This window comes from Nycticebus coucang, chromosome 13 (assembly GCF_027406575.1).
Source record: "Nycticebus coucang isolate mNycCou1 chromosome 13, mNycCou1.pri, whole genome shotgun sequence".
Classification (NCBI taxonomy): Eukaryota; Metazoa; Chordata; class Mammalia; order Primates; family Lorisidae; genus Nycticebus; species Nycticebus coucang.
In genome coordinates this window covers 68,574,517-68,646,605 of record NC_069792.1, presented here as the reverse complement: position 1 = coordinate 68,646,605, position 72,089 = coordinate 68,574,517, and the positions used below count along the sequence as shown (strand labels likewise).

Here is a 72,089-nt window from a genome sequence, read left to right as displayed (position 1 = left end):
TCAATAAATTCTTAATTAGTCACCCAGATAGACAAGCCAATGGAATAGAAACAGCAAAGAGGGACAAATTCTAAAGTTTGCTTCATAATTTATTATATAATACTATTCTTTAATAAATTGACCTTGAAAAATGTTTTGTTGAGCTGAATATTACTTATTTGCTTATTTTATAATGTATTCTCACTTCCTATAAGAATAGGAAGAAAAGATTATAATGTAGAAAACCAATATAGAGGTCATCATTATTGGGTTATTGTTTTCAAAGACAATATTCTTTAAGTTAGAAGTTCAGAAATGTAATGCCTCTACCTATTTGTCACTTTACTTTTCAATAAGTGGTTTTCTTTCATATTGGATGAAGTTTACTTATTTCAACTATTGGCTATTTTCCAGAGCTATGAGAGGGTATGCCTGATGAGCATAAGGATGTGATTTTAGATTTCTTGTTGGGAAACAAAAGGGGGGAGTTAAAATTTAGGTAGAAATTCAAGTCAGTTTTGTTTTTTTCTAAGTAAGTTGGCTGCTTTTTTCTTCTGTTTAGAATGTAAATTATCTCCAGTAACTTCAAAAACAAGTGATTAGTCTGATATTCTTTTCTTGCTGAGTAATAAGAAATACTAAGTTGGTGTGAATTTTCTATAGACTAGTCTGTTTATAAATAAAAGAATAAGAAGAATATTGGGTTGTTTTTAAAAGCAATACTTTCATGTTTTTATAGTATTAGAAAGCATTCAGCCAGACAGTCTTGAAAAATTATGCATTAATCAGATAGCTCTATGATGCTATTTTTTTACCTAGATTGAGTGGCAGACAGTTTTAAAGTTAAACAAAGATTCTTGCCTTGTTGTTGCTAAGAACCATCAAATTATTTCATTATCCACCTCAAAATACTCTAAATATCCTTTCTTCTTTTCTAAAAACTTAATTGAATTTAGTACATAAAGAATTGAATGTCTTCTCTGAAAAATAATACGTTAGATTTTTAAAGTATCCTTTAACAGTTGAAACTGTGATATGTTCATTTGTCTTGACAACCTTAAGAAAAATAAAGTTGAAATGAGGCATCATATAAAAATAAAAATCCCAATTTGGCTTCCTTTTTTTTTTTTAACAACAAAACTTTTTATTTTTATGTGTGTTGAAATATGCCACTTTCAAAATAGTTTCCTAACAGATAATCCCAAAATACATCTCATTCTCACTATTTTTACCACATATAAATAATACTGTTCAAAATGAAGTACTTCATTTTATGAAAATACAATTTGAGTTCCATGAGCTTTTTTTAATGAAACCAAATCTTTATCCATTCTCCCATTTTTTAATTCAGTCTGTCAGCCATTGTGTTTTGATCATTTCACTGATCCATGACATGCATTCATTATGTTTCCAACCTCCACATGCTTGTAGGTGTTGAAGATGTACCACACCATTCTCCTGCAAAGCAGGGTTCGTTGGTGCGCTAGGGATGCCTGAAGAATATCTCACTAGAGTCGTTTCTTCTGAGGGCCCAGCAATGAACTGGAAAGACTGGACAGTATTTCAGCTGAGGATCATTGCTGCAGTTGAGAATGAAGCATGGCCAAGAAAAGAGAAGGGGCAGCTACAGCAAACGAAGAGCCCGCAGCCCCTCCTGTGAGCATATTAGGATGGAGGGCACAGAGGGGAAGCATCCTGACAGTGGCTGCTCCCAGCCAGCCTTTCCTGACCAAAATACATGAATAACAGAAAGAACACAAATGTCAACACCCAGGCTCCAGCCAACTTCTAACAGGAGAATTCAAATGGACACCAGAGAAGTAAGGCAGCTAATCTGTGTCCCTTTTCAGTATTTAGAAACCAAACAAATGATAGATTCATGTAGAAACCATCACATTTAAAAACGAGTGAAGGAAAAATTAGATGGTCTTTCCACAGAAAGCAGGGAGCATAAATGAAAGCACCACTATGTTTTCTTGATAAAAAACTATGTTCAAAGATGATTTTCCCCCACCTTGGATGATAGAAGAAAGATTGGATGGCTTCAGCATTTTGAAGGAAATTAAAGAAAATATTAACTCTATGCAGTAGAAGATAACAAGAGACTGGAACAAAAGAGAAGTTAGCATGAAATAAATTAGGAGGAAAATGCCAGTCATGATCTTAAAAGTGCATTGGAAGCAGGAAAGAGAAATAACAAAGTAAAAGTCTCCGAATGGAGGACAGACTTGAGACTTTGCATTCAAAGAATATTGTGCAATGACTGATAATCAAAATTGTAGAAAATAATAAAACCTATCTTGAAGAGATGAGTTATGGTTGAATATGAAGAAAGGAATACACGTAACAGACCAAAATTCAAAGATAAAATAGAATTCCTCACTTCTAAATTGAATGAGGACCTAAAACTATAGATTAATAAGCTTATCAAATAGAGAAAACTGCTTTAAGAACAATCAACATTCAAAAACATCTTAGTGAATTTATTGGACTCTTAAGAATAAGTAAAGAGTACTTCAAATATCCAGACAGCGAGAAGAGATTACCTATATGGAAAACAATTAGTCTAGCTTTAAATTGTCAACAAAAATAGCTGTCAGATGAAAAGTGGAGCAATTTGTAAAGAATGCGCCTATCACAGAGATCCAAGCAGTGCTGTCATTGCAAAGACAGCACAGAAACTGCCAATTATGTGAACATGCAGGGCTACAGAATCCACTTCTGTTTCCTGATAGATCTATTGGAGTATGGAATTTAGTGAAATGAAAAATAAAATATAAAACTCATGAAAGTTCTGCTCCATATATATATATTTTTTTCCACCCCCCAGTGGTAACATAGGACTTTTATTAGAAGTTAGAAAGGAATACAGAAGAAGTAAAAAGCCCCTTATATATTTAAACACAGAATTATATCTAGGTGGTTATAAGTTATATACGTAATTGTGTGTATTCATGTATGTGTAAATATACACGTATTTATACATAGACATATATCGTACATATTTATATATATAACTTGTTAAGAGCTGCACATGATAACAATATCATGGAGATCAAAATCCTATAATATAGGATAAAAATCTCCCAGGAGGAAAGCAATGACACTGGCAAGGTAAAATATTCTAAAGTACTCACACCTCATTAAGAAGGTGGTGCATGTGTTTCCATTCTTGAGATCCTTTACTAGGAGAAAGTTCTCCAAATTATATGCACCCTCATATTAATCAAAAAGAAAAAAATGAAGATGATGCATTAGATAACTGTTGTGAGATATAAAGCATATCAATTTAAAGTTGTAAGCTTAAAGATGTTAAGGTTATGATTACATACTTTTTAAGCTACAAAGCAGAACACTAACAAAATAAATCCTTTTCAAAAATGGTGAAAAAAAATAATTAAATCATAATACCAAAAAAAAAAAAGTCTTATAATAACTGATCTAGTAAGAAAAAACACTGATCAAATCGATTGGCCGGGGTTCAGGGAGGGGGTGGCTATCAACATGTACCTGACCTGTGATCTACTTTAAAATAAATTAAAAGGGCCAAGTGCAGTGGTTCATGCCTATAATTCCAGCACTCTGGCTGGCTGAGACAGGTGGATTGCCTGAGCTCTGGAATTCAAGACCAGCCTGAGTAAGAGCAAGATCCCATCTCTACTAAAAACAGGAACACTAGCTGGGTATTGTGATAGGGGCCTAGAGTTCCAGCTACTTGGGAAAGGGAAGTAAAAAGATTGCTTGTGTTCAAGAGTTTGGGCTTGCTGCGAGGTATGACACCAGGGAAGTATATCCAGGGTAACAGAGTGAGACTCTGACAAAATAAGTAAATAAAAAATAACCATGAAAGGAAGTTAATTTCTCGACATGCATATGCACACACACACATCAAGTAAATATGAGGAAAAAAAGACTCACAATGTAAACATCAAAAAAAGTTATATATGAGGGGTTAAATTCACAATGGAGACATAGGTGTTCTTGATGCTTCTAAAAATACTGTATAAAATATATAGAGCAAAAATGTTCAGAAATATAAGGAGGAATAAGATACAGTAATGTTAGATTACTTATTTTTAACTTTTTCAATCTTTCACAGATCAAGTGGACAAAATATAAGATATCAAGAATACTTCTTTATATATGTATTATATGTACCATATAGAATGCAATCTTTCCAGTCATCATTTTATGAATTGATGCCTTATATGTCAGTAAGTCTCAATAAATACCCCAAACTAGAAATTATGTAGACCACACACTGTAAATAAAATGCTCTTTGTACAGAAATAAATATGTACAATATTTATTATAAAGTTGATAAACAGAAATCACAAAAAGTGCATTTAAAAAATAATCTATCAGAATTCCACTTCTGGCATACTGCCGTAGGCCATCACAGACCAGTCCTGAAACCAATAACAAATACTATGTAGACTCAGAGAAAAATACCAAAAAATAAACAACAGCAAAACACCATCTACTAATTCTGAAGAGTGACCCAAAGCAGGCAGTTGAGGAGAGGAAGCTGAACTCAAAGAAGCTACAGGTATAGAAGTGATTTTCTCAATTGTCTGCACACTGTGGACCACAGCCTAGGAAGCTAAAACTGCTAAACTCTCTCTGCCATGGTAATGAATGACGGAAGGAAGCCTGTACAGACAAGGCCAACCTCCAGGTTAGCAGGAGGAATCCTGGAGAGGGGAGAGCAAAAGAAAGGTCTTCCCTAATTCTGTGAATAAACACTACTTATCTTAGGGTGACACTCATGTGCGTGAGACAGAGTATGAACTTAAAGTGAGTCTAGACTGCAAGACTGTGCATTTTCTCTGTTAATTGGTTCAGACTCAGAAATGGCGTAGGCAGATAATTGGGCTGCAAGAGATTGCAACTGATATAAGTTAGTAAGAATATGAATGAATATTAGAGGAATATGGAACAGAGTCTACGACGATATCTTGGATTTGCCTTGTGTGATCAAGTGGACAATGGTGTGAACAAGACAAAAAGATTTCTTAGGGGCAAGTGTTATGTTTGAGATGTCTGTGATATAGTCAAAGGAAGATTTCTGCTACCAGTATTTGAAGAAATAGAACATATGTAGCTCCTGAGAAAGATTGCTGGAGGTGTAAATTTGGGAGCCATCAACTATAGTGTACAATTGGAATTATGAGAAAAGAAATTTCTCAGTGAATGTGTCTTATGTTAGTGAGCACCCTTCTTGAGGACCTAACGTGCTGTCAGAGCGTGTGTATTCATGCATTCCTGTAGTCACTTATAACCTCACTCAAGCACGTGTTGCCTGTGCGTTCTCAGCACTGTACTGGGCACTAAATAAACAATGGGAAACTCTAGGCCAAATGTATTTTACTCCCTCTAAATAGGCTTTGGGAACGTTTACTTAACAAATAGGATTGTATGATCAGAATCACTCTGTATTCACATTTTTGTTTATTTTTTTGCTGCACATTAACTATCACCCATTTAGAGTTATAAAGCAATGCTATAACATTTCATCTCACAACTTCTGTGGGTGAAGAATACATACACATCATAGCTGTGTCTTCTACTCAGGCACTCACAAGGCTGTAATGAAGGCGTTAGCAAGACTCCATTCTCATCATGAGGTTTGACTGGGGAAGGATCTGCTTCCAAGCTCACTCAGGGTGTTGGCAGATTTTATTGCCCTACAGTTGTGGGACTAAAGGTCCAGCTTCTTACTAGCTCTCGGTTCAAGGTTGTCCTCAACTTCTAGAGGCTGCTAGCTGTTCCTTCCACTTGGCTTTTCCAACATGGCTGCTTAGTTGGTCAAGTCAGCAGGGAGAGTTCCTAGAGAGTCTGCTAGCAAGGGGGAGTCGTATACAATGTTACACAATCATAGAAGCACCATGCTATTACCTTTCCCATATTTTATTGGTTAGAAGTGAGCCACATGTCCCACCCATACTCATGGAAAGAGACACAAGGCCGTGAATACAGGAGCTCACTTGGGAGACCTTGGAGTCTGACTCTTCAAGTTCCTTTACATAACACTGTATGCATCCTTGAGGAAATGCCTTATGTCCAGATATTTTGGACTGAAAGCACAAGTGTTCAAAAACAAAGCAAAACAAAGCAAAACACCCCTTGTTTCTTGTTTTGAGAAATCCTAGCCCAGGAGAAAGTAAGTCACATGTACATCAAATACATTTGAATTCCTATTCATTTTCATCTGCCTCTCTTTCCCTTCTGCTATTCCTCTCCACACACAGAAATCTTATTAATGTGACTTAATTAAAGGTCATTTTAATCATACTATGTCAATGTCACTATTAAAAAATGTGTTTTTTCAGCTGCTTAGTGCAATCATTGCTTATTAAGCTTACTACAGGTTTTTTGATGTTATTATGATATTAAGTATAAGAACTTTGCTTTCATGGACGTAGGGCCACTTTGTCATATTTTTTTATAAAAACTATTTTGTTGTGAATGGGTGAAGTTTGTATCCTAAGAAGCAAGAAGCTCCATTTTTTTCTTTTCTTCTCTTTTTTTTTTTTTTCCTACTTTTGTGAATTAATTTTTCACCAAAGTTTCATAGAGCAAAGGAGATGTTTGGTCCTGACAGGAGTGTATGATTACATAAGACCATTAAGTAAGATTAACACAGAGTTAAGCAGAGATCAAGTGCTGTCCAAATTTATTATTATTTATAGCCTTTCATTTATAAAAAGTCTAATAAATTCATTACCAAAAAATTTTGACCTCACTTTTTTTTTTTTAATTAAATCATAGCTGTGTACATTAATGTGATCATGGGGCACCATACACTGGTTTTATAGACCATTTGACATATTTTCATCACACTTGTTAACATAGACTTCCTGGCATTTTCTTAGTATTGTGTTAAGACATATATATTCTACATTTAGTAAGTTTCACATGTACTCTTGTAAGATGACCGTAGGTGTAATCCCCCACTTCTTCCACCCATCCTCCCCCCTCCCTTCCCTCATTCTCCCCCTTCCCCATATTCTTAGGTTATAACTGGGTTATAGCTTTCATATGGAAACTATAAATTAGTTTCATAGTAGGGCTGAGTACATTGGTACTTTTTCTGCCATTCTTGAGATACTTTGCTAAGAAGAATATGTTCCAGCTCCATCCATGTAAACATGACAGAGGTAAAGTCTCCATCTTTATTCAAGGCTGCATAATATTCCATGATGTACATATACCACAATTTATTAATCCATTCGTGGATCAATGGGCACTTGGGCTTTTTCTATGACTTAGCAGTTATGAATTGGGCTGCAATAAACATTCTGGTACAAATATCTTTGTTATAATGTGATTTTTGGTCTTCTGGGTATATACCTAGTAGAGAAATTATAGGATTGAATGGCAGGTCTATTTTTAGATCTCTAAGTGTTCTCCAAACATCTTTCCAAAAGGAATGTATTAATTTGCATTCCCACCAGCAGTGTAGAAGTGTTCCCTTTTGTCCACATCCACGCCAACATCTCTGGTCTTGGGATTTTGTGATTTGGGCTAATCTTACTGGAGTTAGATGATATCTCAAAGTAGTTTTGATTTGCATTTTTCTGCTGATTAGGGATGATGAGCATTTTTTCATATGTCTGTAGGCCGTGTGCCTGTCTTCTTCAGAGAAGTTTCTCTTCAAGTCCCTTGCCCAGCCTGTGATGGGATCACTTGTTCTTTTCTTGCTTATATATTTGAGTTCTCTGTGGATTCTGGTTATTAAACCTTTGTCAGAGATATAACCTGCAAATATCTTCTCCCAGTCTGAGGGCTGTCTGCTTGCTTTACTTACTGTGTTCTTGGCTGTGCAGAAGCTTTTTAGTTTGATCAAGTCCCAGTAGTGTATTTTTGAAGCTGCTTCAATTGCCCGGGGGTCCTCCTCATAAAATATTTGCCCAGACTGATTTCCTCAAGAGTTTTCCCTGTACTTTCTTCTAGTATTTTTATAGTTTCATGTCTTCAGTTTAAACCTTTAATCCAGTGAGAGTCTATCTTAGTTAATGGTGAAAGGTGTGGGTCCAGTTTCAGTCTTCTACAGGTCACTAGCCAGTTCACCCAGCACCATTTGTTAAATAGGGAATCTTTTCCCCACTGAATGTTTTTAATTGGCTTGTCAAAGATTAAATAACGGTAAGCAGCTGGGTTCATCTCTTTGTTCTCCATTCTGTTCCAGACATCTACCTCTCTGTTTTTGTGCCAGTACCATGCTGTTTTGATCACTATCGATTTATAGTATAGTCTGAGGTCTGTTAGCATGATTTCTCCTACTTTGTTTTTATTTCTGTGTAATGTCTTGGCTATTCAAGGTTTTTTCTGATTCCATCCAAATGAAGTATTATTTTTTCAAGATCTTTAAAGTATAACAGTGGAGCTTTAATAGGGACTGCATTAAAGTTGTATATTGCTTTGGGTAGTATGGACATATTAACAATGTTGATTCTTCCCAGCCATGAGCATGGTATGTTTTTCCATTTGTTAACATTTTCAGCTATTTCTTTTCTTAGAGTTTCATAGTTCTCCTTATAGAGATCTTTCACCTCCTTTGTTAAAGGATAAACTCCGAAATATTTCATCTTCTTTGGCACTACTGTGAATGGAATAGCGTCCTTAACTGTGTTTTCAGCTTGACTATTGTTGGTATATATAAAGGCTACCGATTTATGAATGTTGATTTTGTAACCTGAGACGCTGCTGTATTCCTTGATCACTTCTAAGAGTTTTTTAGTAGAATCCCTGGTGTTTTCCAGATATACAATCATATCATCTGCAAAGAGTGAAAGTTTGATCTCTTCTGACCCTATATGGATACCCTTAATCACCTTTTTTCCCCTAATTGCGATGGCTAAAACTTCCATTACAATGTTAAAAAGCAGTGGAGACCATGGGCAACCTTGTCTGGTTCTTGATCTGAGTGGAGATTTCAGTTTAACTCCATTCAATACAATATTGGCTGTGTGTTTGCCGTAGATGGCCTCTATCAGTTTATGAAATGTCCCTTCTATACCAATTTTCTTAAGTTTTCTGATCATGAAGGGAAGCTGGATATTATCAAAAGTTTTTTCTGTGTCAATTGAGAGAATCATATGCTCTTTATTTTTTAATTTGTTTATGTGCCGAATTATATTTATAGATTTATGTATATTGAACCAGCCTTGAGATCCTGGGATAAAACTGACTTGGTCATGATGGATAATTTGTTTGATGTGTTGCTGGATTCTGTTTGTTAGGATCTTGTTGAATATTTTTGCATCTATGTTCATTAGTGATATTGGTCTATAATTTTCTTTTCTTGTTGAATCTTTTCCTGGTTTGGGGATCAGGGTGATGTTTGCTTCATAGAATATGTTGGGTAGTATTCCTTCTTTTTCTATACTTTGGAACAGGTTGAGTAATATAGGTACTAGTTCCTCTTTAAAGGTTTGGTAGAATTCTGACGTGAAGCTATCTGGTCCCAGGCTTTTCTTTTTAGGGAGATTTTGTATGGTTGATGCTATTTCAGAACTTGATGTAGACCTGTTCAACATTTCCACTTGATTCTGGCTAAGTCTCGGAACATGACGTGCTTCCAAGTATTGGTCAATTTCCATCAGATTTTCACATTTCTGAGAATAAAGTTTCTTGTAATATTCATTAAGGATTTTTTGAATTTCTGAGGAATCTGTTTTTATTTTGTCTTCATCATTTCTGATTGATGAGATGAGAGAGTTTACTCTTTTTTTTCTGGTTAGGTTAGCCAAAGGTTTATCTATTTTATTGACCTTTTCAAAAAACCAACTTTTGGATTTATCCATCTGTTGTATAATTCTTTTGTTTTCAATTTCATTTAATTCTGCTCTAATTTTGTTTATTTCTTTTCTTCTATTGGGTTTGGGGTTGGAATGTTCTTCCTTTTCCAGTTGCTTGAGCTTCCTCTCTTTCTGTTCTCTTGAGGAAAGCTTGCAGTGCTATAAATTTCCCTCTTAGGACTGCCTTTGCAGTATCTCAGAGGTTCTGATAATTCATGTCTTCATTGTTGTTTTGATCCAAAAATTTGGCAATTTTATTCTTAATCTCATTCTATGACCCAGCTATCATTCAGCATAAGGTTATTTAACTTCCATGTTTTTGTATGGGTATGCAGATTCCTGTTGTTACTGAATTCGACTTTTATTCCTGGTGGTCTGAGAAGATGCAAGGAATAATTTCTATTCCTTTAAATTTACTGAGGTTAGACACGTGACCTAAGATGTGATCGATTTTGGAGTATGTTCTGTGGGCTGATGAGAAGTATATGTATTCAGTTTTGTTGTGATGAAATGTTGTGTAGATGTCTGTTAAATCCAAATGTTCTATGGTTAGGTTTAAATCTAAAATTTCTTTGCTCAGCTTTTTCTGTCCAACACTGCCAAAGGAGTGTTAAAATCTCCGACTATTATGGAGCTGGAGGAAATCAAGTTACTTATGTCTGTTAGAGTGTGACTCCAGAATATCCGGAGGTGAGCCCTATTGTTGCCAAAAATGGCTGCTGCTCTGTGCCTTGGGGCACCGCCACTCCTGTGTGGTTCCCTCTCAGCCGACCATCCTCTCCTACTCCCATGCAGCAGAATCAGCACTGACCAGCAGCAGTTCAGGCCCTGTCCCCACCTCTCGAGAAAATACCCAAGAATCTGGACTCCTTGGGGACAGGCCTCCAGACCTCAGAGTGAGAGTGGAGGGGAGTGCTGGGAGCTCAGAATTGCAGGTAGAGAATATATACAGTTTTATGCCTGGCAGGAGAGTGCCATGGCACCCTAGTAGTGGAAGTAGGTCCAGTTTTTAGAGGGTCTCTCCTGTGGAGTATAATGGGAGGACTTTTGAACTCTGCTTGTTTGTTTATGGGGTACTCTGAGCCATTCTCATGGAGGGGAACTCCCATATTCTTGGTGATGGATTTTGTACCTTTTGTTTGTATCCTTGGGGTCGCAGCTTGCCTCAGCAGGGTTGATGTGCATTCTTCAACCTTCTCTCTTGGCGCAGCTCTAATCTACCAGGTTACTTGCTAAATTTCTGTCCTTTAACTCTCCTTCTGGATGGGAGTCTCTGTGGAAAGCTGGCTTCAGTCAGTCATCTTGTCCCCGCCCTTGACCTCATTTTTCAATGTTATTTAACTTTACTTTCTGCAAATCAGAAAAATACGTTTTTATACTTATTAATAGTTTATATGTCTATATTTTCATTCTGCCTATCATTATTTGGCAATTTTAATTGTATTTTTCTTTGTTAATGAGCTGTCATGACCAGTTACCTAACTATATATAGATATAGCTATATAGAGATACACTATTTTGACTTTTTTTGTGGGGGTGGATAGGACCTTGATGTATCACTTAGGCTAAAGTGCAGTGGTATAATCATAGCTCACTCTAATCTTGAACTCCTAATTCTCAAGTGATCCTCCTACCTCAGTATTCCTCATAGCTAGGACTGCAGGTAAATTCTGCCACTCCTGTCTAATATATAGTTTTGTAGAGACAGGTCTTTTACTCCTGACCTTAAGCAGTCCTCCTGCCTCAGCCTCCTAAAGTACTGTGATTACAGGTATGATCTCCTGTACCCAGGCCCATTTTGATCTTAATTACCTGAATTCAGGTTTAACCCTGATAAACATAATTTTCAATCTTCATTGAAATTTTCACTACTTTTAAGATTTTCTTGGTTAACTAAAAGAAATTCCTTGTTGATAGAATAAAACCAACGTTTTTGGTTCATGTTTCATTCTTTTTATTTCTGTTAACTAGCAATGGCAGATTGAAATTCAAATATATCACTTTGTCTTGATCTATGTAATGTTTGAAAGGCAGACACCTTAGAAAACCTTGAGACAAAGTTGATTTATCTGAATATTAATCAAGGACACAGGTTGGATTACTGGGCTGCTTCCCAGCTTTTTCTGAGTTGTTATTGCCATTTAGCTTCATTACTTATTTAAAGGAATTCTCTAGAATACTAAAAACAACCATCTTTAGTATAAGCACACAGTATCTGAAGCCAGAGGAAAGGTAAAATGTTTCAGTCCTCATTTTATAATAAAGCCCCAGCTTCCTTATTTTTTTCTTCCTAGTGAGGCTTTTTTTTTTTTTGTAGTTTTTGGCCAGGGCTGGGTTTGAACCTGCCACCTCCAGCCTATGGGGCCAGGGCCCTACTCCTTTGAGCCATAGGTGCCACCCTTCCTAGTGAGGTTTTTATTGACCTTTGTGTTTTGTAATAGGTTGTTTCATCCCAATTCTTTAACTCCCTAATGTGAAATTTATTCTGAGCTTTTTTTTCAAAGTTGTTTTATTCTGCAACGCCTTATACCAAACCATAACCAGTGATCTCTTTTAGGTCATTACTAAAAAATAGAAAATAAAACAAGAAAGAGCCCAGGCCAGGTGTAGTGGCTCATGCCTATAATCTGAGCACTCTGGGAGGCCGAGGCAGGTGGCTTGCTTGAACTCAGGCACTGAAGACCAGCTTGAACAAAGCAAGACCCCGTCTCTACTAAAAATAGAAAAATAAGCTGGGTATTGTGATAGCACCTGTAGTCCCAGGTACTCAGGAGGCTGAGGCAGGAGATTGCTTGAACCAAGACCTTGAGGTTGCTGTGAGGTAGGCTGACTCCAGGACATTCTAGCCTGGGCATCAGAGAGAGACAGTGTCCCCAAAAAATCAAAATAAAACAAACAAAAACAAAAACCCAAACACATACACACAAGAATGAGCCCCAAACCAAATACATGACCATCTGAAATCAATCACACCACCATACAAAAAGAGTACTATTCAATATTTGGGGTAGCTACAGTGTGTTTAATCCTTCCTGGAATGATTCTGAAGCCTGGGAGCAGAACTATAGCCCTAATAATAGGAATCCACAACTCTAGCCTTTGACCACAGGTAATTGATTCTGGGATAGATGCCCAGCCCTCCCCGGGCTGATAACACTCCCGCTCTGAAAAACTAGAAACTTAGGGTGAAGAAACTTATATGCTAGAACCATTTCGCATTGACGCATACCAATGCTTAGTGAGAAAGGATGATCTACCAAACCCCTTCTACCCTTGAGTAATATATTATAAGCATTGTGATTATTGTTATCAATTTTCTAACAGTTTCTGATCACCAGTGTGCCGGGGCTATGGTAAGAGATTACTGAGCATTAGGTCACTTAATCCTTCCAACAACTATGAGATATGTGCAGACCTTCTGTATATTCTACATGGGAGGAAACCTGTTTAGTGAGGTTAAATAAATGGCCACATACTACACAGCTAGTAGGTGATGGAAACACTGAGCGAATCTGGAACTATTTTTTATCCATGAATTATATCTTCTCCCTCAGCAAATGTCTGTTAAATGATTATTAACTGGCAGATTTGGGAGAAAACACTGGGCATGCTTGTACATTTGAACACACTTCTGAAACCCTGAATTTTCACCCAAGACATCCAGTATAATCTAAATGGTTATTCTGTAGATATCTAGGAAAAACAGTTTTACTCATCTAAATCATTGATTTCCTTATATTTTTCCTGAAATTTAGGAATTAACAAAAAAGTGAATTTTCTTTAATACACCCTTATTCTGACTCAATGAAAACCATTTTCCAAAATCCTCAACCACAGAGCAGATTACAAAGAAGAGACCAATCTAAGGGTAAAGTTGAGATGCATGGTGGGAAATTAGGCATTGATGTTTATAACAATATCCTTTAGGGACGAAAAAGGCACTTGGAAAATTACATCTCAAGGTGGAAAATAATAAAATGTATTACCTTGTAAGATGTGATAGTCCTATGCTAACTATAATTTGAATAGCTTACATGAGTTATTTGAAAGTACATGCAATTAGCTCCAAAGTTAATGTATCTCTTACGGCTAACAGAAAGCTAAAATTAAAGCTTGAGCAGTTTCCTTATCATCTTGGGATTTAAATGCAAAGAATTAAAGGCACAAAACATGCTTTAGTTTTTGGTCACCAACATTTGGAACAAATGTCAGCTGTTGGAACAAAATTGCTTGTGATGGATGCTAGCAAGATCTCTGGTAACTGGGACAATTTGCCAGCTATTTGTGTTATCATTCCAACTTTAGCAGCAGTTTCTAATACTTGAAACATTTAGATAAGAAAATTATAAGCTTTCCTGAGAAGTATTAGAAACTAATAACAGAAGAAAATTAATGGTCTTTTGAGCATTTGTTCATTTAGCAATAACCAAGTAATTAGAAAGCTGACAAAGCAAGGCATGAGGCAATGGTATGGATTCAACTTAGCTTGTACATAAAATTGTGATTGAAATAGCAAGCATGCACCTAATTAAAAAATCCATAGTGAAAGGATAAATGTAATTCTGATAAACTTATTTTTATAAAAGTAAGCTTACTATATATAAAATTTGTCTATTCAGTGGTCAAGGCACAATACTGGAATCAAGTATCTCTTATTCCAAAGAATAAATCATGGTATAGATATTATCTCAATTTGGTGGGTACAAAATAATATTAATTGCTTATTAATTGAAACAAAATAATGATTACCTCAGGGTTATCAATGTTCTGACTAAGTGTAAAAGGAACCTAAATATTCAATATTTTACATTGATCATTGCTCTTTTCTCAATCTTGTCTATATGTTTGGCACACACATTTTAAAAATGTTTAATGAAAAAATAATTTTTTTGAAACACAGTCTCACTCAGTCACCCTGGGCTGAGTGCTGTGGCGTCATAGCTCACAGAAACCTCCAACTCTTGGGCCCAAATAATTCTCTTGCCTCAGCCTCCCAAGTAGCTGGGACTACAAGTGCTGATAAAACAATTTAAAAAAAGAAGTAGAAATGAAAGAAAAAGTAATGAAAGAGAAAAATTATAGAAGAAATGAAAAGTCAAAGGGTAATGAAGAACATTAGTTAAAGTCCTATGTTGATAAATTTAAAAATAATCTTTGCTTAGAGAACAAGGAAATATCAATAAGTAATAGTATCACCCCATAAGCATTGTTTCATGAAATAAAATGATCTCAAACACCAATCAACATCATCCTTCCATCATACCCTCTATGTATTTTCTATGATATCATATTTGACATTAAATTAATGATTTATGTAAAAATTTAAGCAGAGAAGAATAGATGGAAGATTCTGAATGTGCAAAAAAAAAAAAGTCTTTTGAAAGTCATGGAAATTCAAAACAGTGACAAACAAAACACTTTCTATTAAGTAGCAAATAAATTACCTCATGTGATCCAGCCATATTACCAAATCACCCAGGGGAAAGATACAAAGAAAGTTGACCATTTTCTCTGTACATTCTTGAATTAAGTTACACAGACTATGGATGAATTTCCAGCTTATTAGTTCTCAGCAGGGTGGAATATAGGTGCTTAGGAAAAAATCGTATGATTGCCCTCCCAAATGAAATATCTGGAAAATCATTATGGGTATGCTGGCTGTCTCAATGACTGAAGCTTGCTACCTGAATGTAAGGCCTACAGGCTAGGGATACTATCCATGTGCAGGGGGCATTCCCTCTCACCATAAATTCTATAGAACCCTGTTAAGAGACACTGGAGGTGTAATAGTTATGTTTCACTTTGACATAGTCAATTAGACATCTTCAACCGAAGATGGTAATTTTTTCCCCCTAAAAACCAGTAAGAGCCACAAATTCTTTTCATCATTTGCTACTGATTAGTCTAAGAACATTATGTTTTAATCTTCAGAGCAATCCTATGAAGTACTTGCTACTCTATCTTCATCTATCACTTTATTTTGTTTTTATTTATTTATTTATTTATTTTTTGTAGAGACAGAGTCTTACTTTCTCACCCTCGGTAGAGTGCTGTGGCATCACACCGCTCACAGCAACCTCCAACTCCTGGGCTTAGGCAATTCTCTTGCCTCAGCCTCCTGAGTAGCTGGGACTACAGGTGCCCACCACAACACCTGGCTATTTTTTTGTTGCAGTTTGGCCAGGGCTGGATTTGAACCTGCCACCCTCAGCATATGGGGCCAGCACCCAACCCACTGAGCCACAGGTGCCACCCTCATCTATCACTTTATAGATGAGGCAACAGAGGCACAAAAAGATTAATTGGTAAGTCCACATTATAAGAAGAACTGAGAAAGATACATAAACTCTAATACAGGTAAAGTTCTTAGAGCAGTGCTGGACAAATAGTTAGCTTAAAAAAAAAAAAAGAGGTAATCATGATTGCAAAGAGCTAATCTCAACATTTTATGTTGCCTTAGTATTGATTTCATCTTGAAGTGTGACTTTTTTTAAACCTCAAAGGTGAGTTTATTTTTAAATTAATGGAAAATTCCTTGTTTGGAATTTGTAGCTCTCCATATACTGACAGGAGTAAAACCAGATGAATGATATAAATTAACAGAATACTTGATTTTGTTTGTGCCCCTGGCAAAAAACAGCAAAGAAGAATGGTAAGATTTTAGTTCAAATGACATTTACATGGGCTGGGGAACAAACTCTACTTGTTGAATCATCTTAAATAGGAAATTAATGATACACCCCCTAAAATGGATCTCTTTTGGCTTTTTTTCACACTTAATCTTGATAAGTCTTTAGACTTTTAGGGAGATTTTCATTGAATTGTCTTCTCACATAGTGACTACTGTAAACATCTTGGTTTTTAAGAGAAGGGTAAGAACATTTGGGGAAAAGCAACAAAAATAAGAGTTTTAAGATGAAAAATGACATTTTCAGAAAGAGACATTGAAAATAAACATTTCTCAGAATTAATACATAAAATATATGAATTGGCAAAGAAATTATAAACAGAGTAAAGTATTTTCTAAAAACAATTAATAATCCTTTTTGCTAGAAAAAAAAATAGTTCCATCAAGTAGTAAAAGATAGACTTTAAAATTCATTGGAGTTGTTTGCCTTAGGGAAACTTCTATGTACAAATCAAATTGGATGTCAAGCTGGACTCCTGGGGAAATTCAATTAAAATTATAGGATCAGGAAGCATAATGGAATAAGTAAGGCTTTGGAAGATATTCCTTGGAGAGTGTGATGGGGGTCAACCTTAACTTGGATACAAATTGAAATCATTATGAGGTTTGTTGTCTTTAAAATGAATGTAAAACTGTATCATAAACTCTTAAGTTTGTTGGAATACTAACCAAAGTGTAAAATATATAACTCAACAATCAAATCATAACATTTCATTTGGTACCTACTCTATAGGGAATAGAACACCTTGAAGGAGTTCAAACTGGAGGAAAGAGGTATATGCTCAAAACATGGTTATTTAATTATGTCTTCCTTGCCTCTACTGTTTTGACAAAATATTAGTATCTATCCAAATTAGGCCAAATATATAATATCATTTTTGAACCTAGATTACTGGCTCAAGAGGGAGTTCCTGAACCCAGCTGGCCTCTAGAATCCTTCTGCAGAAGTTAGCATTGTATGATCCAAGATAGTCAAGATAATGCCTCCTAGGAAACTTGTTCTGTGATACATGAAATTCCAAAATAGGAGAGAAAAATGGGTTCAGATAAAACATCTGTCTATTGAGATGAAAAACAGCCCTGATGGTGAGGATTATGTTCATCAAGGTTTCTGAACCTCACGCATGGTAAGGATTCAGACAGCATAACTTTCTAGGTGTGCTTGAGTCTGAGTGAGATCTTCTTACACCACTCTCTTGTTCTTCAATCTCTTATTTCACTCAAGTATAACTGGTTCGCATAATCTCACCTCTAGCCACAGCATCTGAAGGTTACAATTTTCCAAGTACCAACTAAACCTGTACTTGTCCTAGTCCATAGTCAAGTCTACTTTCCTCAAATTTGCAAGGAACGCTGTCCAAGGGAAGCTTATTTTCATAAATCATGTGTATGACAAGCTGTATATCTGGAGGAAGGAAATTAAATTCATACATCAGATAATCAGTAGGATTCACCAAGCAGAATGCATCATAATTTTAATGTGGAAGCTTGTGGGAGACAGGCAACACAAAGCTACACCATCTCTGAAAGCTCTTCTTGCACGTTCAAATTCTTCCTCCAACCTTGAGTAATTTACCAGTGCTATTGCAGTCAACTGGGATTCAAGACCCTGGAGAAGGAAAAAAAAACAAGAATAAAAACAAAAACTATTTACTTCCTAAATAGGCCACAGCCTCCTGAAATATTAGGGGATGGAGGATAGGAAACAGGGGAGAAGAAGATCTTCAGTCTAAATTACACCAAGTACCAGAAGTCCTAGCCAAAGTGATCAGGCAAGAGAAAGGAATAAAAAGCATTCAATTTAAAAAAAGAGCAAACCAAATTGTCCCTTTTTGCAGGCGACATGATTTTATATTTAGAAAACCCAAAAGACCACCAAAATACTTTTAGAACTGATAAACAAATTCAATAAAGTTGAGGATATAAATTAACATATGAAAATTAGTTGCATTTCCATATACCAATAATAAAACAGCAAAGAAAAAAAAAGAAAGAAAATATAAATCAAGAAGGCAATTTCATTTACAATAGCTACAAAGAAATAATAAAATATCTAGGAATAAATTTAAGTAAAGAGATGAAAGAACTCAAGGAAAACTATAAAACATTGATGAAGAGGACATCAAAAAATGGAAAGACAATCCATGCTCAAGGATTAGAAGAATCAATATCATTAAAATGACTATACTGTCCAAAGCAATATTCAGAGTCAATGCAATCCCTATCAAAATACTAATGTGATTTTTTACAGAAATCAAAAAAAGCATTCCTAAAATTCAGACAAAAATCAAAAAAGACCAAGAATAGTCAAGGCAATCCTGAGCACAGAGAACAAATATGGAGGTGTCACCTTCCCATAGAATGGCTGATACTAAAAAAGACAAGAAGTAATGGATCCTGGAGACTAAGTGAAGAAAGAAAGGGAACTCTTACACATGTCAACAGGAATGTAAATTAGTGCAAACAGTACCAAGATGTCTCAGAAAACTAAAAATAGAACTACCCTATGATCCATATTGAGCAATCCTACTACTGAATATCTACCCCAAAGAAAAGAAATCAGTTTATTAAAGGGATACATATTTATCACGGCACTATTCACAATAGCAAAGATATGCCATGACCTTCAGTGTCCATCAACGAATAAATGGGCAAAGAACATGTGATATACATACACAGGAGAATACTATTATCTCATCTTTTGGAACAACATGGATAGAACTTGGGGTCACTGTGTGATTAAGGAGGTTCTACTGTATTTAATTTTTATAAAGATAGATAATAAGAAAAATGAACTTGTTTGAATGAAAACACATTTCATATAGAGCACAGAGAACAAATATGGAGGCTCCACACTATCATAGGCATTTCAAAGGTATTTATGTAAGTTAAATATTTTTACCCATTTTTTCAGAACATAGTTTGAAAATTACAGATCATGGGATGGTGCCTGTGACTCAAGGAGTAGGGTGCCGGCCCCATATACTGGAGGTGGCAGGTTCAAACCCAGCCCTGACCAAAAACTGCAAAAAAAAAAAAAGAAAAGAAACAGAAAATTACAGATCATGTCTGACTCCATTTGGAACTGCATTATACAGAATTAGAACAGATTTCACTCTAGCTAGCTAATGTACTTTGTACATTATATTTGTCTCAAGGGGTATGGTAAAAGTTATTAAGACTTTTTCTATTTACTTAAAATTTTATCAACATTTTATGAAGAAAATGAATGAGTTGATTCTTTAAAATTCTGATCAAAAAAAGCCAATTATTCAGCAGAACCTCCATAAGTTAACCATCCAAGGAATTGTTAACAGATTGGTCAAGCTGCAGAGGTGGTCTACATAACTGGGCCTTACTATATGAGGTACATGTCCAGTGTATGAAAATTAGGTCAACTTAAGGAAGTGGTCAATGTTAGGGATGTGGCCAACTATGGAGGCTCTACTGTATTTAGAAGAACACAAAATTCTTAGTCAATTCAGATACACATTTTACGAAAATGTTCATGAATGTTCTTTAGTTCTGACTGATTAAATGTGATTGAACATTCTAAAATGAAATTATCTGTTTTCATGTGACTGATAACTTAGCTTCACCATGATCAGTGTGAGATCCATTTAAAATTTTGAGTTACCCTAAGAAGTCTCTGAAATATGATTATGATACAACTAGGTCAGGCTCTAAGTGAAGATATTAACTCCTAATTTGAAGTGATTTTCAAGAGCATCAATTAAGGAGCTCCCTCTAAAATATCTCACTCTGATGCCTTCCTTCCTTCCATCCTTCCTCTCTTTCTCTCTCATTCGCTTCTTCACATCTTTCTCTATTTTTCCCTCCCTCCTTTCCATCCTTCCTCTTTTCCTCCCTCCCTTCCCTCCCTCATTTCTTTTTTCCTTCCTTCTTTTCTTTCTTTCTTCCTTCCATCCTCCCTCCCTCTCTCCCTTCCTTCTTTCCTTCCTTCCTTCTTCCTTTTTCTGATAAAAGTTGCTCTCTACACACTGAATGATAAAATTCCAAATGGGGATTAAAAACTCAGTCCATGAAAATGAACGTATTTAGCTTAATTTAAAGCTCTGTGTGTTCACTGGGCAATATTTGTAGAGCACGTGATAGGTTTTCAATTTGAGCTACACGCTCTAGGGCTGTGCTGTCTGCTAACTTAGCTACTAACTACATGGAACTATTTAAATGAAAAAAATTCAAATTCAGTACTCCAGATTCCTTGGCAACATTTCAAGTGCTCAAATAGTCACACGTGGCTAGAGGCTGTAGTATTGGACTGTAGAAGCATAAGACCATTTCCAACATCATAGAAAGCTTTATTGGGCATCACTATTCTGAGGGGTACTATAATATGTTTCAATCTTGGTTCTTGCACTCACAGGCTGCTTTGTTTTATTTGGAGAATAAGTCTCATATGTATACATGAAGCAACAGGTCTACTATGCATATATGTGGACTGACACATGTTAAAGTGTTAAAGTGGAGTTGCTTCTAAGTGCTTTAGGAAATATGTCACGGTTTCATAGTTTATAAAAAAATTAAAGAAAAACACAGAAGGAAAGCAAAGAAAAAACGGAGCAATGATAAATAAAACCAGTCTACTACTCTAAGGTAGGGACAGGAAGGAAGGTGGCCTTGGTTAAGAATTTAGTTAGACGAGCATAAAACTCAATGTTTCAACTAGGTCAATTTCAACTAGGTCAATGTAGAGTTAAGAAAGCAAACATCATAAAGTATATAGCTTAGCATGAGGAAGCTTTTTATGCCTAGCAAACCTTGGATGGCAAAGAATTGTCAAGAATTCTTTGCAATTGCCTAATTGCAAAATATGAGGGAAGAGGGCTGAAATCAGGTTGCTTCATATCTTTTTTTTCCTTTTTTTTTATTGTTAAATCATAGCTGTGTACATCAGTGCAATCGCCTGTACCCATTCTAAGATGCACCATAGATGTGGCCCCACCCATTACCATCCCTCCACCAAAACCTCCCCCCTCCCTTCCCCTTCCTTGACCCTTTCCCCATAGTCTTGTGCTATAGTTGGGTTATAGTCTTCATGTGAAAGCTATAATTTAGCTTCATAGTAGGGCTGAGTACATTGGATACTTTTTCTTCCATTCCTGAGATACTTTGCTAAGAAGAATATGTTCCAGCTCCATCCATGTAAACATGAAAGAGGTAAAGTCTCCATCTTTCTTTAAGGCTGCATAGTATTCCATGGTATACTTGTACCACAATTTGCTAGTCCATTCATGTGTTGATGGGCACTTGGGCTTCTTCCATGACTTAACAATTATGAATTGGGCTGCAATAAACATTCTGGTACAGATGTCTTTGTTATATTGTGACTTTTGGTCTTCTGGGTATAAACCTAGTAAAGGAATTATAGGATCGAATGGCAGGTCTATTTTTAGGTCTCTAAGTGTTCTCCAAACATCCTTCCAGAAGGAACGTATTATCTTTAAGCACAAACTCCACTGTAAAAAATACCACTTTGCAAATGAAGAGACAGCCAAGAAAATTCTCCTCCTCTTTACAGGATTGAATCATGTTTATAAAGTTACTGTCTTTGTGAGTCAACATTTGCCCTTGGGAGATGTGTTTATACATGTGTGTGCTGTGTCTAATTCCACAAGTATCTGTAGAGAAAACAAAGATTGAAGTATTTCTCACTCATGTGGATAGAAAGTCTTGCAAAGGCACTAAATTCGAAGAGTCCACACCTTTGTTGAAATATTCTGCAGGACCTGAAAAGCATAGGCTCCTACCTATGATGATTCCAGGGCATTATTTTAGATGAAATAACTTAGAGATAGGGAAACATATTGTGGACGCAGTGAAGTGGATGAGGAATCAACATACAATAAGCACAATGGGCAGCCATGGTTTGGGATTTGTTTTTTCTTGGTGTTTTGTGACATTAAATAGCCCAAGTGGAGATTATACCATAATCTCCTGGTCTTGTTGGAGCCACTTTACTGAATTAAAAGAAGTCAAACATAATTACAAGCAATTTTACTTATAAATTTAGAAAAAATACACATGAGTGCTTCACATCCTGAAGTTAATTGGACCTAGAGTTATTTCCTGAAACAACCTTAGCACCTGGAGATTCTGATTCTTTGACCTTGGAACAATTTCAGCCTCTAAGTAGCTTGCTGAGTTCTGTTAGAGTGCCAAATTAGGGTTTAGTGGGACCGTTAATTGAGTGTAAAATTCAGTGCATTTTAAAAATAATTACTATTGTCCCAGGGAAATTGTCCCAACATTATACTTGTGTCAACTAATGCATAATAATAGATATATGTTTATAATACAAATAATGTTTTCTGTGTGCTTGTGGGTAGATTTCCCTTTTTGCTTGTCTTCAAAGCAACTTTACTTCTTTACTTTTTCTAGGTTTCTATTTTTTTCAACACCCCATGATATTATATATTGTGAGCTCACAGAGGATGCTCAGTGACTTTATTTTAACCACTCTTCTTTAACTCTTTAGGACTTCCAAGATGTCGTGTAATTTATAATAATAAGATTAAATTAGCCAAGCAACTTAGAAATTGGCTGGTGCTTAGAACTACTTAATAGACAATATCATTATATTTGCTATCATATTTTCACTATGTTTTACAATTTTATAATTACTTGACTTGAATATACTCTGGATTGTCATAGGTTCAAGCTCAGGAGGTACTATATCGGAAAGGAGGGCGGGTTTTGGAATCAGACAGGATTTGTTTTGGAATCTGAACTTTGGATATTGATAGATGTGTTACTTTCCTCAACTTATTTAACCACTCAAACAAAACAAAAAGACAATATTGCTACACAATTTGAAGAGCTGCAAAGAACAAATGAGATAGTGTATATTAAAATACCTGATACACAGTAAGGGCTACCTTTATAGATTCTTCTATCTTAGAGTTGACTCAGGTAATTTAGTTTGTTTGTTGATGTCATACAGTAGGAAATGTCTAATTCAGATGTTTTTTTCTTCTCAATAATTCTTTTAATGTTGACTATAAAATTAACCCCAAGTGTTATTTGTTAAATCACACAGATTGGTAATAAGTTTTGCATTGTATAAAAACAGGCTGAGATCCAAATATGCATTTTCAATTGGCAATAATTATTAAAAGCAAATTGGTACCTCAGCAAATGATCATTCATTTAGCAGACTGTTCATAGAGGGTCTTTGGGGTTGTGAAGTGGCTAGGCCACACTGCTGACCTCCTGCCCTGGCCAGATGTCACAAGACTCTCCTCTGACTTCTTCGGCTACTTGGTCTTACTCAGTTGGTAATCACATGCACTCATAGCAACAGTTGGACAACCAAACTACCTGACATGTACAATAAAATTTGTGCATTAATTTTATGAAAAGATATTAATTCTTCAAATACCATTAAACACAGTAAACTTGATACATCCAAAACTAAATTCATCAAATCCTCCCCCCAATACAGTCTTTCCACTGACTTCCTTGGTTTTAGTGCATATTCAGGGATCATAGCCCCTCATAACCCTGACTAAACCAATCTGGTCCATTTAGGAAAGTCTTCACATTTTAGACATGTTTAAAGCATTAGGAGAGATGTACAAAGTGGTGACTGAGAAAGGGAACCTTGGGTAAGCTGGTCCGATGCATGGAATGAACATGGCTGGTCAGTGCGTGAGGGATGGAAGCTTCTTCTTGCTTCTCATATACTATTTTTTTTCATGAAGAGATATTGTGGTCATCAGAACTTGAAGGCTTGCACAGATCTCCCATTCTTTCCCATCCTCACCACTTAATCCAGGCATTATAATGTCATATGGTTACTACTTCTCCAAAGTCCTCAGCTTTGATCCCGTCCTTTCTATTCCCAGATGCACTGCACTAGTCCAGGCTATCGTTACTGAAATAGCCTCATAGCATCTCTCTATTCTCTCCCTTGAATCTAGCCCCAGTGTTCTATTGCATGGTTTCCAAACAGATCATATCCAGTCATTGCCCTCAGACATGTGTACTGATTCCCCATTGCAGAAGAAATTCAGTAAAATTTCTTCACACATAGGCCCTCCCCATGTTTTCTCAACATTCATGCCCTACTTCCTTTTCTATGGTTTTCTTACTTTATGTCTGGCCAATTCAAGGAGGTTCTCCTCCACAGCATCATTGCCTTGATGTTGTAGGGTACATTCCCTCCTCCAAATTCTCTATGTGGAAATACTACCTGTGTTTCAAGAATATCACCTCTGTTGTACAGCTTCTTGTGATTGCCCAAACTGAATAAGGTCTCTCTCTACATTTGATTCCCAGACCTTCTCTGCTATAGCACTTGTTTTATAGAATTTTTAAGAATCTATATACCTATATAAATTTTATATAATTTGTTATAGTTATTTGTTTTCTTTCTAAACTTCTAACACCTCTCTATTGCTTAAGACTGACAATCATATCTGTATGTCCTGTTGCTACTAATAGGGCCTTATACATAAAAGAAGATCCATAAATATTTGTTGTAGTAGAAATCAGAAATAAACTGCTAGTTTAAAGCAAATACAAACTGAAATTTGTTTCTGATCTGTAAATTCCTGTTGCTTGTATTTTTCTGTTAGCATTGGTGTGCACATCTATAAAGACTTTACTTTGATGTCATTTAGTCACTGTATACCTGTAATCTGTTACACGTAATAGGATGGTTTTGCACAGCTTTATGTTACTTTCTGTTGGCAGCATAAATAGTGCCAAACAAGTGTCATAAATCCAAATAAAATTAGGTTTTCTCACATAGCAAGGTGATGTGATTAATGTACATTTATGGCATGAGACTCACAGTAAACCAAAATATGTCCATTTTGATTAACTTACTGATCATACTTGATTAACTTGCCATTTATCAAATGAGACTAATTTCATTGTTTTTTTTTACAGGTTTTATGTGAAAGTGCTTACAACACTGAAATACAAAGGTAAGGTAACATTACTATTGTTTTTTAGTAAAAGTTAAATAGAATTATAGTCTTTTACAAGTTGAAAAACATGTTTAACTGGCACTGAATTCAGATCATCTCTGCTCCCTGCAAGCCCCCTTCAGTCTGAATAAAAAGGACCTTCCCATGTGCAGCTTCTGACCTTGTGCACCTTACTGTAGGGGGTAGCAGTTATTTCCTAATATTTCATTCTCCTCTAGACCATGAACAACTTGAGGGTAAGAACAATATATCTATGTCTCTCTTATACTAGCCCAGTAGGGGGTATATAACATATGCTCAATGAGTGTGAGTTGAATTGAATAAATTGAATGATACACTTAGTTGGATTTCTTTGCATTATTCTTTGCATTATACTTTGCATTTAATGTAGATATTAATTTAAACAATAAAATAGACAACAAGGTTATATATTCAAACAATATGAATAAAAGTGTGCAATAATGCTGACTGTATGTTAGGTTGTGGCAAGAGGAACTTAAGGTTAAATACAATTGAATTGAATTTGGCTGCTAAATTATATATATGTATATATAAAATCTAGATATATAAATATATGAATAAAAATATAGTATATGTAAATGAATCTAATTAATATATTAGATCTAGTCATACATTTTAATTGGCATATTATATATATGGACTGCTATATTGTACTTATGACTTATGAACAAGGACAGCAGATAAAAACGTTTTTATGTGATCAAGTAAAAATGTTCTATTTGCAAGTTATCAAAAACATTAGCAAGATACATTCTTTTTCCGAGAAGAATTTCTCCAAAATATCTGTTCATTTGGCAATTTCTTTTATGGGCTCAATAAATTTTAAATCACATAGTGTAACAATAAAGTAATGTATATATTAATACAAGTTTATATCTAATCTTATTTTCATACAATTAAGAAAAAGATTTTATCATAACTGAAGCTCGATTAAAAGTTTAGTTTAGTTTTTCAATTCACTTATTTTCAATCTAAGTGGTTTAGAGTCATTTAAAAATATAATGTATACATTGCCATATTAAAAGAGTGAGATCATGGTGATGGGGATATAATTCTATTTTATGGACTATAAGAACAAAAATATTCCCTTACATATAAGCAGACAATTTAATGCACAAAAGAAACTATTGTAGAATAAAAGGATAAATATATTTCTGGGTTGAATTGGCAACAGGAAAAATTTTCAAAAATGTCAGAATTAAAATGTTAAAAATACCAAAAGATTTAGTCTTCATCCATTCTGGGATCTTAATCTACATTTCTCATTTATATTGGTATTTTTGTAATCTCTTTAACCTTGGTCTTATAAAGGCACTCATGAGTTGTGATTCTTGAACTGCAGATTAAAGTTGAATATTTATGAGGTGATAATATCTATGAATTTTATTTCTAACACTAATTAACACTTCACTTTTGCTATATAATATCATCTCACTTGTCCAGCTAGCCGACTTCTACCAAGCACAAGGATGTGAGTATGATTCAAAATAGGGACATTAATATAATAACCTCTAGTTAGCAGGAAATTAGGAAATTAGCTGCTATGAGCACTTTGTTTCATAGGAAAACAGAGCTCAGATCAGATTCCACTGACTCAGATAAGAGATTAGACAACAGTTCGGTGAATTGAATTTTGTGCTCCTCACAAATTTAGCAATTTGTTGCTAAGCTAGAAACAAAGTCAACCATAGAGTTAAGTTCTTGCATATTTGTGTGCACATAATATATAACCAATATACATAATGTTTAAAGAATATGTATCATAAACTTCTGAATCTAGAGTTAGAATGCATTAATATGCAACATTATGAATATACATAAACTCTACAGCATCTAGAAAGCAAATTTACTCCTTTTTTATCTTATCCATATCTCATTTTCATTTAATATTTCTAAATAAGTCCCAAAAATCCTCTGACATTTTCTCTGAGAAGTCTAACCCAACTGTTTCCTCTTTAGCCCTAAGATTTTATTATTTATACACATTAAAATGTTTTCACAAGACAACTTCTTCCTGAAGATCATTAATATTTATTTTTGTACATAAGGCTAAATCACTAATTATTTTACTTATGTATTTTTATTTCTATTATTACATAGAAATAGATATTTTTATATAGAAATAATATTTTGATAACCCTATCATAAGTTTTGGCACTCTATAATGATTTTTGTGATTAAGTTGGCACTAGAATAGTTACTTGACAAAAGAGAAATCTCAGTCTTGATAATGTAGTTTAAATTCCAGTAGAAAATCTAATACCACATACAGACATGATGCAGTTTGCCCAGCTATATTATGTCTAGGTGAATGATATGTCTTTTGAAGTCCTCATCAAAATATCTGTCAATGAGCTAAGTGCATTTCCACACAAGACTTTAAAATACATGACCATCGTAATGCAATATCAATTTAGAAATATTTATAAAAAATTATAAAATACAAAAAGTTTTAAAATTCTAAACATATCTTTCTTCTCTTGTTCAAGCTTCTTAAATTGATCCTTTAGAATAGTAAGTTTTATGAGATTAATTTTTATAAAAGAACCCAGTGTTTTTGTTAAAGCCATAATAGATTCTATTCAGTTGTAAGCCTTTCTCATTCTAAACACATTACAAAATCAGAGATTACTATTTTCTCTACTCCATAATAAAAAATCCATTACTTTGGCTTTAAATGCTCCCCCAAGCAGTCCAATGTCCACTGTTGATCATTCAGCACAATAATGTGTGTGGTTGAGAAGGACATCTGTAAGAAGATGACATTTTAGCTGATATCTGAATTATGACAAAAAGCCAGTCATAGGGAGATCTTTAAGAAGCTTGCTCCAGGGAGAACAAAGATGACAAAGACTAAGGTCCTAAGGCAGGCAAAAATTCCCTTTGTTCATGGAACTGCCAAGCCAGTTGGAAGGGCTAAAGCTTAGGAAACAAGCAGGAGCAGTCTACAGTGGAGTTGGGAAGGGTACGTAAGGGCAGAAAACAGAGACTCCAGATGCGATTCTTGTAATCAGCTTTAAGAATTAAGTTAGTGACAAATGATGGAAAGTTCAGATTCATAAGAGACAATACTGTAGCATATGCTTAATGCTGTAGGACACAGAATTGGAAATTGCCTGCCAGTAGTAATGGGGAAGAATTGGTCATTTTATTCTTCTTATAAGAGATATTCAATTATGTTTTCCACCCTGGAATCAATTTTTATGTTAGTCTCAAAACTTAGATAAATTGACATGTCAAAATACATGTCATAAACCTTCTTGTTTCCAAGGATGTTTCTTCTAAATTACATATTGTTTATATTTATTATTTTTAGCCAGTATTGGATTGCAATGCCCTTCCACTCTGAATGAGGAATAACGTGTGAGGCAGCCTTGTTTCCGAGGGCTGCTGTCCCCTCGGTAAATCTGTAGCTGGTTGGATGGAGCTGAACTCTCCATCTCCAGATACTCTGCTGCGAAGGTTGCAATAATTTTAATTTTTTTTTTTAATTTTAAAAAAGAAATCAATTTCTTTAGCTTAATATATGACAGGATGTCATTTTAATTAGTGTCCCCCTAACTACTTTCAGGCTGGTTAATTTCAGTAAAGGATGGCCAGAATGTAACTTTAGTGAGGAAATTTGAAAGAACTTGAAATGTTATAATAGCAAAAGTAGCATTATTTTAAGGACATTTTATCAGCACCAGACAACAACTTCACATTTTAAGTGCCCTGCGGAGATAGGCTTCTGGGAAACTGGACATAGAATGAGGTTTAGGGGAATTGACGAAAATGGGTGAGAAGGCCTGGTTTTGAAGGACGGCTCTATCTCCTACTAATTGTGCAAATAAGAACAGAATAGTATCAGACTCAAGTTTTCTGACTTTAAAAATGGAGTTAATACATCAAATTTAATGAAACAGAAAAAACTTTTCATAATTCTATGCAAAAAAATTTGAAAGCAAGGATGAATATTTGAAATTTGTGACAAATATTCAATTTACAAAAACAGAAAAAGACTCTTAAAGAAAGAGTCTTTAAACAGACTAATTTGCATAGAAGATCAATTAGTCAGAGAGTATTCTGCCAAAATCACAACGCTCAAGGGGTTTCACAGAGAAATTTCACCAAACTTTCAAAGAACCAAAATTACCTTGTTATTTAAGCTGCAATCTAAAAGAAGAAAAAGTTCCACAATAGATTTACAAATTATTCTGTTAATTCCAAACAGCAATGATGTTACACCTCAAAAGCAGACTACATGCCAGTACTGATTGTGCCTATGAATGAAAACCATCTGAGGATAATACTGGGAAACAGAATGTAGTAGCACAGCAAAAAAACAAAAATACGTCTTAAACAGCAAGATATATTCTAAAAATGCAAGAATGCTTCAATATTCAGAAATCTGTTATATTCATCATATTATAGATAAAAGTGTTTCAATCATGTTGTAAAATCATTTTATAAAATTCAACAAAAATTCTTGGTAAGAACAGTTAATACAGTTAATAAACTAAGAATGTGCATATTTTTCTTTAACATGGTATCTACTAAATCTAACATCTGGTTCTTTTATTTATTTATTTATTTCGAGACAGAGTTTTACTTTGTTACCCTGGGTAGAGTGCTGTGGCTTCTCTAGCTCACAGCAACCTCAAATTCTTGGGCTCAAGTGGTCTTTTTGCCTCAGCCTCCCAAATAGATTGGCTACAGGCGCCTGTCCCAGTCCTGGCTAATTTTGTAGAAACGAGGTCTCGCTATTGCTCAGTCTGGTCTCAAACTCCTGAGCTCAAGCAATCCTTATGCCTCGGTCTCCCAGAGTGCTAGGATTACAAGCATGAGCTATCACACGGAGCCAAAGCTAATATTCTTAATGGCAAAACCAGATATTTCTCCACTAAAGTCATTAACAAACAAAATTATCCCCACCACACTATTATCTAACATTGTTCTGGAGTTATGAAGTAATAAAATTAGATAAGAGAAAAACATTTGGGGTATGAAAATAATAAAGTAAGACTGTTAGCATATGCAAATTGTATCATTTCATAAATCACAAAAATTAATTTTAAAACTGGTGCATGCTGGTACACTGGTACTTGGGAAAGGTGGTGGTATTCTGAATAAACAAAAAGAATATGATTTTATACATATAATCAGTATAATTTGATAATGATATTAAAAAGATATTAGAATAAACTGTTAGAAAATTCAATCAGAAAAGGAATCCAATACTCAATGGAAAGGAACAAATAAAATACACAGAAATAAAATTAAGAAAAATTAAAGATATGAATAATTTTAAACCACATCTGGATGATATAGAAGAAAATTAGGATAAATATATACAATACAGTAAAATTAGATCTCAATAAAAATATAATTCAATTGGGCGGTGCCTGTGGCTCAAAGGAGTAGGGCACCGGCCCCATATACCAGAGGTGGCAGCCAAACCCGGCCCCAGCCAAAAACTGCCAAAAAAAAAAAAATAATATATATATATATATATCTATAATTAATCTCAATAAATCCACCAAAAAGAATTTTTTAGATAAGCTAATGCTAAATTTTTATCAGAAAATAAGTATACATGAGTAAATAAGAAAACTGAACATGCTACATATTAAAGCATATCATATTATTCCATAATTTACACAATATGATACAGGAATAGAACAAAAAAATCAAAAAATAGGTAAAATTGACCAGACATGATGACTCACATCTGTGATTCTAGCCCTGTGGAATGTTGAGGCAGGAGGATCTCTATTTTTTTTTTTAATTAATTTATTTTTATTTTTATTTTATTTTATTTTATTTTTTATTATTTTTTATGTTTGATTTTTTATTTATTTTTTATTTTTATTTTTATTAAACCATAGCTGTGTACATTAGTATGATCGTAGGGCACCATACACTTGGTTCATAGATCGTTTGACACATTTTCATCACATTAGTTAACATAGCTTTTGTAGCATTTTCTTAGTTATTTTGCTAAGACCTTTACATTCCACATTTACTAGGATCTCTTGAGCTCAGTTCAAGATCAGCCTGAGCAAGTGGAGACCTGGTCTCTACTAAAAACAGAGAAATTGGCTGGCCGTGGTGGTGCCCGCCTGTAGTCTGGGCTACTCTGGTGGCTGAGGCAGGAGGAACGCTTAAGCCCAGGAGTTCAAGGTTGCTGTGAGCAATGGCAATGGCACTGCACTCTACCAGGGAGACTCTGTCTCAAAAAAATAAAAAATTAAAAAAAATGGAAAAGAAAAAGAAAAAAAGAAATGCGTCTCTTTTAGTACCAGTTACCAAAAGAGAGGGAAAGAAAAAAATGAAAGAAAGCAAGCAAAACAAAAATGTAATAATAGCCTCCTATCCCTGACTGCCCCCCAGGGTTTCTTCTAGTTTTGCGCATTTTCCCTTTCCAGTTCTTTTTTTTTTTCTTTATTTTTTTTTGCTATTTATTTATTTATTTTTATTAAATCATAGCTGTGTACATTGATATATTCGTGGGCATCATTCACTAGCTTCACAGACCGTTCTAGTTCTTTTAGAATTGATAAGGAGGAAGAAACGAGCAGAAGGATTAGTTACCCATTTTAGCCTGAACTGGAGCTGGTAGCCCTCCCACAAATGACACTGCCCTTCTGGCCTGGAAACACGTTCATTTCATTCTTGTTCTTAAATCATAGTTATACTGTTTACTTTATCTTGATTCTGGAAAATTCTGAATCACTAACTCTTCAAATATTGCTTCCTGAACATCATCCTTTTTCTTTCCTCCTAAAACTATGATTAAATGTATATTAGACATTATTTCTTCTCTTTGTCTTTTTATATTTTCCGTCTGTGCATCTCACTGTTCTGCATTCTAAGTCGTTTTCTCGAGGGTTATCTTTAGTTCAGCAAGTCTTTCCTCATCTCAAATTAATCTGCTAGGGAACTCTGACTGTCTAATAGCAATTGCTAACTTTTTCTCTTTCAGATTATTTTATTGTTAAGCTTTCTGGTTATTTTTGATGCCCTTTTATTTATGCATCATACTTTATGCATTCCTCTTTGATTATTATTATTATTATTTATTATTTTTTTTTTTTGCAGTTTTTGGCCAGGGCTGGGTTTGAACCCACCACCTCTGGCATATGGGGCCGGCACCCTACCCCTTGAGCCACAGGCACCACCCCACTTTGATTTCTTTAAAGATTAAATAGTTACTACTTCTGTGGTCTGTATTTGTTAATTTAAAAACCTGAAGTTTAAGTGAGATTGATTTTTTTAATCTTGAGATCAAGGTTCTTTGAACACATGTTTTATTTTATTCTTTTATACTTGAGTTTAAGATGTCAAGAAAGGATTTGTATTTGTTTCTAAAGCTCACTTAGGATCAACTTTAAACTAATAAATCATGATGGCTTTCAGAGTAGGGACAAGTATTTTGTTATTTTTCTTCCACATAAAATCAAAATAAAGCAAGCAAGTAGCTTCATTGTCTTCTTCTGTGCTTTCCCCTTTGTGTTTTGTGGTTTTCATTGGCAGCATCTTGACTTTATATAAGAATCTTTGGTGTGATTTTAAGTTACAGCAAGTAAAAGATTTTGTATTTTTGTCCTTTGGGGGCAAGGTCTATTTCCATCCAACCTCTGGATGGCCAGGAACTGCTGGGTGCTAGTAAAAGAACAGCAGCTTCAATCACTCTTTTTCTATCTGAATTTGAGGGCTCTCTCCCTTCCCAAACTTGTGGAATCACTCTTTTATGCCACCTTAGGGATACATTTTTAAGTATTTTATCCAGAAATCATTGCTTTTAATATCAGAAATACTATCCAGATATAATTGCCCAAGAACGAGTGTATGTATAATTAAATCCATATATTGATCAACTCTTTCCTTCCTTCATAAGATATTTATTGAGAAACCACTAAGTACCAAATACTTACTTTTGTAATGGGCTATGGACAGAGACTCTCCTATATTTTATTGTATAGTGTCTGATATGGAAAGGCAAATAATAAGAACAATTCAGTATGAGAAATATAGGAGGTTCTAGAAGTGTGCAAGAAGGGTATGGGCTCATAGCTTGAGATTTAGAGAAGTTTTCTTAAAGTGGTATCATTATTTGGAAGCTTCCTTTCACTTCTATCCTAACAAAAAGCCTTTTTTCACTTAGCTGTGGTCTCCTTTTGAGATCTTATGTGTCTGACTGAGATCTTATGTGAGATCTTTTTTTCCCCTTGGGAATGATAAGAAAGGAAAGAAAATTAGAAATAGATGCACCTTATCCTCTTGTTATTTAAGAGCATTTTTATTCTCTCTCCTATTTTCTGCAAAGTTCTGCTCTCTAGCTGTCCACTGACAGGATCATACTGCCCTCTGGAGGAGTAATGTACTAATGGTTTTTAAGTATGTACCAAGATTCAAAATAAAAAAATAAATTTGTCTAAAATGTAACTGAAGGTTGGAGGGAAAGAAGAGAAGCATAATTGTACTAGCTGAAACTTCATAACCTAATTAGTTATATGAAACTTAACCTGGATAAATGTGAACATTCTTTTTCATATTAAAGAAAAATTGCTCTTTTTTTAAAAAAATAATTTTTTCGAGCCTTCATGGGTCTGAAAGAGAAAGTTAGCATTTGGAGTTGCTGTAAGACTGGATCAGAATGGGAACTTTTTGAAATATCAAAGTGAAGAAAGTTTTTAAAAATTTAAACTGACATCAAGTTTTTATTTCTCTTATTTTATAAACTTCTTTTAGAGTGAAATTTAGAAGAGGCAAGGCATTATCTCATTTTATTTTGTTTCATTTTATTTTCAGAGTCCCAGGTTCAGCTTTATTATCTAAGTCCAGTCGATAACATTCACTGGAATGTTAAAATTGACTGTTAAAAAGTTTAATTAAAAACACAATTTACAAATATTTAATATATTTTGAAAAGTATTCCCAAGTTAGGAATGAAAAAAATATGGACATAATATATAATTAAATAGCAGCTGGCTTCAAATTCTATCAGGGCTGCACTCAGCAATATCATCTTTTTCGAGTTCTTCAAAATCTTCTTTTAAATCTACAAAGTGGTTTCCTACCACGGGGAAGGAATGGAAATCCCCATTGCTTTCCGAACTCCATACATGATTACAATGGCAGCTGGAGTTACTTGCTGTGCAAGCTCTTTAAGATTATTTTGGTCACTTGCTCAGCAAGATGCATTTCTCTGTAGGAGGGACCCAAGAGACAGATTATGATCTGTCTCTTGCATATTGGGAAGAGGACTGGTGCTCAAACGCTCATTCTGGGATTCCCTGGAGCTCCCTGAGCAATTTAATTGTCTCATCCAATTTCTTCTGGAACACTTCAGCTTCTTCAGAGTCAAAGACTTCAATTGGAGTACCAAAGCTCATCACTGTTCTCAGTGCCGCGAGCCTGTGTACTGGAGTCCAAAGACCCTGCTGACTCTATTTCTATAATCTCCATTTCCTTGACTGTGTTAAGTGTCCTAGTATGACCTCCATCTTCAGGAAATGACGTCCCCAGCTCTTGTAGGTTTTAGAATATCCTCCTTTTGTTTAAAAATCCAGTAACACACTTAAGCCATATATAATAATATAATAATCTTGGAGTGTGGCCAAAGACTCATGGATGCTGAAATCACTGGAAAGATCGGAGTCGTCCCCATAGGGTGAATAGATTAAGTCAGAATCCTCTTTGCTGATATTTGCAAAATGTAGAGTCATAACGTGGTGCGTAAGAACTGTGGGGTCCATAATCCAAGTACAACACCGGAGTCTGTTCCTTTTATGCTCTTTGAAGCCCTGCAAAGCGTTCACTCCAGACTGAAGTCTTCCCGTTGTCATTCCCAGTCTCACGGGGTACTATCCTGCTTCTCCTACAACAGGATCCACAGGGTAAAGAAGTCCCAGTGTTGTTGTGCCATCTGGTTTTCTTCTTTCAAATTCACAGTGACTGTTAACAAGCCCCAGGGTCAGTTTCCCTCTAGAGACCATGACCATGTGGTCAGTCTGCTCCGTTATCTTCAAGCATATCTCTGTCTTTCGTTCATTTCATTTTCTTTTCTATTTCTTTTCCTTGTTGGGACTTTTGAAAGCTTGCGCTTCACCATCGGCGGAGTCTTCTCTTTCTCCAGGCCAGCAGCCTCTCTACGAAGTGTCTGGTCCAGCTTTCTGCTTTCCAGGTTTTTGCAAGTCTGCCATGAAATCTATGCTTTGTTTCAGGATTTGAATTCTTTGCTGGCTAAGAATTTTCCTCCCTGAGTGCGGTAGCTTCTCAGTGGCTTTATATAAATGGTCTCTGGTTTGTTATAAATCACAGCATTAGCACACATTAGTTTGAAGTTATGCTTTGGTTCCTCTGTGGACTGGTGGTCATTGTTTTGATCTTTTTTTTCATGGCACTACAATCCATTGGGGTGTTTAATGATCACGGAGTAGCCAGGAACAGGAAATGAAAAGAAAGCACTTAGGTCTTTTCTCTGCATTTGTCTCATCAGTTCATCCCAAGCTTCTTGAAGGGGAGTGTGTCTGTCCTACTTCCTGTTTGACTAAAGGCTTCTCAGGAGGCGATCCGATCTCACAGGGGCCTGGCCCTGGGGGCCTTTTGCTGCCTTTCTCCCGGAGATCTCCATCTCACTTCTTTTTATCCTGCTATACTCTTCTCTGTTTTCTCCTCTTTTCTTCCCTCCGAACCTGCTTCTCTTCTTTTCTTTCTCTTTTTCTGCTTTCTGTCCTTGTGTTTGTTATGATCATTTTTGTCTTGGAAAAGAGTCTGGAGCCGTGTCCCAGCTGCCAGGGAAGAGGTCAGTGCTTCATTCCCTCCCACTTTGAGGGCCAGCATCAAGGGCTTTTCCACATACTCCTTTTAGGGGTGTTTGTCCCACTTATGTTTCTTGTGCTTCTTGCCTGTTTCCCACCTGACCCTGTTCCTGTTCTCCGTGCTAGGCCCAGGCGGAGTATACTGGGCCACTTCCGGTCAAGGCCGGACAATCGGGGGTGGAGGGCGGAGCCGGGCAGAGTGGGCAGAGCACAGGGTGGGGCCTAGTGGAGGAGGGGCGGAGGGTGGAGCACAGGGTGGGGCGGGCAGGGGAGCATATGGGGGTGGCCAGAGCAGAGCGCACAGGGGCGGGCAGGGCAGAGAGCTGGGTGGGGCAGAGGGCGGGGCAAGCCTGGTGCTACCAGGCAGGCAGGTGGCTCCAGGCCCGTTATCGCATTTTAAAACTATAATTTGCCGAAGCAAAATTATATTAGCAATATTTATAGAATATTTAAAAATATTAAGTATTTTCAGCAAATCACAAATAGTGGTAATCTGTTTACTCTTAAGAAATGTCCTCATTTTAAAACAAAGACTTGTAAAAGAATTGGCCTGAAAATATGGATTTGAAAGTTCTAGCAAATAACCAGTAATACAGGATGTCTAAGTTAATCTGGATTCTAAACTATATTCACTTTAGAAGATACAAACATTTTAGCTGCCAAAATGAAAACACCATATACATAAATAAAAGTACATTGATGATTTGATAGAAATGCTATAAAGGCATCGAAGTACACGCCTGTGCAGAGAAGAGTCATATGCATTTTTAGTTCAGACCAATCCATGAATTTATCTTTGGTATGGATAGTCATTATATTGAGTTTTGTCCTCACTTAATTACTACATTAAGGAAAGAGAAAAATCAATAAAGGAGCAGGGTTCACACTGCCGAATGTATCTCCAAGCACTGATGAGCAGGCGTGTTCGAGTCTTTTCAAACGCCCGGTGAATTTACGGGTCATTTTGTAGGACAGAAACAAGAATGAGGAAAAAAACTCTTAGGCTAAGTTCGATTTCTGTTTTCACGTGTCATCTCAATAGAATGCCTTTTGGTTTCAATGGAATGAATTTAGCCTTAGATGTTGTAATTACGTATTTCCAGTGCAGCATTACAAATATTTGAAATGGTGCATTTAGATCGAGTAAGAAGGATTAGTGTTCTCATATGATTTTATTAAAAAGTTATTTATAATCTACCTTTAATAATACCATCTTAGAAAAAGCACATATTTACATATTTTTATTGGGTAAATATTTATATTCTTCATCTCTTTGTGTATTTCTTATAAGCCACAGATTTGCAATATGTTACATTTACATTTTCTCATTTGTTGTAACGGTTATGAAAGAAAAAAAAAAGGGATAATAGGATTTGTTAGCAAATTTGTGCTCTTTCAGCTTTCCCTGAGTAGTTGTCCCAATGTGTAAGAAAATACTGCAGAGTCTTGCATAAATTATAGCTACAATGATTTCCTTTTAATTTTCCCACAGGGAGGAAGATTGTTAAAAACTGAAAAATCAGACTTTCAATGCATCTGGCTGGTATCCCACATGTGACATAAACTCAGTAAGCACTAGGTTAATATATCAAAAAAAGCAAAGAAAAAGTGAATGAGAAGGTTTAAATATGTTATTTAATAATCTACAAACCCTTTATGAAAATATTATTTTTGTAAGTCAGAAGTCATTAAAATTTGGTATCATCAGAAAAAGAAAGTGTTTTATTACGCTGAATTATCAATTAAACAAAGTTTAGCATGTATAACCCTAAGTATTTAAAAAACAGGAGTATTTCCAAAATGTACACATGTTATACACAATTCAAACTGAGGATTACCATTCTGAACATCAATTATTTTACTATGCTGCAGTGAGGCTCCCAGAACTGATCAAGTAGGTAAAACTTAGCCGTGCATTGTTCAAATTGGAGGTTTTTTACCACTAATTTTTAGATTTTTGTTTTTGTTTTCTCCCTCACTCTTAGCTTGGAAGCACTTACTTTTTGTTGTGTCAAGTAGTCTATTTCTAGATGCTATTATTTGTCCTCCCATTAATGATTGCCTTTCATGGTTTAGTAATTTAGACTCACATGTAATATGCTATGGGCATCCCTGTGAATGAATTCTATGACAGCTTTTGGTCATTTTTTGAGTACTTGGCAACCAAGACATTGTGTTTGCCAGACTGGGCAGAATAATTTAGATATTGCCACAGCTGTATCATGTAGCTGCAGCTAATAAGCTAGCAGATCTTAATATTGGCATCTTTCTCTTCCTCTTTTTTCTTTTTTTTAGGCCAGATCCCTCTGTTTAAATTAATAATAATTTCTCTCTTCTAAGCCTATTCAAATTAGATCTACCTGATCCTTCACAAAAAGCTCCCAACACACTGACTTCTCAAATAGTTGTTTAAAGGTGAATTTGGAGTTTGGGGGTACTGTACTCTACAAGACATATATACATTTGTGAAAAAAGACAAAGACTACTGTAGTAATTATTCCCTGAATCATTAAGACATGTAACCACTTTGAAAAAATGCATTTCCTTGTCGCTGTTTTAAAAATGAAGAAATTGAGAGTCACAGAAGCTAACATATTGACCAAAGACAGAGAGTTAGAAAACAATGAAGTGAGCATAAAGACAGAGAGTTAGAGAACAACGCAGTTAGGATGAAGTTTCAGTGTGTCTGTTATCAGACACCGTGTGTTTCCTTGTGCACCACACAGTGTCCGTCCTTGAATACAAAATTTCCAAATATCTTCATATGTAATTCCATGTGCTGTTGCCTACAATGACAGAATTTTCTGAGTTATATGCCTTCCATCTTGAAAAATTATTTATAGTACAACCCCTACAGGCTTGGTATGAAGATTTTTATGAAAAAAAATGTGCTTGAAGAAATTGTATACACTATAAAGCCTTGAATTACTTTTAGCTATTATTACTGTATGATTTTGCCCAGAAGAGTTTCAACAGATAGAAAAATCAAAGTTCTAAAGAAGAAGCACCCCAAGTGACCACCTACACAGAAATCATTAAGAAGATGACCTTGGCTAGGTGTAATCCTAACACTCTGGAAGGCAGAGGGGGGAGGTCTTCTGGGTATCAGAAGTTTAAGACAAGACTGTACAAGAGTGAGACCACCCCCATTTATAAAAATAAAATTAAAAAGTTAGCAGGGCACGGTGGCACATTTCTGTAGTTCTAACTACTCAGGAGGCTGAGGCAGGAAGATGGCTTGAGTGCAGAATTTAGAGGCTGCAATGAACTATGATGACACCACTGCATATTAGCTGGGAGACAAAGCAAGACTTTGTCTCTAAATAAATAAATTAATTAAATTGAATTAAGTTGATGACCTTATCTAGTAAATTAGCCTAAAGATGAACTGGCATTTATCTAAACTCAAGAATCATGGGGCCTGAGTAGTCAATTCTATAACACTTGAGAAAATGAGATACTTGCTCTGGGGCATAGGAGGCGTCTATGAGACCTACATCTTAAGCAATTGTCACTATGAACAAGAAACAGAATTAAGGATGCCCTTTCCTTAGCACTAAAGTGACTGAAACTGGGAAAGTGATAGCATCACTTTCAGAAAATTTTGGCATCTCTTGACAGTGTTACCGTGCTTCTCAGGGCAGGAAGAAATTAGGAATCAGGATGTTATTGTAATAGCAACATCTGCTGGTATTTTAGTAGAATTACATAAACTAGTTGACAAAGATTTTTTCCAACTGATCATTTTCTAAATGAGTTGGTGGATTTTTATTTACTGGTTATGGTATACCCTGTAATACAGCACGAATATTGGGGGCACGAAGACTGAAAATGGGGAGAAACAGTGGGCTCATGGAGAAATAAAAGATGTTGTATTGGAACAGAGACAAACTTTTCTTACACTGACGTAAAAATAAATCAATGAAGCTTAGGACCCAAAGACCTAAAGTTAAATAAATGAATGGCTATGTAAAAGTGAAACTTCTGTATGACAACACTTAACACAATACACACATATATTCTAATAATCGTGAGGGTGCAGTGGTGTTCAAGGTACCTGCCACCTCTATCCTGCAGCTTCCAGTGATCCACTCATCCAGTCGCTTGTTCAAGAAATATTTATTGAGTACCTACTATGTGCCAGAATTCGTTTCATGTGCTACAAATACTATAGTGATCAAAACAAATCCTTTGCCTAAAAGGGCTTTCATTCTAGATTGGGGTGGGCTGGGAGAGGGGAAAGAAAAGGCAAGTGAATTTTCATCAGTTGGCAATAATATGGAAATAAATGATCAGACAAGGGAACAGAGCAGTGTTTTTCAACCTTTTTTATCTCACAATACACTTGAACCTATAGTTAGACTTCCATGGCACACTTAAATTATGTTGATCAAGAAAAAAGTAAAGAAAAGAATATACTTACTGTGCTTCTTTCAAAAATAATTGAATTAATGATCTTTAAAAATTTTCACAGCACACCTAAGATCCTCTGATGGCACACTGGTTGAAAACTATGGGGCAGAGCAATGAGGACAGGGGCTAGTTCACCTAGATAACCGGCGGAGCCTCCCCTTCAGGGACATTTGAGCAGAGATGTGGGGCACACACAGGGGTAGGAGTGACCCAGGGGGGAGGGCAAGAGCGCTCAGAGGAAGAGGGAACAGCAAGTGCAAAGGCCCTGAAACAGGCCCAACCTTGGCTAACTGGAGGATCATCAAGGACGCCTGTGTTTATGAGTGAAGACAATTTAAGGAGTGCTGAGTCCTGTGTGTAGACTTTCAGTGAAAGGCCAGATCCCAGGGGCTCTTCAGGTCAGTGTAAGAGGTTGGCCTTTGCCCTGTAAAGAAACCCTCAAAAGGATTTGAGACCAGGAAGAAACCGAAGGAGGAGAAGGGAAGCTTTTAGCCACAGTGAGTTGAAAGTTTTGACATGCAGGAATATATTCAGGTATTATTGTTGGTGAGCAGAGGAACATCCCACACTACCATCTTCCTGGCTGCTGTAATCCTGAGGTCAGTATCCATCCCAGCCATTTTTCTGAATATTCTTCCCATTCTTAGACTGGTCTGGAGAGCTAATGTGCATACATTTTCAGTTGATCTATTGTGATCCATCTATACATCTTTATAATAACTTAATTGGATCGTTGCCTGACTCAAAATGCTAGCATACATTACTACCTTAACACTACCTAGCTGAGTACTTCGCTTTTCATTGACATATACACTGAATATTTTCATGCTTTTGACCTATGAAAGCAAAGAATAATACAGAATGAACCAATGTGGGCTAGGAACCAGCCTGAGAAATAGAAGGAGATTAATGGTCAGCTGGGGGTGGAAGAAGATAAATCTATACTAGATTTTCTATTAAATTCTGCATGTGCAGAGCCTCCCAGGCATCTTATGTTCCATTTACTGGAAGTTGAACTCATGTTCTTCACTCACAGCGTTCAAATCTCTCTTACTATTTTATTAATAGTAAATGGTACCACCTGTTATCAAGTTGCATATGTCTGAAATTTTGGAGTTATTGACATCTCCTTCTCTAATATCATTCATCCCTGATCAATCACCAAGTATTAATGATGCTGTAAATTATTTCTGTTTTGCTCTAGACCCCTTTTTATCATTTACATCCAAGCCACCATTATTGCTTACCTGGACCACTATCACTGATCTGTGTTTGTTTCCTACTTTTTGTTCACTCTTTCCACACTCCTTCCACTGCATTCCCTACTCACAGTCAGAATTCACCTTTAAGAAAATGAATTATAGTGTCTCCACACTGACTGAAATCCTTACTGGCTTCCACTGTCCTTAGGAAAATGTTCAAAATCCTTAACAGCATTCCTTCGGAATTACACATCTAAACACAGGGAAGTTTCCTTTATGTTGTAGGTCCTCAATCCTTTCAAAAGTACATAAAACACCTGCCTACAGGCTTTAAAACCTTAGAGCCCATTTGATCAACAAAGTCCTTTCCTAACAAATCCCTTTTTCACTTGATTTTCAATTTTCTAAATTATCTTTTATTTTTTATTTTGATTGAAGGATCTTGCCTAATTGCTGAAGAAGTGCGTGGGGGATAGAAGGGGAGGGGATTGCTAAATATGGAACCAAAATGATGTGCTTTTTCTGAAATAAAATATATTCTGAAATTAAATTATAAGCACATTATTATTTTTCAATATGATGTTCCTCTGATTTCTGTTATGGAAGCTGCTGGGCTTCACAGCGAAGACCTAGGATTAAGTCTCTATGCCTCTCTCTATGGAAATACCCGGGCTCTCTATCCTTTCCAACTCATGTTTAACCATCTTCCTGAGCAAAAGGTTAAGGTGTATAAAATTACAGAGGCACGTCGATGTGATTCTTTCACCCTCAGTTCCTATTTCCCTATAGGTCTGGTACTGAGCTTGGAGATGGCGGGAGGTCAACTTTTGTTTTTTTCTGTTTTCTTCTGTTTTTTCTTTTTGTTTTTCTTTTGTTTTTTGTTTGTCTAAACCTGCAGATCCATCACTTCAATTCAGGAATTATTGGATGAGATTTCAAAACTGTGACACATCCTCTATCTCCACCAAGCATTGAGAAAGTTAGGGTTAACTCTTAGAACCCAACTCTATTTTGTCCAAATTTGCCACCTGCAACAGGTTTTCAGTTTGTGTTTTAAAGTCACAGACATTTTCCTCACATAATAAATATTTTTCATTCTTATTGCTTTGGATGGTTTTACAGGAGAGAGGACAGTAAAGTTTCTTTACTCTTTTCTCTTTTCAGAAATCACTGATCATTTTTGTGGTAGATGTTTATTAAAAACTCTAAGCATAGATAATACTAGATCGGAAGCCTAAGTTAAGCGTTTAAAAAATTGTGGATTCTGAGTGGAATATAGGAAATTCACTGTGTATTCAGAGCATTTGTGCCACAATAATGACTATACAAGTAATTTTTTGTAATCCTTGGTCTAACCATTGTTCAAGAAACCACAGTCCAGGGGGCCAAGGTTTAGTGTGGCCTCACATAAGACAGCTGGGAGGAATAATCTGAGTTTCCTGAAACATGTATTTTGCTCTTTGAGCGATCTTTATTTTCTTTTGCATGTTCTTTCCCAAAGCTATGTATTCGTAGTTTTCGTTTCCATTTATTTTGCCATTAATGGAAATGCTTATTGCTCTTTCTGGTCTTAAATGACCTAGTTGATAGAAATTGCAAAGCATAAAATAAGGCCAAGGTAGCATATAAGAAAAACTATTTTACTTTCCAGAATTTCTCAGTTTGGACCCTTAAACTTTGTTTTTTAGAGAAATTCACAAAAGTTTCTCAATAAACTCAATATAGCGTCCTTAGCTTCTCAGTACGGTTATGTTCAATTACCTGTAAGTTCAATGACCTGTATGTTATATTACCTGTAAGGTTGTGCAGATTGGTAATGTATTACCTGCAAGATGCTGCAGATTTTATAGAAAATTAGCTCTTCTATTCCTGATACCTGATCATGCACAGAAATGAAGATAAATAGAAACTGAGTTGCTTCTAGGACATTCTTTTCATTTTAATAATCTCATATTAACCAGTTATTCATCCATCCAATAAACATTTTTGGAATACTACATTTAATGATCTGAAGAACTAGGGATAATTGTTGCCACTTATTGAGTGACTCCTGTGGGTTGGGATTGTGTGAGATATTCTACATAGATGTTTACACTATTCGTCAAACTATTGCTTCAAGAGTTTTCTGGAATTATCAGGCTAATGAAGACTATGTAAATGGAATACCAAAGAGAAAACTTCATTATTCATTCGCAAGTTCTTCATTATTTTTGAGTATTTGCTTCCATTCTTGACCACCCCTAACTGGTAGAACTAAGGAAATCATAATTTTTAGTGTTTGTTTTTTTTTTTCCTCCAGCTGAATTTGCTTTTCAAACAATAATGGAACAAAAAGTTCTAATTAGATTGTCTGTTCCTTCAGAATTGATGTTGGGAGCCTGATAGAGTTAGTTGATAGTTTTAAACTCCTTGAAAGTACAAGAAGTTCTTGCTTAAGTCTTGGTATTAATCTCTGTAATAGTGTATTACCTCTTGTGCTAGTTTGAGTAACTTTCAGTTCTCTGAAAATAAGTGTTCCCTAAAATAACAAACAGAGAAGTAGGTCTGTATGGGAAGGAATCTATTCAGGTAGATGAGTTGGGGAGGCAAGAGGTGGCATTTGAGGCAGAGGAGACAGCAGATGTAGATCACGGAAGCATGAACATACCTGGTGCTTTTAGATAGAATACAAAATTTGGCATGGCTGGATTAAAGGTTGCCTACTGAAGAGGAATGAGAAACGTGGCTTTGCAAGGTTACCGTAGTAAAATTAAAAAGTAGCCTGTATGCAAAGCTGAGAAGTTTGGATTTTATTCTAAGCTGTGGGCAATGAGATTCTGTTTTGGGGTTTTTATTTTTAATTAAATTAGTTAAGACAGAGTCTCACTCTGCCACCCTCGGCAGAGTGTCCTGGGGTCATAATAGCTCACAGGAACTCAAAACTCTTGGGCTCAAGTGATCCTCTTCCCCCAGTCTCCAGATCCTTTTTTTTTTTTTTTTCCTAAGTGGGAGAAATGACAGTTTCATAACGGCTGAACGGATTTTAATTCTCCCCACTCATACAAATTTCCAGCTTTACTAGGACAATTCCTGGTTTTGGAGATCTGGGAACAAGTACTTGATATCAAATGCTACATTGTCATTTGAATCCAACTAATGGGAAGGGGCACTTTATTTGGCAGCCCTTGATTAGGGTGTCTGCAGACAGCTCTTGCTCTCTCCCACTCCCTATAAACCAGATCTGACAAGTCAGCCCTCTCCCTACTTCCCCAATATCTGCCATCTCTGCAGAGAGAAAATGAAGCATGAGATGAAGTGAGGGGGTTGTGGGGGGGACGAATAGAAGGACGGTGACTGCTCCACTCTCCATGGCATTGTTCAGGGTTATTCATAGTGAGAGGCATACCAGCTCTGGTCTTTGCTCTTCCGGGGACTCTAGGGAACAAAGCCCACCCTCGAAGCATGCCTCCCAACCCTAGTGCTTGGGAAGGAGGGTGTTCAGGTAAGGGGACCTCCCACCAAGAGGACTGGATTTCTTCTTTCACTCCCTGGATAAGACCATTCACCTCGCCAACCTCAGGGTTCTGAACTCTGCTACAATTCACTGCTCTGAGCACAGCCCTGTGGGCCTGACCCTGTTGCAAGGGCATATGGACAAGCTTCTGTGTAATCCAGACTTCTCATGAAGAGAGAGACCCAACCTCCTTAGAGGGGCACTTAGAAAGAAGACTCCCCGGGGGTGTCAGCTTGTTGGTGAGAAATGTGCAATGTCTCTGCCTTCATGATGCGGGGAAGGAGGAAGTCCAAGGGTTGTGAGATGAGGCCTTTGAAGAAAAGGCTGGAAATACCAGAGGAGGACCTCACTCCCTAGGAGTCCTAGAGTGCTCAGCCACAAGTGTTTTCTGGGGGTTTGGACAACAGGTGCCTGTGCCGGGTACAGGGGTAGAAGCATGGCTCCCCAGACTAGAGTAAGAACCCCACAGAGTAGACTTTTCTTTCTTTTTAGTCACTCATTAAACATTCATAGCATTGTCTCTGACATTGGTGGCCTTTTATCCTGTCTTCAGATTCTGTTAACTAGCACAGAGTAATGAACAGTGGATTCTGATGGCCATCTGATGGCATCAACCAGATACTGCTGCCCAGGAAGGCCTGGCTCTTCCATGGGAATGCCATGGGGTCCACCCCTCTGCCTAAGCCAGCAGCTCTGGAGGGACCATGGTGGGATGAAGGAGGAGATCTGCTTGGCACCCCAGCAAGGGAAGCTCCAGGGTCGGGAAGGAGATCAGGACTCAGGAGCCTCCATAGCTATTCACTAGCCTTCCCTCCACATCTCCAGCCTCATTTGTCACCCTCTTCCTGTTCCCACTGGAAGTCCTGACCAGTCATCTGGTAAAACATCATGTTGAAGGGTTGGTAGAATTTCCGAAGTCTGTGGATGACGTTGGGGTCAATGTGGGGATGAGTCCGACCTTTGCTCTCGCCCAGGCACCTCGGGGCACTGCTGTCTTCTGGCTTCTTGAGGCAAGAGAACCCCTTAGTTCAGTTGAAACAGAAATGTTTCTCAATACGCATGAGGCCTAGAAACTCCTGGACTTTGGCCATTTCCCCAGCAGGGTCCACTACTTTCACCACTAACAATTGGTGAAAGTAAATTTGTTCAGCTCTGTAATCAATGCTATTTCTTAGCATTTTAAAAGATACCACAATATTAAGTAAAAATATATAAGGTTCTTAAGTATAAGTACATGTCCAACACACTGTGTGACAGTGTTTACAGACAAATGACACTGCAGGGTTTACCTCCAACACTGAGTGTTATCACCATTTAAGAATGTTTCTGTCTGATAATGTAATTGTCACTGAATTTTTAGGAACACTAAAGAGATGTCCAGGTATGTCTCTTGATTTGCATACATTATGGACATCGGATCCTCAGAAATCATGGAACAAAAAGACAATGAAAGCAGTGGACACGGCAGAGTGTGGAGTTGTAGATAGTTCCTTTTATTGCATGAGAAACACCTACCATGACTATGAGAGTCTCCGTGTGTGGCCATGCAGGTTGTACCCTGCAACACGAAGGGACTGGATTTAACTTTCAGTTTAGGTGAGTGGTGGTCCCTGGAGTTGCATAGCTATTTATTCATGTGCAACTACCTCTGCCATGGCCATCAGGATGCCCAAGGAGAACACCTGGCGTGGGGGAGCTTGAAAAACAGCTGAACTTCTTAATTCATCTAAATCTGTGGTTTTAAATGGCATCTCTAATGCTATTTAGCAAATAGTATAAATTTGATTTGGTGTATTCATACAAAAGTGACATCTTTGTATTATTAGAACTCTGAAACACAAGGGTCATACACATAACTATACCCAATTATTTACTATGTAAATAAAACATACTAGTTTATAAAGGTATGAATGATATTCCTACTGAATTACATCTAACTAGTAGCTGTTAGCTGTTTCTGAAATGTTTAAACTGTGATTTTGAGTTTGATGTCTTAAGGTATTTTAGCCTCTGCTCCACTAAATCTTATGGGCATCATTGGGTGGCATTTCACCTATGCATCAAGGTACTAGAGTTAATAATTATCAATAGGAAATTGAAGATTATTTAGTGGCATTTTTGTAGTAACCATGAGATCAGAGGGCACCATCTACACGTGTGTTCCTTCTTAAATAATAGTAAAAATCAGTGTTTATATAAACCTTTAAATAGATGTATATAATATATATTTACTTATAAATATACTTACTTAATATACTTATAAATATACTTACTTATATTTATACATAATCTTACTTACTCAATTACCCAAAGAAATAGTTATCACACCATTCTTTTATGTGAAAATGATCCATAATAAGTTATTTACCCAAATTTACAACTAATAAGTGGCCCTCCAATGTATTAGGGCCTCTACTGCTAAACTTTTTGGTTTTTTTTTTCCATAGTATCTGGAATTCTATATAATCATTGATTCTTTGTGAATTCTTGACTAAATAGAAATACCTCCATGTTATGAAAGTTGTGATTTTCAGTTTTTAAAGAACAGATTTTCATCACATTGAGATATTCACATTGTGTCTGTTGAGTCACATTATACCACTCTAGAAATAGCATCTACATTGCAGTTAAATTCTTAGCAGAATAAATGGAAAGATAAATTATTTCAAACATATGTTAAGAGAAATATCAGAAAACTGATACAGGAGATAATTATTTCCATTACCAATTATTCATGTACAGAATGATTTGCTATAGGTGCCATTAAATAACACTCATTAAATAAACTTTAGTTTATTGAAATTAAATTCCACAAAACTTAGTAGAAATACAAGTCATCACAGAGTTGAAAAGAAAAACAAAAACAGTGGAGATTCCTGCAGTCTAACTACAGCTATTTTGTAAAGTGAAATAAATTTGACTTTATTATATAACTCGCTTGTTCTAAGTTTTTTATTTTAATTATTTTATTTTATTTATTTTAAACACTGAAATGATAACTCTTTAACAACTTGTATTGAAGCTGGGCATAGTTATGGCAAAAACTGGATTCTGACAAAAGTGGGCTTTCGATAACAGGGGTAGAGTGTTTATTTTTCAGAGAATTCATTCATAAACTTAACTATTTATTCATAAACTTAACTAAACATATATTTTGCATGAAGCAAAATGTTTTTGCCTTTCTCCCTTACCCTCCTGACTTTCACCCATTCTCTTTTTTTTTATTTTTTGTTAAATCATGACTGTGTACATTAATGCCATTATGGTATACAATGTCCTGATTTGATATACCATATGGAGAGCTTACATCAAACCAGTTAACATAACCATCCCCTCAGTTACTTATTTGTTGTGGTAAGACATTAGTTCTAAATTATTAATAAAACAATCTGGATTTGTTCATTATTGGCTTCCAAGGAAACTCTGTGATTTAATTGATTTCCATAAACTCTTATTGAGTACAACTATATGCAGGGCACATGTCTAGAAACTGAGAGAATATAATTACAATAACCCATGGCCCCTTATCTCCAGAGAAAACAATACCCAAATACTTGTATGACAAGGCAGATGTTGGCAAGCTCTGCACTAGAGGTATAACAAGGAATAGGAGAACTGGGGGAGAAGATACTGAATTCAGATATAAGCTGTTTGGGAACTCTTTGATGAAGAAATAGTAGTGAACATTATAAAGTCTTCAAGGATAACTAAAACATGTACTTCAATTTAAAGAGGTTTTTTTTATTTTTAGTTCTATTTAACTGTTTTTAAGATCCAGATTTGGTGTGTTTAATTTAGTAAATCTAAGTCCTCAGTGTGAACTATATTTAACTTTCTATGTATTGACTGTTGATAGTGCACGCATGTAAGTTTTGGCCAACATGTTAGGATCTACAAGACAATAAGTAGCATCCACCTTCTCCTCTAAACAAATAGATAAATAAAACAAAAATAAAGATCGTTACAAACTAACATCTATACAACCGATAGAGGTCAGTCTAGAGCAGCGGTTCTCAACCTGTGGGTTGCCACCCCTTTGTAACAGTGAAAATACATCCCGGCATTAGGAAGATTGAGAACCACTAGTGCAGAGGGTGGTGGGCTAATGTGAGTCTAACCTCCCCTGTTATACAAGCCCCAGAATAAGGAGATTGACTCGCCTATCACGGGGGTCTGGCTTTGCACCAACCTTCACCTCCCTTCCATGGGGCAGAGAAAGGAGAAGTGGGAATGGTAAAAAAAAGGTTGGAGCCTGGATAAGCAAAGGATGTTGCACTTCCCAAGTTTACTGTGCAAACAAGTCATTTCAACTTCTCAGGGGAAAGTTAAACTAAGGGGCTGGGAGTGCTAGAGAATATTCCTCCTGTGAAAACCAGGAGTGAGGAAATTGTGTTCCGTTGTTCACATCCCCTGGTATTTGCAGTTTCTCTCTTATAAATTGCCCATTCTTATATATTTTTGAGAAGGGTCAATTTTATTGAAAAGGGGTTCAATTTTCTTTTGTACATTTTTTATTTATTTATTTATTTATTTATTTTTTATTGTTGGGGATTCATTGAGGGTACAATAAGCCAGGTTACACTGATTGCAATTGTTAGGTAAAGTCCCTCTTGCAATCATGTACATTTTTAAGATATAAATCAATAGTATGAAGGTAGATATAAGAAAGAGAGGCATAGCCAGTAACCTACTGTCTCATATAGAAAACCTCTAATCGTCTCATTTTTCTTATTATTTATATGCCCCACCTCTCCTCCTCCGTGGGGAATGTCCTGGATTTTAGGAGTGAGGCACATTTATTTAATGATTGCTCTACTTGAAACAACAAGTCAAAAAGAAGAGGAAAGAGTACAAGTGAATTGGGAAAAGCAGTGAAAGAAAAACTGGCCTGGCAGAATTCTACAAAAAGTTTTGACATTTTTCTTCCAAGCCAGTACATGGTTGAGAGGTACCCAGACGTTTAAAAAAGCCAGGGGAAGGCTCATTCATGTTCCTGAAGGCAATTTAAGAGATGGACATAAAGAAGTTTTTCTCAAAATCTGGGCATTTATATATCTCTATATTGTTCATTTATATTGCCTCTTAGTTTGGGCTCTTTGAGACAAAATTCTTTCTATACTGGCCTGGATCCTCACCACTTACATCCAGGAACTGAACTTCAAGAATTGACTTTTTTACTCTTTTAATTATCCCTATTACAGTCTAGTATTTGGGAGCAGATAAGTCATGGCCACAATGAACTTATGATTTTAAACTTGTCCGTGACATTTATGCATATAGAATATTCACTGTATTGCAAAGAGAGTCATGTTGGATCAGTAAAGAGAGGGAACAGATTATTTCAGGACATTTAAATAAATACAGACACCAAAACCCCTAAATGCAATTTTGTTTGATTTCAGCTTCAGTCTATGACTTTCTTAAAACTAAACCTTACCCACTTGCCAGGGCATTGACACACTTCTCTTCAGAGTAAAGTCTCAAACCCATTGAATTTGTCACTTTTAATGAGGAGAACATCTCACAGTATTTTCTATCAGAAGAAATATTTCTCAAAATAAGAACAATGGTTTTCACGGCGGTGCATTATGGCTGTCCTCTAGCTTTTCAAGTTAAAGTTCTGTTTGAAGTAAACATTTTCCTATTTCATGAGCTGTTATCATTATCTCTAGCTTGCCAATATGGGAAGAGTTCTGGCAGGAAAAATGAAAATGCTGGCCTTGAAATTTTGGGAGTTGTATGTAGTGGAGGACAGTGACAACTCAGGCTGCCTGGAAACGTTTAAAATTCCTTCCTAATCAGATGAACATTATGTCTCTGCAATCACCCTTTACAGGGCTCCCAATCACCTCACACTATTTTTAGATCATTCAAATGAGCTAATAACGAGGGTTTACTTGAGTTATGTCTGGTAATGATGTTGCCCAGGCAGACTTTCAGTGTTGGAATTATTATTTTTTTTTTCTTGTGTTTTTTGGCCGGGGCTGAGTTTGAACCTGCCACCTACGGCATATGGGACCGGCGCCCTACTCCTTGAGCCACAGGTGCCGCCTCAGTGTTGGAATTATTAACTTAGGATTCTGTAATAGCTGTAGAGGATAGAAATGGTTAAAGTTACACCCCACATTGCATAACATTACATGTCTAATCTTAAAACCAGATCTTGATGAATGTATTATTTGAGGAAGAAATTGAGAAGACATTGGGGTGTATCAGTAAAACCCCTACACAGAGTGCGTTTTCGAAAATCTCAGGGTTTAGAAGATAATTTTTAAATGGAGGTAAAAAACAGATTACCGACAACAAATTAAGGAAAGTGTCTCAGATTAGAGGGAATTTTGTTAGTGATTCTAGAGCTCACTGTAAGATGAAGATTATTAAAAATATTAAAGCCAGTTAAAAGGACTTTTAAGTTACATTGGGCACAAAATAATTAAAATAACATGTTGCAAATAGAGTCTTGGTAAGAATGACAAAAAAAGTCACAGGGGATGACTCAACTTGTCTAGGAGAATGGGGCATTTTCTGAGAGAGCGCCTTGCTCTTCTAAATGAGGGAAAGCGTCTTTAAGGATAAACTACCCTGCAGGGTTATCAGAGAGCCTGTGATGCCTCCCCAGGCCCTTCTCTGTGAACTTTGAGCAATGCTAGAGACTAGAAGAGACACCAAACGTCGAGGAAGAGAGTTTTGCTTTTTCAAGGAAGTAAGGGGGAGTAAGTTTCATAAACTAATGAGCTTGGACTTGTTTTCAGGTTAACATCCTAGACTAGATTATTAATGGGATTATTCGTGAGCTTCTACAAAAGGAATAAAGATGCTTATGCAAAGAGTTGCCATGCGGTCTTCCTAAGAGCTGCTAGCAGTGGAAGGTGCTCTCCCAGAAAGCCTTAACATTTCATGATTGAACACATTCTTGCTAAAGCTAAACAATCATAAGGCAGGGGGGTGACACGGATGTGGAAACAGCCTAAATGCCCACCAACCCAGGAATGGATTAACAAGCTGTGGTATATGTATACCATGGAATACTATTCCGCTATTAAAAAAATGGAGACTTTACATCCTTCGTATTAACCTGGATGGAAGGGGAAGACATTCTTAGTAAAGCATCACAAGAATGGAGAAGCATGAATCCTATGTACTCAATTTTGATATGAGGACAATTAATGACAATTAAGGTTATGGGGCGGGGGAGGAAAAGCAGAAAGAGGGATGAAGGGAGTGGGGTGGGGCCTTGGTGTGTGTCACACTTTATGGGGGCAAGACATGATTGCAAGAGGGACTTTACCTAACAATTGCAATCAGTGTAACCTGGCTTATTGTACCCTCAATAAATCCCCAACAATAAAAAAAAAAAAGATTACCACAGTGGAAACAGATGCCATGATTCTCTGTATTTGTAACATTCAGAATCCAGCCAGGAAAAGTAAATCACACCAATTATTTTAGCAGAGAAAATTTAATTAAAAAGTTGTTAATGAGAATAAAGTTAACTAAGTATATTCCATTGCTAGAGCTGCCAGCGCATAGCAATGAACTGGGGGACTTCACACAACAGTGACGTATTGTCTCACCATAAATTAGTGACAGTTCTGCAAGGTAAAGGTCTGAGATGGCGGGTCAGCAGTGTTTTTTCCGTCTGAGGGCTGTGACCAAGGATTTGCCCCATTCCTCTCTCCCTGCCTTCGATGGGTTGCTGCAATCTCTGGCCCTCCTTGGATTTAGATCTATCACTCTTGTCCCTCCCTCCGTCTTCACGTGGTTTCCTCGCTGTGTGTGTGTCTGTTTCTGGGTCAAATTTCCCCCTTTCACTACATATAAGACTATAATCGTTTTGGGTGAGGGATGAGCGCGATAACCCCCTGTTAATGCAACCACCAGCAAGGACCCTATTTCCTAATAAGGGGACATTTGCAGGTCCTGAGGGTTAAGTTTTGGTGGTGGGAAGAGACACAATTTACTCCGTGTTAAGCGACCTAAAAAGCAAAAAGTTTGCAGAGAGGTAGTAACTACTACAGCTAGGGCTACAGGGGCGAAGGGGTGTGGTTGGATTATCAAAACATAGAAGCTTGGGGAAGGGGCCTGAGGAAGGGGCGCTGGGGCTCAGCTGGTGCGGGTATCTCTGAGGGAGGTTGCAGTGAGGCTGCTTCTGCAAACGTTGAAACAGCTGCAAACATTCTGCAAACCGCAAAATGGAATCAGTCGCTGCTACATAAGCAACCGCTCGGGCTGGAGTGAAGCATCACAGCAGCCGGGAGCCCTCGTTTCGCCTTCAGCCTCCATCGCCCCCTTCTGGTACAGACTGGTAAAACCAGCCGGCCAAGCAGAGATGTGGTCTGCAGAGCCCCAACTCAGCCGCCCAAAATAAAAGTAGAAAAAGGTGGGTTTGCAGCTGCAAAATCATAAATTAGTAATTGGCACACTTTCTGCTCTAATTTTATTGAGTCAGTATCAGAAATGAACCAGAGAAAAATGGAGAAAATTTTCCAAGGCTGTCGTCCTCCAAACATTGACCCAAAAGGTATAACGTAATTTCTAGATTTGTAAAGTTACTGATGTATACTTTTTGCCTTAATTTATTTATCTATAAAATGGGTATGTAACAATGAATATATCATCGAGTTGTTTTGAGCATCTGTGGAAAACACTTAGAACACTGACTAAGAACTCTGAACTTATAAGATGTTAGCTATTATTCTATTACTATTTTGTTTAATTGGATAATCAAAATTCAAGTATTAACATTACAGGGTCCATCTATTCCTGTACATGAAACTTTAACAAAATGATTCTAGCATCTACAAGTAACTATGGATTTATTTTATTTCTTTATAAACTAAATTCAAATATCTCAAACTTCTGTTAACTCTTAATGTTCCAAGGCTGATGATTATTTCTAGAACTTTATAATAACATTCAGAAAATAAAGCTTCTTCTTCAGAAAAATGTAACTGAAAAAGCCAGGATGGCAAATGGGCTTCAGCCTGACTGTCTATGCCTAATTAGTAGTGGCTTCCTGGAAAGCTGAGTTGAAAAGTCCATGTGAGTTTAAAAGAAAAATAAGTTGAGGATCTTCTAGCAATCTGTGCCAAAGGTATAGGAGGGTGCCTTGGTGCCACTCCTGGGTCTCCCTTGATTTTTACCAACATTTGTAGAAAAGGTATGACTTTCTGGCTCAAAGCTAAATTCAAATTCTGGTTGTCTTTATAAATAATGGAGGTAATGATACCGCAAAGGCTTCTTCTTCTTCTTCTTCTTCTTATTATTATTATTATTTGAGACAGAGTCTCAAGCTGTTGCCCTGGGTAGCATGCCGTGGAGTCACAGCTCACAGCAACCTCAAATTCTTGGGCTTAAGTGATTCTTTTGCCTCAGCTTCCCAAGTAGCTGGGATTACAGACGTCTGCCACAATATCCAGCTATTTTTTGGTTGCGGTTGTCATTGTTGCTTTGCAGGCCCAGGCCGGGTTCAAACCTGCCACCCTAGGTGTGTGTGGCTGGCGCCTTGCTGACTGAGCTACAGGTGCTGCTGCAAAGGTTTATTTTTATTTTATTTTATTTTATATTTTGTAGAGACAGAGTCTCACTGTACCGCCCTCGGGTAGAGTGCCATGACATCACACCGCTCACAGCAACCTCTAACTCTTGGGCTTACGCGATTCTCCTGCCTCAGCCTCCTGAGTAGCTGGGACTACAGGCGCCCGCCACAACGCCCGGCTATTTTTCTGTTGCAGTTTGGCCGGGGCTGGGTTTGAACATGCCACCCTCGGCATATGGGGCCGGCGCCCTACTCACTGAGCCACAGGCGCCGCCCCTGCAAAGGTTTATTTTAAAGATTAAAAGTAAAGAAATGAAAAATTCTTACTATTTTTATGTCACTCAATAAATGTTAGTTGTTCTTTTTCTTGTAAGATCTTTTGCCAATAATGCATGAAAAACTTATAACCATGTTCACCCTTGTCATACTTTACAATGTCGTTGTGATTTGGTCAGTTATGTAAAAAGTAATCGTTGTGGAACACATTTCTGTTTGAAATGGTTAACACATTCCAAATTCCTTCATGCTATAGCAGAATACCTAGAGTCACGTCTTTTATTCGCCCCAAATTTTAATAAACCTATTTTTGGTGAATGAGTGACTGTGGATGAAGTTTGGCTTCCCTTCACATATAATTATTTCAGCATCCATAGATAACCCATATTAAGTGTGATTTATTTGATTTCTCCTCTTTTGTTGAATTAGGGAATAATTTGCTTTTCCCTTTCATCAATGTGAAAGGTAATGAAATGTAATTGTTTTTCATTGCCCATGAAATAAAAGAAATGATTTCATGGGTAAAAATAACTACCTTTCATGGACTGAGACTTTGTTAGAATAGGCAATTTTATTCTTTTGTGAAAAGGTCACTGTCCGTGTTTAAATTTCACCATTAAACACATTTCATGAATTCCATGTAGTTTGATGAAGTATTTTATACAGACAGTGCATTTTTCTCTCCAGGATTTTCTTCAAAGGCCTCCTTCGTGGAAAACAAACTCAATCTATACTTTCAAAAAAATCTGACGAATACATGAATGTGTTTTGGATGTATAATTTTCTCTCGTCTACCTACCACATTGTTTAAATAGGTAGCTCTACCTGGAAACTAAATAAAATGATTAAACTTCTTAGAATCCTAAAAATGGAAAAAAATGTAGATTGAGCAGCAGAAAAAAACATTCAATTACTGTTTACATAAAATTGGGGTTATTCATTGTAAGTTCTTATGTTTACTAGTTTTCTCATTTTAATTATGTCTAGTTTTTAAAATGCATACACTTAAATCATGACAAGTTTTATCTGTTGCTAAGTACACTTATTTTCTTTACTATCCATTAATACTATTGAAAAATCACTTGTATGATTTTAATAATGTGAAATTAAAAAATTAAATTGACACAACTTGAGAAAGTCACCTGCTAAAGGCACTTTCATTCACTCGTTAAAATTGTCTTACTGTACTTTTCTTTGGATGTACTCTCTCCTTTGTAACAAATCAGTCAAAGGAACTTACTATAAAAATAACTTTGTTCTTAAAACACTATCAGAACTAATAAGAACTATTCAGAAAAAGACATGTAATTGTTACACTGTAAGTAATTATGGTTACTTTAGACCCAATATTGAAACTTCACAAGAAACATTTGATTCAAAATATAACTCTGCTGCCCTCTAGTGGTTTAAAATTCCTCTTTCCCTCCTTTCCCTCTGGGAAAAAGAATAAAGCATCCAAAGAAATAATCCTTTTGATATTTAATGAGAAAATGTAGTATTTAGCTATATTCACTTTTGTAACTATTTTCACCTCTGTCCAGAGAAATACAGTAAGTAGACCACTAATTATTACAGGTGAAGGTTGTAATGTCTAGTACATATATTATGATTAATAGAAAGTTAGTGATGAACTTATTTTAACCTCTTGTTTGGTGAATACACTTAACCACAAAAATTACTTCTCACATAACTTTTATCATCTTTCACAGGTTCCATGAAATATATATTTTGAAAATTCTACAGCAAACTAATGCCCTCCAACTAAAACTAACATAATTAATTTATTTGCCACTTTCCTAATGTTAGGTGAGGAGTAAACTGCCTTCAACTACTTTTTTTTTTAAAAAAAAAATATTCCTTCATTGTGATTCTATTTTAACTTGGGATGAGTTCAGGACTCTTTTCCAAGGTTCAGAACAAGCATTTACCTTGCTGGAACACTTTGGCCCTTGCGATTGTGGCATTGAATGGAAAACAAGCTTTAGGTACTTTTCCAAATGCAGGAGCCAAGCTTTCCCTCCTCACGTTGGCTCTGCTACCCTGTTGCCAGAAAAGAATGGTGCTTTCCAGATTTCTCCTACGAACATAACAAATTCTGCAAGAGCTGGCTCTGAGTCTGTGTTTACATCACTGACCTTGGACTGGGGGTGTTATGAGTTAAAGGAAAACAAGATGGAAACAAAGAGATGATGTTACCTTTGCCTTAAACTCCACGCACTGTGGGTAGGACAGGGGATTATCCATATTCTTCAACGCTGTTTGAAATTTCCTTTGGCTGCCCTTTCGTACAATAGTCTCCAAGGCACTCCTATTTAGAAAATAGGATTTTGTTACTATTGAGAAGAAGGGGGAAATGAAACAATTAAGTACATTCCGCTTTCATTTATTTAGCTCTGGAGGAAACCACACTGTCACCTGGCCTGGTATTCCCATGGCTTGTTGCTGCTGTCCCTTTGTAGACAGCAACTTCCTTCCTTCCTTCCTTCCTTCCTTCCTTCCTTCCTTCCTTCCTTCCTCCCTCCCTCCTCCCTTCCTTCCTTCCTCCCTCTCTCCTTCCTCCCTCCCTCCTCCCTTCCTTCCTTCCTCCCTCTCTCCTTCCTTCCTTCCTTCCTTCCTTCCTTCCTTCCTTCCTTCCTCCCTTCCTCCCTTCCTCCCTCCCTTCCTTCCTTCCTTCCTTCCTTCCTTCCTCCCTTCCTCCCTTCCTCCCTCCCTTCCTTCCTTCCTCCCTCCCTCCCTCCTCCCTTCCTTCCTTCCTCCCTCTCTCCTTCCTTCCTTCCTTCCTTCCTTCCTCCCTTCCTCCCTTCCTCCCTTCCTCCCTCCCTTCCTCCCTTCCTCCCTTCCTTCCTTCCTTCCTTTCTTCCTTCCTTCCTCCCTCCCTCCCTTCTTCCCTCCCTCCCTCCCTTCTTCCCTCCCTCCCTCTCTTTCTTCTTCAGGCAAAGTCTCGCTCCTGCCTTACCCTCTCAAGTAGCTGGGACTACAGGTGTGTACCACCACACACACCTGGATAATTTTCCTATTTTTAGTAGAGACATGGTCTCCCTCTTGTTCAGACTGGTCTCAAACTCCTGAGTTCAAGGGATCCTCCTACCCTGGCCTCCCAGAATGCTAGGACTACAGGCATGAACCACCCACCATGTTTGGTCTAGACCATAGCCTTTTAACATAGGCCTTCATCCAAGGGATTTTCTTTGAAGAGCAGATATTTTTTTCACTCTTTCTTATTCTTTTCTGAAGAAATGTCTAAGATTTATCTACAAAGTCATGAAAAGTCTTGCCTAGTGTAACCTGGTTTCTTGTACCCTCCATGAATCCCCAACAATAAAAAAAAAATTTTTTTTTAAATGTCTTGCCTATACAAAGAAGCAAGAGTGAGAACAGGGAATGAGGAGCCAAGCCATGGAGATATTTGCATGAGATCTCCTTTGCCTATTCTTTTATGTATAACTTAAAAAACAGTATCTGTGAAAGGAGGGAGAGGGGCTTAAGGTGGCTGAGTTAGAATCAGATCCATACTTGGCATGGCTTAACCACGCACTGAATCCTCTGTACCCTGGTGCCTGATAAACTGAAGATATGCGTCTTGCTGCAAAGACATCTTCTGTTCTGCCTCCTCAAGGATCTGTAGCCTAGAAATTTGTAGGAAGAAGGAAATATATATTGAAAAGAAGAATGAGGGCTGTGCCTGTGGCTCAGTGAGTAGGGCACCGGCCCCATATACTGAGGGTGGCGGGTTTGAAACGGGCCCTGGACAAACTGCAACAAAAAAATAGCCAGGCATTGTGGCAGGTGCCTGTAGTCCCAGCTACCCAGGAGGCGTGAGGCAAAAGAATCGCCTAAGCCCAGAAGTTGGAGGTTGCTGTGAGCTGTGACGCCACAGCACCCTACTGAGGGTGACAGGGTGAGATTCTGTCTCTCTAAAAAAAAAGAAAAGAAGAATGAAAGTGATCCACAACTGGATAATTTTATTATAGCAGTATCCATAATAAAAAATTAAGCTAAATGACCAACATTGAGTATATAATATATTATAGTCACTAGATGGAATATTATGCAGCTATCAATGTTAAAATGTAATTAAGAAGACTAAGTAGTTAAATGTAAAACTGTGAAATTCTTCCTATACCAATGATCACAATCATGTAAGGACATGATTGCTTCTAGGCACAGCTTAATTTGAGCATATAAAAATGGAAATCTCTATATGGGAGTCCGGAAATACTTGTGCTTTTTTTCTTTAAAAAAAAGTAGTGTGTCTTAACATTACTATTATGTTATTTTTACATATTTTAGAAGATGTTTAAAAACTCACCATAGATCCACAAAGTGATGCAATGAGCTCTAAGCATGAATGGTTGAGAAACAGCAGCTGTCACGTAGGAATTCATGAGAGATGAAACCTCTGAGCAAGAAGGGCAAGTGCATGAGCATGTCAAATGTCCAACATCATTAATAATCAGCGAAATTCAAATTAAAGCCACAATGACATATCATCTTACACCAGTTAGAATGTCTATTGTTAAAAAGACCGAAAATCCCCACAGATGTTAGTGAGGACGCAGAAAAAAGAGAACACGTGTCCTCTTTTGGTGGTGGTATAAATTAGTCAACCTCTATAGAAAAAACTATGAAGAGCTCTCAAAAAACTAACAACAGAACTACCCTGGAGTCCGGCAATGCCACTACTGGGTATCCGCCCAAAGGAAAAGAAATCATTATATCCAAAAGATACCTGCACTCATATTCATAATAGCATTATTCACAATAGCAAAGGTATGGAATCAATATAATTGTCCATCAACAGAGGATTGGATGAAGAAAATATGGTGTATATACATATACACAATGAAATACTATTCACTCAGAGTAAAGAATGAAATCATGTCTTACACCAACATGGATGGAATTCAGGCCACTATCTTAAGCAAAGCAACTCAGACAAAGAAAGACTAATACCACATGTTCTCACTTCTATCTGGGAGCTAATCACATGCACATATGGAAGCAGAGTGTGAAATGAGGGACAGTGGATCCAGAGCAGAAGGGGCGTGGAAGGGGCGGATGAGGGGAGGTTGCTTGGTGGCACAAGACATGTTGTGTGTTGCCTCAGAGATCAATGTTCTGAGGGCCTTGATGCCACCACAGGTAATATATCAACGTGGCAAAATTGCTTTTGTACCCCATGAATATATACATATTAAAAGTGTAAAAAATGAAATGTTTATTTTGTCTATTTGGGTGTTAAGTCCTCTAATTTTCATCTATAGTATCTTCATCTACAAATTCTATCAAATGGGGAAAATAAGGTATTGTGAGAGTAAAAAAGCACTTCAAGAGTGTTCAAAAAATGGCAACAGCAACTTTTTCTCAATGTGTATCTACTGAGGGTCTACTATATGTATACTTTGACACAAAAGTGACATGTCACTTTCTTTATTTCTTATAAGAGAAATAAAATGAGATCCGTGTGGTCTACATAAAATAATAAAACGAGGGCGGCGCCTGTGGCTCAGTGAGCAGGGCGCCGGCCCCATATGCCGAGAGTGGCGGGTTCGGACCCAGCCCCGGCCAAACTGCAACAGAAAAATAGCCGGGCGTTGTGGCGGGCGCCTGTAGTCCCAGCTGCTCGGGAGGCTGAGAGAAGAGAATCGCGTAAGCCCAAGAGTTGGAGGTTGCTGTGAGCCGTGTGAGGCCACGGCACTCTACCCGAGGGCGGTACAGTGAGACTTCGTCTCTACAAAAAAAAAAAAAATAATAATAATAATAATAAAACGAAATTTGACATATTTTCTTGTATTGATAAAATGTGGGAAGAATTTAAAACACCTGGGCCAAGATTTTTACATAGTTTACTTTTTTCTTCCAAAAAAAATGGTTATTCTTCATTTTTCTGGGGGAAACAATCTTTAGGAATTATTATTTGATGTTACCTTTGCATTTCCTTGGGAAGCCTTCAAGAGGGTCAGTAAACCTGGTGTAGTTAGGGGGCGTGCCTGCAGTTAGCGGTACAATGTGCACAGAGTCCAGTGGCTGTGCTTGCCGGGTGGTGGGCGTCTGGCTCTGGCCTGTTTGTGTTGATGTCAACTCAGGTGATAACCGTTGCAGTCACCCTACTCCCTATAGAGTTAGAAACAAGATGGCCTTGCACCTTGGCTTCAGGAGCCTGGAATTCTCCCTGCTGTCATTCTCCAGTTGCCTGCTGCAGTGAGGCCTGTGCACCTGGATTCCTCCAGTGGCTCTTTTTCTGTGATTCGATTCTGTACCTTTTCCCATTATTTGTGGAAACCCACATGGAAAGAAATCCAAAGGTCTATGGCTGCTCCCTACCTGGTCGAACCGTCCAAAGCGCAGCAAGGGGCACTCCTTGCTTGGGTTCCATTTGCTCATTTTGGCAAGTGAGCAATGCTATCTCATTGTGGTTTTAATTTGCATTTCCCAGGTGACTAGGGAAGATGGTTCTATTTGTATAGGCCGTATCAACCTGTGAGTGTGTGTGTAAATAAGTTTATGTTAAGAAAAACTATGTGTTATGTTTGGGGCCTTTTCTCAACTTTCTCCTGCAGTTCTTCAACCTTCCACGAAGCTCCTTGTGCCTGACAAGCATTAACAGACGTCTCCGTTAGGGAACTGCATGCATCACTTCTCTTTTATTTATTTATTTATTTTTATTAAATCATAGCTGTCTACATTAGTATGATCATGGGGCACCATACACTTGGTTCATAGATCGTTTGACACATTTTCATCACACTAGTTAACATAGCTTTCATAGCATTTTCTTAGTTATTTTGCTGAGACCTTTACATTCCACATTTACTAGGATTCACATATACCCTTGTAAGATGCACCGCAGGTGTAATCCCATTAATCCCCCTCCCTCCACCGCCCTCCCCCCTCCCTCCCCTCCCTTTCCCCCTTCTCCCTATTCTTAGGTTGTAACTGGGTTATAGCTTTCATGTGAAGGTCCTACATTAGTTTCATAATAAGGGTGAGTACATTGGGTACTTTTTCTTCCATTCTTGAGACACTTTACTAAGAAGAATATGTTCCAGCTCCATCCATGTAAACATGAAAGAGGTAAAGTCTCCATCTTTTTTTAAGGCTGTATAATATTCCATGGTGTACATATACCACAATTTATTAATCCATTCATGGATCGATGGGCACTTGGGAGACCAGAAATCACACCATAACAAAGATATTTGTATCAGAATCTTTATTGCAGCCCTATTCATAATTGCTAAGTCATGGAAAAAGCCCATGCATCACTTCTCATCCGCTCTCTTGTAGACATGGGTCCCACTGCTGTGGCTCTAGACTCACACTTTGCTTTTGTGCCTTGTGGAACCCACTGTCATTCCCGCTGCGTATTTCTGAGTCTTCTTGGAAGTATGAGGCCCTTGTTCTTGGTATGTTACATGAGGTGGACTCACCTCTGTCACTTTTAATGACAGTCAATGAAGTCCCTCATTAGGAACATCCCTGATACAGGGAAAGTCTCAAAACAAGAGTGAAGAGCCACTCTTCCCCTTCTTCTTACACTTTCGGATGGAGTCCAAGGCGTGTTGTATGCTGCCCTCCGGTTTCTTAGCAATTTGATTTTGCTTTCTGGGTTCCCATTGTTAGGGCTCCTTTCCTCTTACAAAGAGGCCTTTGGCTACCCCATCCCTGGAGTTTCCTAGATATCCTCTGACTTACCTTCATTCCAGTGTAGTTCATCCTTGTACCATCTGCTCCAAAAATACACTTTTTGATTGATAGAGATTACCTGAGATATGCTTTATTATGTGCCAGTGAATTTGTTTTTATAAGAAAGATTCATTCTTAAGGTACAATGGAAATGGAAGGTCAGGGGTAGAAGGTTGCAGAGTAAAGAGAGAAATCATTAAAAGTAGCACCTGTTTGCTCTGACACTCACACAATGATGAGCGTGTGTCCTGATGTCTCCTCCGCTGCTTCTGTGACTCACCCCTGCCTACTGCAGAATGTGGAAAGACCCAGGAGAGCTGGCTGCTCGGCTTACATGGTGAGTTAGAGGTGTGCTTTATAACTCAGTGATTATTTCTCAGGCAGTAGCTCAAGGGCTCCGAGATCAAAGAGTAAACCTCCTTTCCTTGATACCAGCTCTACACGGGTTCAACCCAGCTAAGTTGTTTTTAAATTTCTTACTTTTCCTATTGTGGCAGACCTGTAAATCCTCGCCAGGGGCCAGGTGCAGGGCAAGCTGACCTAAGCTATACCTTGAGCTACTCTCCAAAGCAGGCCTGCCGAGGTCACCCTTCACCCTGGCTTCCCACACAATCTTTCGGAGCTCTCCCGGAGAGCTAAAGAAACAGCTATAGTTAGATTTTTCATTTAAAATTTGGCACTGCCTGAAGTCATTCCCATTCCTTCCAATGACAGTTGCCATTATATTAAAAAGAGTAAATTTGCTGCTGCATTACTTACTGCCCAGAAAATCCAGCTGAAGCCTGCTCCTGCCAGATCTGCAGTTTCAATGCGAGGCCAGAGACTTTAAATAGCTCCTGCTGGTGAGGATTTTCTGCTTTCTAGAAAAAAAAAAAAGTTCGATAAAGCCTCAGTTTGAAGGATTGGACATGGACCATTAGAAACAGAAAATGTTTGTCCCTGTCTCTCTCCATTTCCGACTGTCCTATTTGCATAATTCTTAAAGGTAAAGTCTGCTAAGAGTGGTGGTGCTTGGTGTCTTTATCAGAGTCAGGAATTAATTTTTATTTCTATATGACTACAGTCCCTCAAGTCTTCCTTTAGAGGCCCCGATCCACACCTAAACACTTTATCTTTACCAGCTTTCAAGTGCACAAAACTACTATTAAGAAAAAAATGAGGCGGCGCCTGTGGCTCAAAGGGGTAGGGTGCCGGCCCCATATACGGGAGGTAGCGGGTTCAAACCCAGCCCCAGCCAAAACTACAAAAAAAGAAAAAAAAAGAAAGAAAGAAAAGAAAAAAATGAAATAACAACAGAAATAAAAAACAGGAAAGAAAGCAGTAGAGGAGAAAAAGTTTTTTCTCTGAAGATCTCCACTTTGTGTTAGGTCATAGCCTCCTTCTGAGATTTAATTAGAGTTCATTTCCTTATTTTCATTGCACTACAAGCAAGAAAATGGGAAGACACAGAGCTTTTGGTTGGTTTTGGTTTTCATTCCTCTAGTCCCACATTATCTTGGACTTACACCTTTCCGGGGCATTGGTCAAATGCTACACGGTGTCATGAGGAAAAATAAGAAATTGAGAAGAGAAAATCTTGTTTTAATAAAAAGGCAATTTTGGAAGTTTTAAAATTTTGTAGTTAGTAAGATATTAACATCTTCATAAAATATATTGAGAGAAGGGTGACAACTAGATTCTCTAGTTTGCTCACTAATTGGATCTATAAAAACCGTATTCTAACTGTCTATGGTGTTGCTAGACACGGGTTGTGAAGCTTGTCCCTCCCACTTAAGTGTCAGAATACAGAAATACTCCCACCCGTTGATGTAGATTATGACTTTTGTGGGCAACTCCGTTAAAATGTTTTGGGAGATTCTAGAGGGTCCTTCCACCCAACAGTTTTAGTTTAATTTCTGGAGGCCATGCAGAAGACATTTAACACCTTGTCCAAAAGAGATTATTTGAAGACTGTGGCCTTTCTCCCTGAGGATCTTGTGGCATCTTTGATAAGTTCTCTTTGGCTCTATGGTGTACGGGGGCACAGAGAGCCCTGTGATTTTGGTGAGGTCATAAGACAAAGATGAAAGTAAGGGACCACTGGGGCTGGGATTTATTTATGAAGCAGGATAATCAGAGAGGAGGGAGCATGCAAAGAAATTACTGCCCAAACCCATGTAAGTATCTACTTGAATTGGATCTAACATTACACAAGCTGTGCCTGCATGGTGCAAGGCTTCACAGGCCAGACGGTGACTATCAACATGAAAAAGTGCCACTGTCAGGAGTTTTGAGCTAAAAGGCGACTGGAGCTCGCACAGGGAGGGAGACCTTTGAGACATCAGCTAAGGTAGGAAAACCTCGCTGAACACACCAGGAATTTAGGGGAACAGAGTAATTCCCACTCAATCCACAGAGCTGTTCAAGCCCAGATTTGGAATCTGGCACGCTTACTAAACAAAAGAGACCATCCCTGAGGATCTCGTGCATGACTGACTTGTCTCTCACGTGTATTTAGTCTTAATCACCTTCCGAGATCTGACAACCAAGAACATGGGTAGAAGTGCTTCCTTTAGTAACTTTCTCATTGGATTTTCTGGTAATACCCAGTATGTTATGACCTCTGAGTATGAAAGTACTAGGGATATCATTTTTTAATACAACTTTAAGTGAGGCAAACTCCCAGGGCATAAATTCCGTGGAGCACAAGTGGCAAAGGTACTGTTAATTTCCTTCATGTTCACTTACAATGTATCAAATCCCATTGCCCTTGTCAGACATGAGGTTAAAATAAGAATAAAAGAAGGCAGGTGAATAGAACATATAAAGATACCCTCAGGAAGCTATCACAGAGAGCTAAATATATTTCAAGGAAGGTATTTTCAAGGTACATATATAATCAGTCTATAGTTTCAAATGTCAAGTTTTTTTTCCTTTAGTGTTCTGTCAATGCTTGGTTGCCCTTTAAACTTTTGAAACTCTTTCAATGGTGCTGTGATGTTAGTTCCGAAAGAAGGAAGTATCAGTGCAATAGCTCTTCACTTTGTATAATATTAATAGATTAATATAGTTATATATCTGAACGTAAGTTCACTGGTGTCAAATGGAATCTCCAATCCCAGCATGAACCTTCCTTTATTAGAAACTAAGAGATGATCTGAAACTCTCTTAAGGAGCGAACGGACAGACACAGTCAAAGAGAAGAGGAGAAACGCTCTCTGTGGTGTTTGTCGTCAACTAATAACTATCATCATCCGAATTTTTTCATGTTGACCTTCAAATATCAAAGCTCTAACCTGGACACTGATATCCTAACTTTTAGAGGTAGATGTGGTGTATCCTCCTAAGCAGATGAAGAAAACATTAAATAGCATACCTAGCTAAAGATTGAATTAAATACAATTAACCTTTATCTTTATTTTTCATGACTCTCACACGAACCTTTTTTATGCTACCAATTAACATGAATCCCTGTACTTCTTAAAGCTTTGAAGAAATCAAAGCTGCTAAACGATCGCTTCTAATATTGCTCAATGAGTTCACTTAAGAGTGACGCTAATTTAGGTATGAAACATAGTGAGAGCTATTTTTACTGCTGTTTGCATCAGTTAGTATTCTCCACAGAATAGAGCCAAAAGAAGACTACATATATATATAAATGTGTGTGTTTATGTATAAAACAATAGGAGCTCTGTAAGTTGACCACCCAGGGACTGTCATAAACTGGTCAACATATGGAGATGGTGACATAAGGAATTAGGCCTACTGCGCTGATACGTCCAAGTGGTACATGTCTGGCCTATGAAAATTAGGCCAACTTAAGTAGGATGGTGTTCAACTATGTTCAACTATGGAGATTCTTTTATGTATATATGTTGTATATATGTATAACATCTGTGACCCTTAGCTTCCTACATATATTATATATATATATATATATATATATATAGAGAGAGAGAGAGAGAGAGAGAGAGAGAGAGAGAGATACCTGAGACATTTATGTTTAATGAATTAGCTCACATGATTATGGGGACAACAATTTGAAATCTGGAGGGTAGGTCAGTAGGCTAGAAACTCAGACAGAAGTTGGTGATGCAGTCTTGTGGCAGAATTTCTTCTCCTTCTGTAGATCTGTAAGACTAGAAATCAAGTTACCTGCTTCCAGAATACAATGGTAGAATAGGACAGGATAGGATAGATATCTTTATTCCATTGGATAATACTTCATGTCCTAAGATAATCTAGGCTTTTTCTACTATGTTCCTCAAAGCTCTTCTAGACTCTGCCCACCACCTTCCACATTTTTATGTACTTGGGACAGCAGAGCCCTACTTCTCAGTACAAAGTCTGTATTATGTCTTAGAGCTACCATAACAAAGTTCTAAAGTCTAGGAAACAAAGAAGGGAAAGGTGGAAGCGACACAGCTGCAAGCAGCACTTGGAATATTAAGGATTGCTGGCAATGACCGGAAGCTCAAAGAAGCAAGGAAAAATTCTTCCATAAGTACTTTGGAGGGAATGTGATCCTGCCGACGCTGTGATTTGGTGCTTCCAGCCTGCAGAACTATGAGAGAATCAATTGCTCTTGTTAAGCCACCAAGTTTAGTCATCTCATAAATAGTAGCTGTGCTGATGACCTCCCAGTCCTAGCTTCCTTCTTTTTCTTACTAGTCTATGTTCCTGAGATCCTAGAAGATCATACTTATTTGCTGCTTTCGAAGCCAATGTCTGTCATCCACCCCCTGCGTGATGATGGACATTTGTGACAGCTTCCAACGGTCTATGGTAATAAACTGTACCTCTCACATTGGTGAGGATTCGAGTATGATAGCTATGATGAGAAATCACAGCATAGAACAACTATTCATTATCGTTAGTGCTGCCCTTAAGGACCTCAGAGTCTGACGGGGGAAAAGATGTTTTGCAATTATTCCTTGATGTGTAGAAAATATACAGACTTATAACCAGCAGGCGTGGGGGAAGTACACATCCGGTTTAGGTTGGTCCCTCCAGATGATTTGGAGGGAAAAGTACTTCTAGGCAAGGAAAGGTCAGGTCTTCCTGAGACCATAAGAAACATAACGACCCACTCGTAGATAAATGAGACATCAGCTAGTTTTGCTCTTGCTGGTTCCACATTCCTCCCCTTGTCTCTTCCAACTTGTCAATTGAGTACACCTTTGGATATGGCTTCTATTTTTGCCTCAAAAAAGTAGAGGGGAAAACCTACATTTAGCTTTTTTTTTTTTTTTGGTCACTACTTGTGACTAAAGGTCTCACAAGAAATTGATGGGTTAAAAATGCCTTTCCAACCTTACTTGGCAGTTGTTAACTGAACAATTTCACGCTGGCTTTGTCATGCCCAGGTAGTAAGACAAAGTCCGATGTTGACTCAGAGTCTACCTCTGTAACAGTAAGTGTGAGATGTTTGCGATTTTTGTTTCTTTTTTTTTCTTTTTTGCCAAACCACTTAAAGTTTGTGACCCTCAGCTCCTTCCTGCATATATTGAGAAAAAGAGGGATCAGATGAAGCCATCGAATGAAAAGGTGGCCTATTGTGTGGCTCATGAAATGATGGGTTTTGTGTTTGTTCTTCAATCATCATCATATGTATTTACCATGGCATTTTCAAATAAAATGTTTAAATGAAATTTGGGAACAGAACACAAGACTGTTGAATAGCAAGAGGGAAATTGAGTGTGACAGCAGCAGGGTAGACCTATGTGCTGCCTGTTCTCACGATGCCTAGTACTCGCTTGTCCCTGGCCCTGACCTCAGACCCCACACCTGGCATTTCCTTTCCAACCAGTGCTTCCTGCAGCCACGTCTTCTTTCTTTTTATTTTTTTAGGTGCAATTTTTTCTCTTTTTTCAAAACATACCTTGTAAAATATATAAAGTAATTATTTACTTTCCAGTTGAAAGTATAATTTGAAGTTGTGCAAAGAAAACCGTACCATCTTTGAAGTGTTTTTAAAAAATCTGGATGTGAATTCTATTTCTGCCAGTTAGTAGTTTTATAACCTTGAAAATATTACTTGTACCTTGAACTTCAGTTTCCTAACTTAAAAAATAGTTATAATTTTATCTTTTTGAGCTAGTTTTTGAAGGGATGAAATATATTACACAGAAAACACCTGGAACATCTTTTAGCTACAACTGATAGGCTCGATATTAACAGTTATGGAAATTTCTTCTAATACTATAAAGATATAAATTACTTTAATTGAGAGATTTTAAGATGATATGTTTCTGATATTTTTCTATAACAATAGCAGATTAAAAATGAATGGTATTTTGAAAATAATAAAATGAGAGCACTTGCCATCCTAGATATTAAAATATATTTTATAGCCGATCTATACAGGGGTATTAACTAATGATTCAGTCGATATATCAACTCAATAGACTAGGATAAAACAAATTTTAACATAAAAATAAGAACTTGCTATATGCTACAGAAGAATTACAGAGCAATTAGAAAGGAATATATTGTTTAATAAGTAATTTTAGGAAACAGAGATAAATATCAATAAAACCCCAGATACATCTATAAATTCCAGGCTGAAAATACAGAACTATAATGAAACATTGGAGAGGTAAATAACTTGCTCAAGATCCCACACTTAATGAATAGTAGAACTAGAAATTAAATGTATACATTCTAACCACTCTATCATGGACCATAAAATTAAAGTAGAAAAAAATGTTATCAATTCTATAAAGGTAATTGAATATACATACATTATGTAGATTACATGAAGATACGTGTAAACATATGCACATCCATATTTAAGCATATATTCATACACACGTATTTTTAAGGTTGAAAAGTCCCAGAGAAAAATGCTATAGTAACAAATATTAATTTTATTTTGTGGTTGAAATTACATTTTTTAAATATAATTTTCTGCATTTTTAAGGACATTTAGTACTTTTATGCTCATAAAAAGCAAAAAGTAAATACTCTTATATAAATTTTCCTTCTTAAAAGGATAATTAAAAAAATAATTTCTTCTCTATGTACATATTCCTATGTTTTCTTGAAATTTGTAGTGCTCAGAGGACATAAAAAAGTTATTCTTGGCTCAGCGCCCATAGCACAGTGGTTATAGCGCCAGCCACATACACTGACCCAGCCTGGGCCAGCTAAACAACAATGACAACTCCAACAAAAAATAGCTGGGCTTTGTGGCGGGTGCCTATAGTCCCAGAGACTTGGGAGGCTGAGGTAAGAGAATCACTTAAGCCCAAGAGTTTGAGGTTGCTGTGAGCTGTGATGCTACAGCACTCTACTGAAGGTGATATAGTAAGACTCTGTCTCCACACAAAAAAAGTTATTCTTACTTCATGGTAATGCTTCATGCAGTATAATTAGCTGCTTGGGGGGAAATCCCCCTGGCTTCCTTAAAATTTATGTTAAAACATGTTTCAGATTTGTCTTTCTCCCCTGCTTTCATTCCTCTGCACCCCTATCCACACCCCATGCTAAATAAAATGTCTTGGCTTGGGCACAAAGGCACTTTTATCTCTCATTTTGCTATTTTCCTACTAAAATCCCTTGGACTACTATTATTTGAACATTTCAGTGACTTTATAGAGGTCTGACTATCCTTATTCCCCAAACTAGCAATTAAGACTGCTATGGTTTCAAAACCATTTCACATAGCAATCAAGTTAAAGTTTTCCTAGATTATCCTAAAGTTATCCTAGATTCTGTCTGCAACTTAATTTTCAAATGCTGTTCATTCAATAACTAGCTTAAAAATGAACATGAGGAATCATCTGTTTCCTGCCATGATAGTAAACTAGCATTAGCTACTGCATTTAAATTAAACCTGGAGAATAAATAGATGCCAGAGAGAACCAATAAGCCATGAAGAGCTTCAGGCCAGATGGAAATCTGTCTTGAACCCATGCGTGTGCGTGTGTGTGTGTGTGTGTGCGTATGCGTGCGTGCGTGTGTGTGTGCGTGTGTGTGTGTGTGCGTGTGTGTGTGTGGTGTTTGTGTATGTGGCCAGCTGGGTCCTAGACTAGATGGTTGTTGAAGACAGCAGGGAGAGATCTGAGTGGACTTGCCTGGTGAGACTCGTTGCTCGCCCGTTAGCTGAAGATATCAGCAGAAATGATGGCCCTGGTCACTGAAGCCTGTGACCACTGGTAACATTTGGGTGGCGCCAAAGCTCTACTGGGCTGACAAGAAAAAAACAGATGAAGCCTGAAAAAATGCTCTTCAGATTCCACTCTAGACTTTTCCTCCAGTTTCCCAGGACCAATGGATTACATTTTTTTATATAAAATACTGAACTTTTACAAATATGTATTATTATTAGGCCATAAGAGAAGCCTCTCTGTGTTGAAAAGGTTCGCTATCATACCATAAGGTATCACAATTAGAAACTAAAAACAGCTTAAAAACCTGTATGTTCAGAAATTAAATACATTACCAAATAACAAATGAATTAAAAGGAAAATATAAGGGAAAATAAATATTTACAATGAAATTATAATGAAAATAGTAGTTAAAAATTGTAGTACTTGGCTAATGCAGTACTTAAAAGTGAATATATAGTCTAACTAAATTTCTCAGGTCATACAGATAATTTTATTTTATTTATTTATACATTCCAATGTCCCAGAACAAGGACATAATAAAAGTATACCAATAAATTCACATATGAGGCAAAATGGAAAAATACATTTAAAAAATGCTGAATTAACATACACACACAAAAAAAATAAGAATTGAAAAGATCAATAAGCATTAAAGAAATGAGAATAATAGTCAGGTGTCTTATCCCTCAAACATCAGGGTCTTGATAGTTTTAAGGATAAATTTTAACAAACTTTCAAGGAACAGAGAATTTCTATTGTTTTACATGTTGTTACAGAGAAATTGAAAATGAGCCTAACATGTTTCTGATTCTGAAGATGATGGACCCATGTTACTCATGAATACCAAGTAAAGGATGCCTACTTCACCTTAGGATCAAGAAAACTTCAAGAATTCTCCACTCTTATCCTAATTATAAGCACAATTTGATAAGTAATGTTTTTTTTTTAAACCCAAGTGGGTTTAAAAAAGAGATCTGAGGATGCAAATAAAAAACAAAACAAATTAAAAAATCCACACAAAGTAATAAACAAACGTCCAGATAGTGGTGAGCCTTTCCTAGGAGAGAAGAGATAGACAGCTGTGCCCCTCCTGGGTATGCAGCAGGAGGAGGGAGAATCTACTCTAGACACAGGT

General features: G+C 37.0%; 1 pseudogene; it reads right to left on the bottom strand.

The window, feature by feature from the left end:
- Window positions 1-34,423: 34,423 nt before the first annotated feature.
- On the bottom strand, window positions 34,424-65,182 carry LOC128563419 (bromodomain-containing protein 7-like; annotated as a pseudogene).
- Window positions 65,183-72,089: the final 6,907 nt, after the last annotated feature.